This window comes from Hibiscus syriacus, unplaced genomic scaffold, assembly GCF_006381635.1.
Source record: "Hibiscus syriacus cultivar Baekdansim isolate YM2019G1 unplaced genomic scaffold, ASM638163v2 tig00112281_pilon, whole genome shotgun sequence".
Taxonomy (NCBI): domain Eukaryota; kingdom Viridiplantae; phylum Streptophyta; class Magnoliopsida; order Malvales; family Malvaceae; genus Hibiscus; species Hibiscus syriacus.
Genome location: NW_024063292.1, coordinates 1,535,051 through 1,607,139, shown reverse-complemented (window position 1 = coordinate 1,607,139; position 72,089 = coordinate 1,535,051). Strand labels below are relative to the sequence as shown.

General features: G+C 33.9%; 1 protein-coding gene and 4 pseudogenes across 2 annotated transcripts; 2 read left to right on the top strand and 3 right to left on the bottom strand.

Moving 5' to 3' along the window:
- Positions 1 to 22,768: 22,768 nt before the first annotated feature.
- On the bottom strand, positions 22,769 to 34,700 carry LOC120177114 (ELL-associated factor 2-like). Of its 2 annotated transcripts, XM_039183349.1 has the most exons (5): positions 34,477 to 34,700; positions 33,769 to 34,121; positions 33,615 to 33,657; positions 32,532 to 33,002; positions 22,769 to 22,780 (listed from the first exon to the last, which is right to left on the bottom strand). In XM_039183349.1, the coding sequence occupies exons 1-4, from the start codon at positions 34,601 to 34,603 to the stop codon at positions 32,551 to 32,553; spliced, it is 975 nt and encodes a 324-aa protein (XP_039039280.1). In that variant the 5' UTR covers positions 34,604 to 34,700; the 3' UTR covers positions 22,769 to 22,780; positions 32,532 to 32,550. The 2 variants fall into 2 exon arrangements, with proteins under 2 accessions (XP_039039280.1, XP_039039279.1); XM_039183348.1 differs by lacking the exon at positions 22,769 to 22,780 and having other exon boundaries at positions 32,197 to 33,002.
- On the bottom strand, positions 27,943 to 30,403 carry LOC120177113 (annotated as a pseudogene).
- Positions 34,701 to 35,554: 854 nt separating the features above from the next.
- On the top strand, positions 35,555 to 40,810 carry LOC120177054 (annotated as a pseudogene).
- Positions 40,811 to 41,291: 481 nt separating this feature from the next.
- LOC120177115 lies at positions 41,292 to 55,885 on the bottom strand (annotated as a pseudogene).
- Positions 55,886 to 56,199: 314 nt separating this feature from the next.
- Positions 56,200 to 68,490, top strand: LOC120177053 (annotated as a pseudogene).
- Positions 68,491 to 72,089: the final 3,599 nt, after the last annotated feature.

Below are 72,089 nucleotides of genomic sequence, written 5' to 3'. Positions count from 1 at the left end.
TATATCCATATAGGATCAAAGCGGTATTCGTCGTAACAATCATGACTAGACCCATCAATGGTCACGTATACAAACACGGTCAAATGACATAGATCAATCATAGAGTGTAGCATGGAAATTACATGCAATGTGAATCACATATGTCTATTTCCAACTGGTCCTCTTTAAACATTAGTGAGATCAAATTTTACCAAAACCAGAGTGAGGATAAACTATAAAAAAAATTATTTATGCAGAAAATAAGTTTAACATAAATATCCTCAAACCGAAATAATTGAAATTGTGTCTATAACAAACGAGCATTTAAATTACAAACTCCCACTAAAACTGAATATGCTTAAATGATATTACACCCACATAAGTAGTGTGCTTATGCAAGACCTAGGGTGACAGTTCCTTAGTAAGCGCACAATAATGAATTTGTACCAATATGCCCTATAAACACATAATCACTATGATTTTTCTTTAACAACCAGAAACACAATGTCTACGTGATTAGACTTTAAGGTGTTTATGTTATATATGGAATAAAGGACTGTAACTTTATTGTCGCAAAATAACTCAAGTGTTCTTTCTTATCAATCCATAATTGGCAATTCATCTGACAAAATTTGCATTCATATTCCAATAAGTCGGAGTCCATAAAACTGATGATCGCTGCCTTACTAGACCTCTTATATGTGAGAATGCAATATTTTTGTTCTTAAATGTAGCATATGAATCAATTTGGTTGCTATCCAATGATCCATACCCAAATTGCTTAAATATCTGCTTAATATCCTATAATCATGCGCTATATTTGAATATGTATAATCCTAAGTATACATTAAATTCTTTATTTATTTTGAAGCATAAGTACATTTCTTTAGTTTCAAAATCATCCTTAGGGCACTGATCAAGACTAAACTTATTTCTTTTATTTGGTTTACTCGCACTGAACTTATAATATATACATTTATCAACCAAATTCATCTCAAAAGCAAACAAGATAATCACTTGGTGATTTTTTTATACAATTAACAGGAATAATACTTGAACTTATAAATGGCTTTCCTTAATTTGTATATAATTAGTTTTGTATCATTTGGCACAATTTTCTAATTGCAGCGTATAAAATATTTCATCAATGTTACCATTGAGAAACACAATTTTAAAATCCAACTTATGTAACTCAAAATCAAATATAAGCAACAAGTATCATAATTATGTTGGAAGAGTCTTTCAATAAAACCAAAGAGAAAGTCTCTACGAAATTAATGCCTTCTTTTTTAGTATATCCATTAGATACAAGGCACACCTTATACCTATCAACGTCACCATTTGCATCCATCTTGGTTTTAAATACCCATTTGCAACCAATAAGCTTTGTACCTTCAGGTAATTAGACAAGTTCTTAAATTTTTATTATCTTGTATAGAACTTATACTCTTCTTCCATGACATTAATCCACTTATAAGAGTCATAACTTTTATGACATGACGAAAGTTGATTAAATCATCATCCATCATTCCACTATCATCCTTGTTTCTTAGAGAAATACAACATAATAATCTAAATATTATCTCTCTCATCTCGTGATTCTTCTTAATGACATGTGTTCTTTGAGGTTGTTAAGTTTATTCTTTCGAATTGATTTTTCATCTTAATGGCGATTTGTTCAAAATTGTAACACCCCCAATCCGTATTTAACCTGGATACGAACCTGAGGTGTCTCATTAACTTTTCATATCATTTACTTTTACAAGATAATTGAAAATTAAAATTCACATTTAAATCAAAGTTGAATCATTTACATTAAATATAATCCTATGATTTTACAAAACCGATCAGAGCATATCTGATTCAAATCTTTATTTACATGCCAACTACAATCAATATAACAATATATATATATATATATATACTATTCAAGATCTGATATTTGAAAAGGAGAAGCTGACCTGACTTGCCTATCCTTGCTCCTTTTTCTTCTCGGAACCTATGTGTGAAACACTCACACACTAAGTCGTTGACTTAGTGAGGCATATAAAACGTAAAATGGAAACTTAAATACTTAACAATACAAGGACATTTCATACCATCATATCAAACAAAACCATATAATATTTCATATAACAAAATGCATACATACACATATATCATCATTATCATCATTAACATTCTTATCGTTATCAATATTATTATCATTAATCCCTTTTATCATATAATCTTATACTTAACATTTATACACATCATATAATACATTTCACACAGCAAAACACATAACATCACATACAGTTTATTTATGTTATCTCTTTTAATAGCCTATGGTACACTTCTGATAACTAAATATATGTGAGTGCATTGAGGTTGTGCACAAATACTGTCACCACAGCTCGTATAAAATTGCACTGAGTGCCATATAGAATGTCCCGAAGGACCTCCTATAACCCTCGACTCTTGGAATGTCACTTATACCCCCAGCTCTCATATCACATACTATGGGCTTACCAACTTTATCATTTATTGTATCTTAACCCACATAGATAATTAATCACGTAGATCCTGTCACATGGCTTATCTCATATGTTCATATAAACACATAGATCATATCACATGTATAATATATTGTTTGTATATCTTCACTTAAATCATATAACACATAGATCCTAATCATAGAGCTTATATCTTGTTCTAATGTGTTCACATATATCCCATAGCACATATAATAACATATAAACTTATGCATTTACTCATGTATACATTTTCATATAGTCCGTAGATCAATGTCATATAGTTTATCTTTTACATGACCACTTATATTATATCACATCACTTATATACTAGTTTCATATATTCATTTAGTTCAATTTCACATAGTTTGTCACATAGGCATGTATTCTCATAGCTTATTATCGCGTAGTTCATGTCACACTTTTATATGGTTTCATAGATCTTTACCATATAACTCATATTACATAGAACTTTTACATGACTTATATCATAGATTCATTTTAACACATAAATTATCTTCTTATAGCTTATCTTACATGTTCATATAATCACTTATGTCAATATATCCTAGGTTATATCATATTCTCATATAGATCAATGCTACTGAGCTTATCTCACTTTTTCATTTAATTACAAAAGTCAATTATACCAGTCCACATATATCTAATTCATATGACTTATACCTTGTTATCACATATTCACCTAAATCATTATCACACGAGATAACATATAACACATAAACATGTATTCATGTACACAAATAGAAACCATATAAACAACATATCATTACTCATGTAATCATGAAAGCAAAACATTGGAAACAGACTCATTACAAGTCAAATTTCCATATAATCATATACCATAGTAATATGCACTCACTGGCCTCACTAGTTAAAGCAATACTTTGAATTCCTACTTTATCAATCTTATCTCAACTGGTGACAAATCAAATCCAACTTAAAAATCCATTTTCTAACTCTTTTCCACAACTTCACTTAAAAACCTTTTTTATAAATTCTCCCATAAATTATCCATCTTTTAGTTTTACTCAACATTAAGCTTTCCTTAAGCTTATGTATTACCTAAAGACCAAAACCAAACTTAAAATTCAAGAAATAATCAACTTATGAAGAACTCACCATTGGAATGGAACTCATGGCTAAAGGGAGAAGAAGGAACACACCAGTTCCAGATACTTCTTTCCTTCCCACTTATGTATAAATATCTTGAAGAATGAATTTTAAACTCATTTCTTTCTTAAACACCAATTTTCCCTTATCGTTTCCAAACTTTTCTATTCCATCCTAAACCAAGGTATTCCAATTAAGTCCCTTAACTTTTCAATTTTTTGAAATTGAGCACAAAGTTTCAAAAACTTACATTTTAGTCACTAGCCTAGTTTTTGGGATGTTACAAAAATAACCTTATTGAGATTCTAAATTCACTTATTGATAAAATGACATGTATAAACACATATATATCATAAAAGTGATAATAGGAATTGAATTATTTGAGTTCGTTCGATCAACCCAAATAGCAAAAAGGGGGTGAATTGGCCTTTAAATTTTTTTTGATGGAAGCAACTAAAAAATTAAACAAGGAATTAGATGGTTTAGACTTTCTAAACAAAGTGCATCTACTACCTTAGCATCCACTAAGTATTTCTTAAATCTACTTGATTTGTTAACCTTTGATGACAAGGTGTAACCTTACAATGAGTTACAAGGTTTATACCCCAAAACCTTGTTTACACTCTCTCCACAAGAGGAAATACAAATTTATCAAATTAAAGAAAAACCTCACAAAGGCATATAAGTTTGCAACTAATTAAGCTCACACCCAAATAACACTTGAGCAAGATCAAACAAAAAGGCTCACGAGTGTGTTACAAAGAATTTGACAATTTTAGTTCTAGAACTATTTTGATGTTAAATTGATCTTCCAATTGACTTTCTTTTTCTTCTCTATTTGAATCATGGTCCCTTTTATGTTTTCTAACATCAATATAACTGTTTGGAGTAATTGGGGGTTGAAAAGAGCTATTGGATTCATTAATTTTGAGCACTTAATGCATACCAACACATTTGGTATCGATCCCAGAATATTGGTATCGAGACCGAGCATCCTGATGATCAAATTTATAGTTATTGAACTACTAGTATTAATATTGTTAATGTAAGTATCGACATTCACAAACGGTCTCTATACAATACCATGTTATTGATACCACAAGCCTTTTAATTTTGGTATCGAGATGGCATTCTGGACTTTAGACTATGAGGGGGTTTTTGCTAAAACCAAGTGTTTGAGTTTAAGCAATACTTATAATATATGAAAATTACTCAATAACACTTGTGATTATTTTTCAAACTTAAAATCATTTTAAAATCGTTTGTGACAAATTATTTATAAAACCGTGAAATGTAAATTTTAAAAACTTAAATCATTTAAGATTCATGTTATATCAAAATCAAAGTTTAGTTCAAGAATCTCCAAAATTTGCTTTATCTTAAAAAAAATTGATTTGTCAATTTAGTTTTGTGAAAAATAAAATTTGCCCTAAGTAAAACAATTTTTGGCTAGCAAATTTTACACTTGCACATATTTCTACCCCTTTTGTTATAACAAAATCAAATTAAGCTTCAAAGAGAAAATATGTTAGTGTAATAAAGAACTCAAATATTCAATAAATATTCAACATCTGCAATAATTCATAAGCATAAATCCATAAAGTACCAATATAAAAAAAGTATCATACATAAAACAACATAGAGTTCCAAGATAAAATCCATAAAGTGCATAAAAAACAAGTTATAATGCAAATGTCCTAAAAGAATCATAAATATATCTATTTTTCTGGATACGGAGGTAAAAGAGAGGAATGTATCAAGTGATGATGAATCGAACGAACATCGTCACGAATCAAACAAACATCAATCTCGAGTGAGTCCAAGCGATGATCCATTATAGTCATGTGAGCATCCAGGTCCTCAATACCTCAAAGTATGTCATCTTACATAGTTTTCATCGAGATCTCATCGTGAGGTGGTGGCACCAGAGGTTCTTACATATCATTTTATTCTTCTTCAACAACATCCACGAGTTATCTTCTATAAGGCTCCCATTCAATGGGTTTTCATCAAATCCCTGAAGATGTAACTAAGGATACACCTATAGGGAAGAGTTTTGGTGTAATTTTTCCTTTAGACACAACATCGACAAGCTCTAAAAATATGATCATGGAGAAAATGGGATGGATGTTGTTCTTGATATGATAAAACCACCAATAATTGCAAGCGCACATATGGGTAGATTTACATCCTAAAAGATGAAAAAACCATGTAATTAAGAGCAATAATAGACGATCGGGGAAAAAAGAGAGAGGTACAACTATCATTGGGAAATCGCTGCATTCAAACATAAGTAATATCCTTAAAAGGCCTATCATCATTGTTTATGTTCAAGAACGAGGCAATAGAAGAGGTACTAAGAGTGAAAGTAATTCCCATGAGGTACGACTCTATCCCTATAACTTTTTTAACATTATCCTCTTCATGAACTAGAATATCGTTAAAGAATAAAGCACGAACAAGGTTAGGATTAACCTTGGGAGGAATGTCAAACAAGTCTAACCATCCCCAAGAGACGAAGGTTTAAAAATAGGGAATTAATAATACCATGGCATAAGAAAGTTTGGGTCAATGGTACGTTCAGTTCTAAGTAGTTTAGTTTTAAAATAAAAAGCTATTGAAAAGATCGAGTGCATTAGGGACCCTAAAGCAAGTATTTTCAAAACTTCCCAAGTTAAAGGATTGTCCTTGAATATTAGTGGCACTAGTCCTAAAACATTTAAGATTTGTTTTAGGAGGCATAATGGACAAAAGCAGTGGCTAAGATAAAAGGAAATTTGTTTTGGGAATAATATCGAACACTTGGTGGTCAGACCCAAAACAAAAGTTTTAATGGAAAATTGATGAATGGGTTAACCTCCTGCAATAAAAACACATATAATACAACCCAATAAACCAATTAATTTCATCAATTTTGCTAAAAATTGCATAAGTTTAAAAAAAATCAAAACCATATTAAAACCATTTTTGAAAATTTTGAATGTGATAATCATGAAGTGGGACCAATACCAAAGTGCTCAAATAAATGTAAACAATTTTAGAAGTTAACCATCTTAAAACATGATTAAAATGTAATTTTAAACATAAAATAAAGAAATTGGATTTAAAAAAGATTACCTCAAGTTTTTGGATGAAAAATGTGTTGATTGTGATGAAAATCCACTATAGATGATGAATAAATAAAGATACAAATATCAATTTTCAGTTAATCAAAGTGGAGATGAAGGATTTTTAGAGGATTAGGGTTTTGAAAGATGTTATAAAATGAAGATTTTGTGCATTTTTTTCACGCGTATAGGGGCCCTGATCTCGATACTGAGACAAGAGGTCTAGAGACTCTCTCTCACGGGTCTCAAGACTGAAAGGCGGTCTTGACACCGATTTTTGCTACTAAAATTTTGGTCTAGATACCAAATGCTTAGAAATTTCAAAATTGACATTTTAACCCTCAAAAGCTTTCGGAATAAGAACCTAATGATTTTAAGACTGTATAATGCACTAGAAACTTATTTAGGCACTAAGGATAAGATTTGATACTAATTTAGAAGTTTTGCTAGGTACTTTACTAGAGTTTGTATTATGGACTTTTTGAAGGAATTATTTAGATAGATCAAACCATGTCCAAAATATATCACAAGAAAATAATTTAAGGCCAACAAGATATCAAATTAAACATATAAGGCCAAAAAGATACAATTCATGCAATATTAACTCCCCTTAAATAAAAGTAATATGACACTAGGTGGGGATACACACTTAAGCAAAAAAAAAACATATACAATCACATAAAAGAACAAAATTGCATGAAATTATAACATTTTACCACTTGAAATAAGGTTGATTTGTCAAGTCTCCATTTCTTCAAGTGTCTATCCTTAGTGTATTTTAGAGCTCCAAAATAGATTGACTTTGCTCACAATGGCTCCAACAAACCTACAATAGACAATTATACAACTTTTTGTACCCAAATATTTTTGGGTCCATGGATATTAGTTTCGAACAATTTAGTACCCTTAGGTATACATGAAGATAGGATATCCATTTTTTTGCAATAATGAGTCATTCAGGGACCCGTATACTCTAAACTATTTTCCCTTGAAATATTTAGGGGGGAAAGCATGCGTATTGTAAAAGCCATTTTTGACAAAATTATATTTGGAGGACTCTCCTTTTCCAAATTTACTTTTAATAATTTTGTCAAAATTAGCTTTTTCTTTCTCAAGATCATCAATTTTCCTTTGATGATCCTCGTGAACTTTGGAAAGGAAGTATTGCAAGTCAAAATTCTTTTTCTCAAAAACATTTATTTTTTCTTGCAAATCATTGAATTTCCTTTCAAGTTCAATATTAGCCTTAGAAAGTGAGTCATTTTCTATTTTCAATTTTGAATGAATCATTTTGTGTTTTGATATCATGACTTCACATTCTAACACTATTTCATCATAGGCATTTTGCAACTCATCAAATATATACGAATTTGAATTATATGTGTTAGATAATGCCTTTTATATAACACCCCAAAATTTTGGTTTGTGACCAAAATGTAAATATTGAAAGTTTAGTGGAAAAGTATAAAGTTTGTAAACGTTTAGGGACTAATAATGTAATTTTCAAAAGTTAGGTGTTTTTACCCCGTAAATGAATAGTTCACTCTCAATAAACATGCTTTGATGGGAATCATATTTTTTTTATCTGGAATTTATGTTAAAAGCTGTAAAGTGTTAAAGTCCGATAAAATTTGGTAAATCGTATCAAATAGGAAAATTGAAAAAATATTAAATTAAGCTTATAAATATTATTTCTACATTTTAAAATGATGGAAAATAATATGGGCCGTTGGATTTGATAATTTATTTCCATGTTGAATTTGGATTGTTGGATGAAAATAACAAGATTGGAATTCTTGGAAAGTTGAATGGATAAAGTTGTCAAGGGCAAAATATTTTGTTCATCTTTGACTTTGGAATATGTTAACCAACATGTGGCTTTGTATCGATCTAATTATCAAGTTTCATTAATGGTAAAATTGTCATTTCCTAACTAAGTGAATTTTAAATTCATTTAAGCTTAATAAATAACAAATTAACATGAAATTAACGAGAAATTTCATGAAAATAAGGACTTCTTCAACTTCCATTTCGTGCTCCTCATAACCTAGTTTTGTAAATTATGTTCATTTAGATTGTGTTCTTGAAATCAAGATCAAACAATGTTAAAGCTAAGGAGAGCTTAATGATGAAATGTTAATTTATGAGAAAAGTTGTAAGCTAAGGACTCTAGGTGAGTGCATATTTAATTTGTATTTATGATATCGTGCAAACATTGGCTTGCGATGAGCTAGTGAAGGAGTTACTATTGTAAGAAGTAACTCCTAAATGTTATTAAATTTTATGATTCATGCTTATATGTTCATTTGGTATATGCTAATAAAATTAATGATAAGCTGAAAATATAAGATGGTGAAATCTGCCCAGATTTGTGTTATAAAAAGTAAGTTTAGAAAATTACCATAAATCCTATAGAAGTGATTAGGGATGATTTTTATGCCGTTGGATTCTTATATCCATCTAGTTTTTTTTAGAACAAATGGCTACTGATTTCAAGAAATATTCAAAAAAGATATAAATTTTTAATTGAGGATAGGACAAAAAAATAGGGCATCAAATTCAGCTTGAAACAACTTCTGTAAGTTAACTTTGAAAATTCGCTGTAAATTGTACAAGATCAACTAGAAGGAGTGCCTTATATGTTTAGATTTGTATTCGGGTCTAGTTTCCAGAGGCAAGAAATATTCAAAAAAGATATAAATTTTAATTGAGGATAGGACAAAAAAAGGGCATCAATTCAGCTTGAAACAACTTCTGTAAGTTAACTTTGAAAATTCGCTGTAAATTGTACAAGATCAACTAGAAGGAGTGCCTTATATGTTTAGATTTGTATTCGGGTCTAGTTTCCAGAGGTATAAATGGAATAATTTTTAAGTGTATAGATTAATACATAATAATATTTTTAAAGGTAGAGCAAACTGCCAACATATGAAACTTGTCATAAATTATGATTTCTTGATACTCCTTTGTTATATGCTATTATAATTGAAAGGAATATGAAGTGAAAGATGAAAATGAGATATGAAGTTTTGTATTATATGAAAAAGAATATGATATGACTATTATGTATGATATTGTTTATCATGGCTATGATATGACTATTATGTATGATATTGTTTATCATGGTTTTGATAAAATCATGAGGTGATAATTTTCAGGTCCTTGATGAGGAAAAATGGCTTGAATAAATCAGTTTGGATATTTAATATTTTATTGGAATTTAAGTTAAAGTTTTAAATTGTTATGATATTATTAAGTTTTATATACCTGAATATGTTGTTTAGATGTTGTTCAGTTGTTTGATATTTATATTAGTTTAGTTGTTTATAATGTCTCACTAAGTGTATACTTAGCTTGTGGTGATTTTCACGCGGAGGTAAAGAAGAGCAAGTGAAGTAAGAGATGAATGGTTTCAATCAATAAAGAAACGTTACAGGTATCAATAATGGCATCCTACTATTTAATTTTCTAGATGACATGTCTACGAATAAGAAAACTCTATGATATGTTATTATGGATAAAATACGAATTTAAGTTTTTTGTTTTTGATAAAAATTAATTTTTGACAGAGTAAAGAATAGTTTAATTATATTGTTTATCTTGGAACAATATAGAATTGTTTAGTTGTTACATGAAACTGATATTGATTTGGAGAATTAAATACTATATGATTTTACATGATTACATTATTATCGAAAAGATTAATTGAATAAAGTTCAAAAGTTCAAAATTTTACTGGATTTTCAACCTTAGAATGTATGTAAAGCTATGTGACATCTTTGACTCGTATTTAGGTACGTATACGGGTTAAGGGTGTTACATTTATTGGTATTAGAGTGCGGGTTTAGCCGATTCTAGGCCTAAATCGAGCTTGTTTTAAGTCAAAAAGTGTATACATGCCACTAGGATGTCATTATTACTGATATGATGTTTATGTGATTTGGTTGATGCCACTCCTGACTAATGAAAGTGGATATGTATAGTAAATGTATAAAATGTTTGAAATAGAAGGTTTAAGGTAAATGGTCGAATAAAAGTTTCGAGAATAGGAAGATAGTGATAATAAAATAGTTAATCATAACCCTCTTGATTAATCTGATTAAGATGATGCACTGGCACAATAGGAGGTGCCAATGTAAGATTAAGAAACTCTTGTTCATCTATAAGTATCGCATTGATTAAAAAAAGGGATAACATAGTAGAATAGACCCTTAGTGATATGTGCACGACTAACCTTTAAGCCAGAGTGTGAGGGTAAGTCATATTTGCAGACAATAACTATCTATTAAAGGTTCAAAGTGTGAGTCTTGATGGACTTGATAGAAATTACCTTTTGAAGGTAATTTTTGTAGATCGATTGCTTCCCACCATGCCATAATGAATTATCACTTAAAGTGATAGATTTAAAGATCTCAAAAGGTTATGAGGTTATAACGGTAAGTAAATTCGTTAATTGATGTGATTTTAGCAATAGCTGCCAAGAAGTTATAGCTACAAAGTTGTTAATTCTTCTTAATCAATGTGAAGGATATGAATAATTTCAAGGTTAGGATGGTAGATATTCCAAATAATTGAGAGTATTAGATATGTTTCTAGAAGAATTATCTTCATTACCTCTAGATTGAGATGTATGATATAAAAAGCAGATGTTACCAGGTATTGCGTTTATTTCTATAACCTCGTATTGAGTGGCTCTGACTGAGCCTAAAGAACTAAAGGTATAGTTATTAGTATTGTTAGGATCCAATATTTACAAGACCAAGCGTGTCATCTAGCACACACTAGTGTTATTTGTGAAAAAGAAAGACGAGTCTATGCAATTACGTATGGATCATTGTCAGTCAAATAAGGAAAGTAAAGAACAAGTATCTTTTCGTAGGATTGATGATCTTTTTATCAGTTAAAAGGTGTATTGATGTTTTCTAAGATTCATTTTCTATCTGGATATTATCAGTTAAAGATTCAAGAAGAATATCTTCCTAAGATTGTTTTCAGAATTCAGTATGGACACTACGAGTTTAAAGTAATATCGTTGGTTTAACGAGTATTCCTATAACATTTGATGAAGTTGGTCTATTTTAAGACTAAGAAAGAATACGATGCGTATTTTTTTTGCATAATTATCTCAACTTCTCGAGAAAAAATTGTATGTTAAATTGACAAAGTGTAAATTTGGATTGTCTAAAATTGCATTCCTTGACCAGGTGGTCTTAGAAGAGGGATAAGAATAGTCCTCAAGAACTATAGTTGAATGATAAATTTTAAAGAGTGTTTATGAGATTCGAAGCTTCTTGGGACTTGTTGGTTACTATTGAATTGAAGGTTCATAAAGAACTTTTTAATGATTGTCTCCCCTCTAACTAAGCTTTTGAGAAAATATGTGTCATTCATTTAGAATGATAAGTGACAAGGAATTACGAGACATTAAGGAAAATACTGATAGACGTCTAATGTCAATGCAATCCAATCTGGAAAGGATTGTGTGATTTATAGTGATGCGTCTCATAATGGTTTGGGGATGTGTACTCATGTAAGAGGAAAAGTTATAACTTATGTGTCAACACACCTTTTTGTCCTACTAGGATTCAAACTTCTAAAAATAGGATAGAATTTTGCTAGGATTCAAACTCCTAAAAATAGGATAGAGTTCTACTATGATTTAAACTCCTAAAGATAGGATCCACAAGCACTATAAATAGTCATTGTAACTCACTATTGTAACACGATTACAGACAAAATACAGAGGAAAGCACAGAAAATACAAGGCAAAGCTATTGTAACGATTCGAAAAGGAAATAAAAGGTAGCATTTTTTTTGATTCGTTCATTTCTCGCATGTGCACGTTATTTTTCTTGAGATTTGGTTCGAATAACCCAAAACGTGGGTTGCGCCGATGACCAAAAATGGGTGGGGTTTCGAAGTTTCGAACCTAGATCTACCCCGAGCCGTGTTCATTTTTTATCCCCCTAATGCACAATATCAACGTTAATTGTCTTTCAATTTGGCCCCAATCTTTATTTTTCTTTATATTAGTCCTTTTATTTATTGTATGGATATTTTTATTTATTTATTATTTACATTATTGTCATTATATAAATATATATACGTATGTTTTTTTAAATGATTTTCAATTGATTTTTTTGCACTATATATTATTATTATATACATATATTTTTATTTATTTATATTCATTTGGTTATTTTTTAATATTATTATTTATATATTTATATATATATCTTTTTTTAAATATTTTACTTATAAGCGTATATTACCATATATATATATTGTAATTATCTTTATTTAGTTTTTTTTTTACTTTATCATTATACGTATATGTATTTTAATAGTTTATTTATAGCCAATTATCATTATATGTATACTTTTATATTTGATTTATATATTTATTTGTTTTTGTTTTGTTTTTTTATTTGTTTATATTATTATATTTTCATATTACTATCATTATTGTTATGATTATATTTTTATTTTACTCATTTATATATATATATATATATATATATATATTTCATTTATTATTTATTTATTTTTCCTTTTATTTTTATTTTTTTTTACTTATTGTTATTCTTCATTTTTTTCATTTATTCATTTTTTCACTTTAACACATCTTATGACTTTTAAGGGTACTTTCGTCAATTAATCAGAGGTAAGTAATTCATGATCAAATTTTACCTTTTAATTTAAAATTACAATTTTCTTAATTAAGACATCTAGAAATTATGTAGTACCGAAAGGGCGGTTCAAGGGTGCTAATCCTTCATTGACTGTAACCGACTCCCGAGCCCGATATATTTCTGGTAAGACGCAGATCAGGTAAGAAATAGGGTATCCGATCAACCCATTTATTTTTAAATAAATGATCGATGTTGACTCCAATCCACATTTTTCAAGTCAAAGCCCAATTCTAGGGCCCAACCGAAAGACGGTTGCGACAACTTGGCGACTCCGCTGGGGACAGGTAAGTGAGTCAGGCTAAGGTAATTTCAGTTGTCTTTTTAACGAAAAGGGTAAGTTTAAATTTTAAGGTAACATTTCGATCCTTTTATTTACTTTGATTATATTTTCGGGTAAATAGTTGTACTAATCGTTTTCTCGTGATTTCAGCCTTCAAATCTTTTTCATTTAAGGCTCTATACCCGAGCTCTAAACCCTATCTTAAGTGGGGTGAAAGCGACGCCTTTTTGTGAATTTATTCACTGTGCGGGCCTAGCAAGTAGCCTTCGGGATTCATATACCTTATGTCTTCGTGTGAATTTATTCACCGTGCGGGCATAAGGGAATGTGTCCTCTCGAGTTTAACTTAGTCAACACAAGCCTGTGATGGGTTTAGGACTAAGGGTCTAGCAAGCCCAAGGGGGCACCAGCAAGGAGAACTCGGGTACCGTTTTTAGAACCTAAACCGGGAAACCATGGAGAATTAGAGCCTACCCCGAAATCACATTCCAAAACCTAAGATATTTTTACCCTAACCATTTTCTTTTTTGTGTTTTTTTCTCGTCATTTTATTTTTCTTTTTATTTTACTAATCTTTTTGCCTTTGTGTTTGTTTTCTAGCATTTGCATCATAACAAGAGGTTATTGATCCTTAAAAAATCATTTTTTAAACACAAAATAAATCTGAATTAATGGACAAAGGTGTTGTAATACAAGAGATTAAAAACGCTGAGGCATGACTATGGTCCGAGAAGACTCAGAAAGAGAAGGGAGACAGTCTTTAGGGAAATTATGTGCCAAAGCTTGTTAGTTACGCATCTGTCAGCCTGAAACAAAATGATGTCCAAGAACTACGAAATATTTGGGACAGTTGGGGGAATGACATAAAGCAGAAGTTCAGCCAACGATATGGTGATATTGCCCTCTTACTCCATGTCAAGACTGATGAGCCCCTGCTCCGAGCATTAATTCAATTCTTAAACCCGAGATATAGTTGTTTCACCTTTAACCGGAAGGACATGGTGCCCACAATTGAAGAGTATACTACCCTACTGCACTGCGAAAACATCAGACTAGAGAGGGCATATATCAAACACATCAAGAGTCAGCCTTTCAAGAACGGACTAGCTAAAATTGCAGGGGTTGATGAAAAATGGGTGATTGATCGACTTTTACACAAAGGTACCGGGGAAGGAATCGAGTGGATCCATATAAAGCAACTAATGAAGAACTACCCTGATGAATGGAAGACTATAGATCTTTTTACACTGGATCTGTACAATTTGATCATCTTTCCGAAGACCTTGGGGTGCATCGAAGCAGCCGTAGTAGAACTATTTGAACAACTTCCAAGGCGAGTCAACCCAGCGCCGACCATCTTAGCCGAGACCTTTCGCTCTCTTAATCATTGCAGAAGAACTGGTGGAGGAAGATTCATTGGATGAGTTCAGCTCCTTCAAGTCTGGATTCACAGCCACTTCTTGAAGACTAACGGGGTTGTCTACCACCGATTCAACACTACCTATTCACCATTGGGAGAGTTTATCACTATGAAATGGCATGAAGGCGCTTCAAAAGAAGAATGGATGAAGGTCTTCACTCATCTTCAGGACCGGGATATTACTTGGAGAGCCCCCTGGTTGTTCCTCAGTGACGTTCTTTTCCGATTTGGGGATTTTGATACTATGACCTTACTTGGACTTTGGGGTACAGTTGGGTATGCTCCGTTGTTGGCACTTAGATAGTATGGGGCACGTCAGTTTATCCTAGCAACATACAGATTATTTACATCAGAGTTTGTGTATCACGGTGACAGTTATAAGAAGAGGATCAAAGAGGCAGCCGAGTCATGGAAGAAAGTATCCCGGATGGATGTCGTGGCTGCCAGAGATATGCTTACTCCGGATTATATGGAGTGGCGAAGATTGAGAAAGAATGATAGCATCCCGATGCCAGACTGTGAAGACACCCGGACCATGGAGGAACATCTCAGGCCTGTCCCTTTTGAACTTGAGATAGTCAAGGCAGAGTTTGAAGCTGTGAATAATGAGCTGAAATAGAGAGTTAAGGAACTTGAAGCTGAACGTTATCAATGGAAACTATATGTCGATTCTCAAAAAGATAGAGCAGACAAACTGGAAAGGGAACAGAAAAAAGTCTGTTTTGAGCTCGAAGACTTGAGAAATGGGTATCAAGATAAAGTCAATGATAACTCCAAGTTGAAAGTGGCTTCTGAATACTGGAAAGACGAAGCTCATAGCCTGAAAAGAAAGTTCGAAGGGCCTGACAAGAGAGCTTGGAAGGAACAGATGAAGACTGCCCAGAGGCGCTTAGCAGACAGTCAGCATCAAAACCAATGCTTGAGAATCCAGATGGCTAATCAGGAGAAACAACATGAAAGAGATGACAAAACAATAGCTGAGTTAGAAGCTATTGTACATGGGTTCAAGAAGAAAGTGAGCGATCTTCAGATAGTGCTATTCGACGGAGGTTTACAGTGGCGTTTTTGTTGGGAGCAAGCACAACAAAGGGTGAAGGCCAGAGACGCAGTCATCCTAGACTTCTTGGATCAAGTACAGAAGGCAGCTCGTCATCTACACGGCCTGGCAAGGGAAGCTGGAATGGTTCGACAAGGCATACAACCAGTGACAGATGAAGACAGAAGACTTGTCAATCTACTAGAAGCTGTTTGGGGTCTAGAGGATTTAGTCTGAATGTACCTTTGATTGTTTTTATGTCTCTTACAAGATAAAACATTTTTGTCTAAATAAAGATTATTTATAATAATGGACACTTTTCTGGATCAATGCCTCGAACATTTCATATATTCTTGCATTTTGCATTTTTGCCTTTTTGCATCTTCATCTACATTTTCAAGCATTTTCACAAACATGAAATTAAGTCATGAAGGACTCGATGAAGTGGATTTAACCACATGGAAGCAAGATTGTAACATTAAAGAGCCTGATCAGCTGATGATAGGACAAAGCCGACCAGGATGATCTAAGAAAGAATCCCCATATCCTAAGGACTACGATGTTGAAGCTGTCAGGTGTTACCACATAAGAAGCCCCAAACATTCCTCTGAGAACTATAAGGCGCTGAAGCACAAGATCCAAAACCTGATGGATTCAGGGGCATAAACGGCCGAAGAAGGGGGCATGGCATATACCATTTGCACTTAGAGGATTGTTTTGTTTAAACACGTCTCTAATCTTTCATCGTTTGCTTAATCTTTTAAAGGATTGAATTTATGATACTTTCTAAGGTGGAGCAATTGAACAAATTCTAATCTTTAGTTCTTTGAATATTAAATAAATTAAGGATTCTTTTAATTCTTCAAGAATTATAGATATTTGACATATGGCAAGGTTAGACATTTCTTATCCTGTCTCAAACCCCAAAACAAAATACCTTGATTCTTTACCCAAAATAACTCATGGTCATTACCAAAAAGACCAAATTTTGACATTACCTCCTTTTGAAATTCTTGAACATTGCCTTTATCTTTTTGATACACTCATACCTTTCTTTGAGTCAATAAGATCACACCACTGTCTTTTTTAGACTCAAAAATAACCTTTCTTACCATTAAAACCCAAGGCATTGATTTGTTCATTTTAACATGAGTATTCTTCTAAAGAACCAACTTGGGGCATCTCGTGGGGAGCCTGAACATTGAGACATCTGGGAAAAAAGAAGAAAAATTCATTCGAAATAATTCTATCATACATTAATTACAATGTTTTCATGTGAATAGAATTAATCTTGAAAATCTATCCCCCTAGGGATACCTCTTCTTTGAATATTTACATGTATGAAATGATGAACGGCTTTCTTTCTTTATCCCTTCACAACAGGAGAAAAAATATATCCCTTGTGTCCCCTTTTGAGCCTGTAGTATTTTTCTTCTGATTCAACCCTAACCAAGGATCACCCTCCACACCGGGGGGCAAGGTGGAAGAAATATGCTCACATGAGCGAAGACATTTATTCAGATGAGATACCAAAAGGTGAACCAAATGCCAAGTGCAAAGATTCAATCAGAAGAAAAAGGGCAAAAACAAAAAAGAAAAGAAGCAAAAAACAAAAAAAAACAAAAAAAAGAAAGAACAAAAAGAAAAAAGAAAAAGGGACAAAAAAGCACATGCAAAGATTCCCTAAAGACAAATGGTACATCAAGCTTCAAACTATGAGATTGATCAAGCACAATCATTCCCGAATCACTGAATCACTTCACTCGAAGATCATAGAGCATCAAGAGAGAGAAATATTTTGAGCAAGATTGAAGGCATCAGAATAAATTGATCCTTGGTTCAACACCCTGAAACACTTGTTTGAGCCTATTTATCCTTTTCTTTCATAACCATGAACCCTGGCCTACATTACGTGCCTTAAAAGTCCCTTCTAATCATACATGGATTTCTAAACAAAAGAGAATATCTTCAGATTTCATCCCGCACATCAGGATTAATCTTTGTTTGCAAAAAACAATATAATTAATGCATGGTAGAGAAAAATAACAAAGGGGGGTTCAAGACGTAAATCCTGAATAACGTCTTGAAACCAAAGGAGGATTCGAGTTGAAAACCTGAAAAGGCGACTCGAATATAAAAATTGTGCAACTGAGGCGATCACACAAATTCCTTGATGAGGCATCGCACAATCCAAATGTGACTATAAAATTTGGGAGTCGGAGAACACTTCCAGTAGAGGAACATGCAAGCTACTCTATCAAACCTTTGAGCATCAAATGCCAAACCTTTGAGCATCAAATGCCAAACCTTTGACCAAACACAATAACCTGAGACCTTTTTATCCTTTCCTTAACTATTTCCCAAAGATAGCTTTGATCTTGGCACGTGTCAAATAGCTATAATTTATTGAAGGATTAACATTGTAATTAAACATTTGATATCCAATGAACTCTAGTTTTATGATTCGTCTCAATTGTAAAACCGTGAAAGAGACAATATTTTCAAAACTTTTGATTAAACATTTTTCGAAACTCTTTATTGATATTTTCAGAACTTTGAAAATAAAAGAGAAAGAAAAATATTTTTTTTTCAAACAAGACAGTCTCTCTAGAGTGGATCTTGATAAATGACATGTGACTCTTAGACACAAAACTCATGCTCAGAATCAATGTTGAAGCAAGAAATGAGGAATATTTGGGGCATCTTTGGAGATTTAACATCAAATATTGGGGCATTTTTGGATATTGGGGCATCATTTGGGGATTCAACATCCTAATGCAAATTATCAGACCTTTTTCAGGAGATAAAATATAACCAATTCATGTTACATGCATCTTATGCATACATAGAGCATCATATTTATCATTTTCCACATACATAATTTTTTGTAGCTTTTAGAGTCAAGTTTCGACTTCAAGACGAAGGATACTCGATTCAAAAGCACCTTTAAAGATTCATGTTGGTTGCTTAACTCAGCAGCAAGAAGTTACACTTCGACCAACTCGACAGATTGAAAGTTTCTCTCAAACTCACAATTTGCTCGAGAGTAGATTTCAACTTCACAACGAAGGATATCTAGCTCGAAGCCAAACATCCACGATTTCAAATCCACGACGGAGGATATCGTGCCACTCAAGACAACACAAGTTCAACTTCACAACGAAGGGACCGCTGGTTGTCAACAAACAACTTCTCAATTTCAGAGCCAATTTCAACTTTACAACGAAGGATATTGGACTCCAGACAACGCAAGTTCAACTTCACGACGAAGGGACCGCTAGTTGTCAACAAACAACTTCTCAATTTTAGAGCCAATTTCAACTTCACAACGAAGGATATTGGACTCCAGACAACACAAGTTCAACTTCACGACGAAGGGACCGCTAGTTGTCAACAAACAATTTCCCAATTTCAGAGCCAATTTCAACTTCACAGCGTAAGATATTGGACTCAAGACAACGCAAGTTCAACTTCACGACGAAGGGACCGCTGGTTGTCAATAAACAACTTCCCAATTTCAGAGCCAATTTCAACTTCTCAGCGAAGGATCTTGGACCCAAGACAACACAAGCTCAACTTCACGACGAAGGGGCAGCTGATTATCAACAAAATTTCATTCAGAGTCAATTTCAACTTCACAGCGAAGGATATTGGACTCGAGACAACACAAGTTCAACTTCAAAATGAAGGGACGGCTGGTTGTCAACAAATAATTTCCTAGTTCCAGAGCCAATTTCAACTTCACGACGGAGGATATTAGACTCGGAACAATGCTACTTACTTGGATTTCAACTTCACGACGAAGGATATCCAATTTAAGGCTCAACTTCACGACGAAGGGGCCACCCGCGGTTTCAAATTCACGACGAAGGGAATCGTGCACACAAGCATCATCCATCTTTAGATTGGATTTCAACTTCACGACGAAGGATATCCAACTCAAAGAAGGAGTATCTGTTAACAAAGACCTTCGAGTTCGACTACACTCAGCTCCAAGGCACATCATTTACAGTATAACTCAAGGCTAGAAGGGTTATCTGCCATCAAAATTATCGAGTTTGATTCCATTCAGCTCGATGACACATCAATCGCACTACTTTCCGGTTGAAGTTGAGGTTTTCAAGTCGAGAAGAGGACCTGGGTTAACCGTGCTTTAGTGACAAGCAACCAATTTCAAGCAAAAGCTATCTGTCAATGAAGATTTCTGAGTTCGATTCCAATCCAAGGTCTTTAAACCGAGAAGAAGATCGAAGGGCAACGAGAAGACACGTACTGATAAAAATTCCGAACTACGGCTTCAATTTCATATCATTTCAAGATGAATTCGGCTTAATGACGAAGGAGTCATCCGTAACTCAATTCGACAGGGAGTTATTGAAACATCAGAGTCAATTTTCAACTCCACCGAACGAAAAGTGTGTCTTTTAATCTTTGCCCTATCCCCATTACACGACTATGGGCAAAGAGGGGCAGCTGTCAACACACCTTTTTGTCCTACAAGGATTCAAACTCCTAAAAATATGATAGAATTTTGCTAGGATTCAAACTCCTAAAAATAGGATAGAGTTATACTATGATTTAAACTCCTAAAGATATGATCCACAAGCACTATAAATAGCCATTGTAACTCACTATTGTAACACACGATTTACAGACAAAATACAGAGGAAAGCACGGAAAATACAAAGGCAAAGCTATTGTAAACGATTCGAAAAGGAAATAAAAGGTAGCATTTTTTTTATTCGTTCATTTCTCTCATGTGCACGTTATTTTTCTTGAGATTTGGATCGAATAACCCAAAACGTGGGTTGCGCCGATGACCAAAAATGGGTGGGGTTTCGAAGTTTCGAACCTAGATCTACCTCGAGGCGTGTTCAGTTTTTATCCCCCTAATGCACAATATCAACGTTAATTGTCTTTCAAATTTGGCCCCAATCTTTATTTTCTTTATATTAGTCCTTTTATTTATTGTATGGATATTTTTATTTATTTATTATTTACATTATTGTCATTATATAAATATATACGTATGTTTTTTTAAATGATTTTCAATTGATTTTTTACACTATATATTATTATATACATATTTTTTTATTTATTTATATTCATTTGGTTATTTTTTAATATATTATTTATATATATATATATACTTTTTTTAAATATTTTACTTACAAGCGTATTATTACCATATATATATATATTGTAATTATCTTTATTTTGTTTTTTTTTACTTTATCATTATACGTATATGTATGTTTTAATAGTTTATGTATAAGCCAATTATCATTATATGTATACTTTTATATTTGATTTATATATTTATTTGTTTTTGTTTTTGTTTTTTTTATTTGTTTATATTATATATATTTTCATATTACTATCATTATTGTTATGATTATTATTTTTCTATTTTACTCATTTATATATATATATTTTAATATTTCATTTATTTATTTATTTATTTATTTTTCCTTTTATTTTTATTTTTATTTTTTTTTACTTATTTTTATTCTTCATTTTTTTCATTTATTCATGTTTTCCCTCTAACACATCTTATGACTTTTAAGGGTATTTTCGTCAATTAATCAGAGGTAAGTAATTCATGATCTAATTTTACCTTTTAATTTAAAATTACAATTTTCTTAATTAAGACAACTGGAAATTACGTAGTACCGAAAGGGCGGTTCAAGGGTGCTAATCCTTCATTGACCGTAACCGACTCTCGAGCCCGACATATTTCTGGTAAGACGCAGATCAGATAAGAAATAGGGTATCCGATCAACCGATTTATTTTTAAATAAATGATCGGTGGCGACTCCAATCCACATTTTTCAAGTCGAAGCCCAATTCTGGGACCCAACCGAAAGACGGTTGCGACATTATGTTTTATATCAATAAAAAATCATGAAGGAAATTATCTTACTCATAAATATAGTTTACACTTTGTGTTATCTTACTCAAGTAAAAGTTGTGTTCACCTCATAAATATAATGCCACTTTCTATATGGTGAGTGATGTTATATTTACATCGATTGCAAAGGCAAAAAATGTGTTCACTTGAAGGAGTGAAAAATAAAGGAAATGGATTAAATTACTTAAAGAATGATGATGTGCTTATAGGTTACACTCAGGAAAGGATAATGTGGTGGTTCATACGATAAGATCAAAAGATAATTACGTTATGGGAGTTTCGAATATGTAATTGCCTTTAAAGAAATATGGTGTTTTGATTATAAAATAAAAGTTAAAGTTGCTAGATCGAGTGAAGGATCTTCAAAGAAATGATGAAAAGTGCTTGTTAAAGATTGAACAAATGGAAAAAGTTGAAACCAAAGACCTTGAAGTTGAGCCTGATGGATGTTTGTATTATCAAGGAAAGAGTCGATACTAGTGACAGACATGGAAAGAAACATCACCGAGTTTGTTTCTAAATGCCTGATATGTCAAAAAGATAAAGTAGAGAATTAAGAACGAGTTACAATGGACTTTGTAATGGGTAAAGATTATTTAAGATAATCTCTAGATAGTTGCAGATCTACAAAAGACATATTCAGATTTGAAAAGAAAAATATATTATATTAATATGGTGATAAGTGTTCTTAAAGTATCGATCAAATATTTTCTCATGTTATCACATAAGAGGATATGAAATTCAATCAGAATTTGAATTATGAAATCAATACCTATTAAAGTTCATTAGAGAAATCAAAAGTTGGAAAAACTATTTGGAACAGAGAACAAGATATAAAAGAGTAGTATCCTCATCTATTTACATCATGTGCCCATTGAAAATTCGATGATGAATTTTATTAAGGGGGAAGAATTACAACATCCCAAAATTTTGTTCAGTGACCAAGATATAAATTTTAAAAGTTTAGTAGCCAAAGTATAAAGTTTAGAAAAGTTTAGGGACTAAAAGTATAATTTTCAAAAGTTATGTGTTTTGAACCCATAAACGAATAATTCAACCCCAAGAATGACATTTTGTTGGGAATCAGATTTTTGATTCAAAATTTATGTTAAAAACTATAAAGTGTTAAATTCCAGTAAAATTCGGTAAATCGGATCAACCATAAATTTTGAGAAAATTTGAAGGATATTAAATTAAGCTTATAAATATTATTTATATATTTTAAAATAATGGAAAATAATATGGACCATTGGATTTGAGAATTTATTTACATATTCAATTTGGACGTTGGATGAAAATGGCAAGATTGAAATTCTCGGAAAATTACATGGATAAAGTTGTCAAGGGTATAATATTTTTTTGTTCATCTTTTACTTTGGAGGATTATAACCAACATGTGGCTTGGTATGGATGTAATAATCAAGTTTCATTAATGGTAAAATTGTCATTTCCTAATTAAAAAGAATTTTAAATTCATTTAAGCTTAATAAATTATAAATTAACATGAAATTAACTAGAAATTTTAAGAAAATAAGGCCTTCTTTAACCTCCATTTCATGCTCCTCATAAGTTTTGTAAATGATGTTCATTTAGATTGTGTGCTTGAAATCAAGATCAAACAATGTTAAAGCTAAGGAGAGCTTAAGGATGAAATGAGAATTTCTAAGAAAAGTTGCAAGCTAAGGACTCCATGTGAGTGCATATTTAATTTGTATTTATGATATCGTGAAAACATTGGCTTTCGACGAGCCAATGACGCATTTAACATGGTAATAAGTAACTCCTAAATGTTATTAAATTTTGTGACTCATGCATATATGTTCATCTGGTATGCTAATAGAATTAGTTAATTAGTTGAAAATATAAGTTAGTGAAATATGCCCAATTTTTTGATCTAAACAGTAAGTTTAGAAAATCACCATAAATTCTATATAAATGATTAGGAGATGATTTTTATTCTGTTAAATTTGTATATCAATTTACTTTTGTTGAGAATAAACGACTACTGATTTCAATAACCATACAAAAAGATATTAATTTTTTTTATTGAGGATAGGTCAAAAAATAGGGCAATAGATTCTGCTCGAAACAACTTTTGTAAGTCAACTTTGAAATTCACTATAAAGTGTACAAGAAGAACTAGAAGAAGTGAATTATATGGTTAGATTCGTATTCAAGTCTAGGTTCCATTGGTATAAACAGAATAATTTTTAAGTATCTATATTAATATAGAATAATATTTCTTTAAAAGTAGTGCAAACTGCCTACATATGAAACATGTCATAAATTATGTTTTCATGTTACTCCGTTGTTATATGCTATTATAAATGTTTGAAATGATTCAACTTTATTACATTTGACATGATAATTAAGATTATTTATTTCATGACGAATATGATGACTTATGTTCAAGAAAGGTAATTGATGATGATTATGATATATAAATGTTATACGGAAATGAAATGTTTAGTGTATGAATTGCCCATTATGTTATGATATGAAAAGTTATTTATGTCGATATATTGAGATCTTTGATATTCAATAACCTATAATAATTAATGGAAAAGCTCATTGTATATTACATTGAGAGTCTTAGGTACACTTGGCATGCTATAATATGATTTTACGTTATTACATTATTTATCGAAAGGATTAAATTGAATAAATTTTAAAAGTTTAAAAATTTACTGGATTTTCAACCTTATAATGTATGTAAAGATATGTGACATCTTTGACTTGTATTCAGGTACGTATACGATTTAAGGGCGATACATTTAAATCTTTTTGGATGGTCATGAGGCAAAGGTTGGCTACTTCATTACTTTCATCATCGGTGACGTCTTCGTCACTCTATATAGCCATAAAAGCCTTCTTCTTTGGCTTGGTTGATTCTTTCCTCTTTAAGTAGGGACAATCATAATTAAAGTGTCTCAATTTTTGGCAATAGTAGCATATGATAGGGTCATTCTCCTTCTCTGATTCATGATTCCTCGCAAAGGTAGCATATGATAGGGTCCTTCTTATTCTCTGATTCATGCTTCCATTCTTTTTCTTTTGATGACATGAATTGCTTAAATCTCTTGAAGAGCTTGGCAATCTCTTCATCTTATTCATCCACCTCTTCACTTGAATCTTCTTTATCTTCATTGATGGATTTGATAGTGATGTCAACATCATTTTTCTTCTTCTTCTTTTCTTCTTCTTCCTTCTTCTTTTGGAGTTTCACCTAATGAGTGAGTAATGAACTGATGAGCTCATTGAGGGTGTACAATTCCAAGACCTTGTCTTCTTGGATGGTGGTTGCTTTGCCCTCCCAAGATGTAGGTAATGAGACAAAGATCTTTCTCACTACTTATTTATTGTAATAAACTTCCCAAAGTTCTTTAAATCAATAATTATTGAAGTGAATTGATCGAAAATCATCTTTTTATCTTTATTGGGCTTCATCTTAAAGTTCTCGTAATTAAGAGTGAGAATGTCAATCTTGGACTTCTTGACTTGTCTTGTTCCTTCATAGGTTACCTCTAAATTGTACCATATTTCCTTATCATTTGAGCATGAAGATACTCTACTATATTCATTCGGGCCAAGTGCACAAAAGAGAGTGTGCATTGCTTTAGCTTTGAGTTGGGCAAGCTTCTTGTCTTCATTTATCCATTCCGACCTGTTTCTTGGAATGTTAGGAGAATCGTCAACGATTACATCCCAAACATCAAGATTGGTGGTTTGAATGAAAAAAAATCATCATATTCTTCCAATAGGAGTAGTTGGAACCATTGAAGTAAATAGGCCTCAAGATGGAGTGAGAGTTCTCAAGGTAGTGTGAGCCGGAATTCAAAGTCATCTTTATCGGTTGGTTGAATAAGTTGATAGATCTCTTCTAGGATTTTCACAAGGTTGTTAAACCGTCGATTGTAACCCACTTTGATAACAATGTTTAAGCTCGTTCGATCAACCGAGGTAGCCAAGAAGGGGTGAATTGGCATTTAAAAATTTATATCATTTTCTGACAAAACATATATCATATTCGGATTTAGGAGATTAAAAAATCACATTTTCTGATGAAACATATATCATATTTGCAATGATAGTTGATGATGACCGATGATGACAATCGAAGGTGGTCGAAAATGATGTTGAGTGACGGGGACTTTAATTGGACTTATGGTCAAATTAATATTTTATCTCAAGTTAAAAAAATAAATTAAGATTTTATCTAAAATTTATGTCAAATTAATATTATGTCTAAAATTCAAGGGTTAAAATAAAATGGGTCATTTTTATTAACGTACGACATCTTCAAACTCATTAACCAAAGTAAGACATATAGGAAACAAAAGTGACTAGCACATTTTTTTTCTTCAAAACTAATGATCAAAACAAGACAAACTAAAAATAAAAGAGACCAAAGCGGTCGTTACCCATATTTCAATTATCTTGTATTTTGATTTTATTTGAAAAAAAACATGATTTACTCTTTTTAAATAGTTGAGTTTTGAGTTAATTTAAATTTAAATGATAATTTTTATTATTTTCATATAATTAATTTAGATTTTAAAAGGATGGAAATGGACATATGGAATAATGACATTGAAGTGATGGTTTGATAAGATATTGTAATAACTATTTTAATTAAACTATATTTTAAAATATAATCTTATTTCAGTTTTTTGATATAATCTCACAGCATAGTCGGACTAGGACGTTTGAGATCCTGTGCAATTTCTTAAAAAGAGGCCCTTAAATCTTAATTTTTTTTAAAAAATATTTTATTAACTAGAAAACCTTTACAAGATTCGACCGCAGGTTCTATGGTTTTGGGTCCAAAAATTTTACCACTGATCCATAATACTTTTTTTTATTGTAACAATAGTAATAAATCTAATTTTTTGGGATCTTGCTATTCTGAGGCCGTATTCCGTACATGTTGATCATGCCTAGCCCCGCCTCTGTCTCACAGTAATTGTCACGTTGATTCGGATAAAAAAGTTAAAAAATAAAAATTACAACCCAACCTTATCCTATTTTTTTACCAAACTAATTCAATAATTTAAAAGATACTCTGTATTATTTTAATTACACCATTAATTTTTATATAGTAATTACTCTATTAATTAGTAATTATTAATAACATTAATAACATTGGATAAATAAATACAATTGACTTAGTTTTTTGTTGGCTTATAAATGATATTAAACAGTAGCAAATGACATGATTAGCACTCACTAAGTGAAGATCTTCAATGCCCACCAACTCTTATTGTTACATCAAATAAAAAGAAAGCATCTTTTGCAATTTAGTAAAGAAATAATATGCAGAGTTGTACCATTAAATTCTTAATAAATATTTTAAATAAACTTTTGGGAATGTTAAAAAAAACTTAATATCTACACAAGTTCGGCAACTGTATAAAATAATGTCCATCTACTCAGTATTTATACTCATTCAATATATTACAATTTTGGGGGGGGGGGGATACCACTTTTATTTATTAATTATCATAAATGGATATGGATAGCATGATCTTTAAAGCCGGCCTTTTCTCCCTTAATCTTGATTTGTAATATTCAAACTCCCATCTAAATAATAAAATAATTGAGTCGAATGTTAATGAAATATAACGTTATGGTAATTTCATATTTTTTAAGTTTCTAACATAACTTTTTCATTCACATATCTAATATAAAATTATGTGTCGGTTCATGTTATAAGCTCTACCTAAACCGAATCCTTGGTCGGATATTCAGACCATGCATATAATCGATGCTGAAAATCCATAATCATTCATTAAAGCCAAAAGGTGTAGACAGTTATTCACACTCCACACAATCATGTAGAAATTATAATCAAATATTGAAGAAAAAATGCAACTGTTCTTAAAGACAATGAACCCAAGAATACACAAACTATAACAACTCTTTCCATGCGTAATGAAAACGTGCCAAATAAATAAAAGATTGTTGTTTTCTTTTCTTCTTTTTTCAGTTCTTTACTGAAATATGGTGGAGCACGTCTGAGCTGAGGAAGCCTGTTGGGAAGAGCAGTCATACGCATCGTGGGTTTAATGAGTCTCTTTCTCCAAGTTAGAGCGACAGAGCTCCTCAATTTGGTTTGTCACCTCGGCCATCGAAGGACGATTTTCGGGATATTGGACAGTGCAATTAATGGCAAGCTGTAAGAGTTGGACATATCCTCCTCAACTGTCTGGTATCTCAGAAGTTCGAGATCGAACACCTCGGCAGTCCAGTCCTCTCGAACTATTGACTGGACCCATCTTGGAAGGTCTATGCCTTCCTCATTCAATAAAGCATGCGTTGGTGCCTTTCCGGTAAGCAATTCCAGAAGCAGTATACCGAAGCTGTAGACATCAGCCTTTTGGGAGACTTTACGAGCATCTGTCACTTCTGGCGCACGATAGCCATCAACACGGTTGGGAGTCGATGTAGGGCCAGCAAGTTGAGCAAGACCAAAATCAGATACTCGAGCTTCGTACAATGTCGTAAGTAGGATATTTGACGATTTGACATTTCCATGGGAGATTTCGGGGCCCTTGGAATGGAGGTATGCAATGCCTCTGGCAGCTCCAAGGGCAACGCCGGACCTTGTATCCCAATTCAACGGAGTCCTACCGGCTCCTCTGTTACCTGAATAACAATATGCCAAACTTATAACTATCCAATCCTAAAGAACTCAATGCCTAATTCAGAAAACGGAGTGAGACAAAAAGGAAATCAATGAATCCCATAGAAATCTAATGTACCACTTACAAATGAGCAGGATTGCTAAATACATTCATGCTAAGATTCAATTTCCGGAAATCACAACGAAGAACAGCAATGACAGCACCATCATAGAAGCAAGAAACACAATGCAAAAGAAATACTCACCATGTAAAAGTGAAGACAAGCTTCCCATAGGCATGTAATCATAGACTAGAAGTTTCTCATCTGCACTAAAGTAATAACCCCTTAATGGAACTAAATTCTGGTGTTCCATGGCACCAACTACATCCATCTTCTCCTTGAATTCCTTCTCCGATACCGTCACATCCTTTAACCTCTTCACTGCAACCACCACCCCCATCTCCAAGGTGGCCTTGTATGTCGTCCCGAATGTTCCCTTCCCCAATACTTCAGCAGATGCCCTCAACAAATCCTCGAGATCGAACACCCTTGACACCTTCCCGAAAAACACCAGATTTTTAACCCCACTACTCTTAGCCTCCTTCTTTACTACCCCAGATAACCCACTACTTCTACTACCACTCTCCCCTGCTGCATTATCTCCAGGAATTTCAACCACAGGCTGCTGTGCAGGGGCAGCATCCCTTCCCCGAGTTTCATCGACTTTTTCACCACTCTTTCTTCTACATAACATATCAATAGAATCAAAATCAATAAAACACCAAGCAAACAACAATCACAATACCAGCAATTGCTCCGCCAGACAAATTATTGCCACTACTTTCAGTACCATTACAAGAGACCAAAGGACTCCCACATAAAGATTCCCCAGAAAAGAACTTTGAGGCTTACTTGATAAGCCTCTTGGAATCGAACCATTCAACTGATTAAAAGAAACATTGAACTGCACAAGTGAAGGCAAATTAATATCCGGAATTGACCCAGATAAGTGATTGTTCTCCAAATACAAAGTACCCAATCTAGTCAAATTGCTAACACTGTCGGGAATCGGACCACTGAAATTATTGTTGGCAAGATTAAGCCTTATCAGATTCTTCAAAGTGAACAAAACAGCAGGAATCTCACCAGAGAATCGATTCCCTTGTAAGTAAAGGTATCGAAGGGCATTAAGCTTGGAAAATCGGGAGGGATTGATCCAGAAATGGCGTTGAACCGAAGAGAAAGAGTTTGAAGATGAGTTAAATTGCCCATACCAACAGGAAGCTGACCTAAAAGTCCCATTCCAGGGAGTCTTAACTCGACAACTCGGTTTGAAGAGCAAGTGACACCAGTCCAATTACATGGATTGCTCGAAATATTCCAGTAAAGTAAGCGTCCACGAACATTTTCTCGAAGAGCCACCATGGCTTCCCTGTCGGAAGCGAGGTCTGGGTCCACCACACTCACCAACAAAGTTGCCCAAAACAAGAAGGAGAAACTGATCATGTGACGATTTGGTTTCATCTTTTTCTTTCTCTACAACAAAAAGGGTCAATGAAAACAATGGAATTGCTTTGATTTGCAATGCTGTAAAGGGTTTTTCAGAGGTTAAAAGATTGTAACGCAGATGGGATTTTCATGGCTGATTTCAAGTTTGTATATATATATATATATGAATTTTGAAGCTTTTTTAAAAAAAAAGCCAAATTTGGTTTCCGGCAATTGGAGCTTTTAGAAAGTGATGAAATTCAGATTGAAGAAAAAGATGAAGAAGAGAATTAAAGTTGATGAAGATCATTCACAGATAAATACTGTGGAAGAAGAGAAAGAAAAGGCGTTGCCTTCGCCCTCTTTTTTCTCTCTCTTTTATGTCTTTCTACCTTTTGTAAGGAAAAAAAATCCAAGGCATTTATGGCACCGGTATAAATACTATACTTTATTCAGATTATACGTATTTAATTTGTTAATATCTTTTAAATACATATACTGAATATATGGAAAGAAAAGTATTTACAAAATTTAAATAAATTTTAAATATCATCTTAACTTTTTTCTTTATCTTTAACTAGTATTTTTTAATATCTTATCTTTTTCTTTTTTAATTTTTAATTATTTTATTTTATGATATATTTTTCTCTGTTTTTTTTGTGGCACATTTTATTTTCTATTTTTTAGTATGTTTTTATAATTTGATTGTTGTTTCGTTATATTTTTTAAGGTTATATTTGACATCATCACGATTAATAAAGATGTCACTTATTATTATGTAGTTAATTTTCTCTATTTTAAATTTTCAGATTGGATTTAAATATGTAATTTGTATATGTGAATGTTTTTCTCTTATCGTTCGATTTTGATTTACAATTTGAATGTGATTTTTCAATAACTTAATATTCTTTTATGATTCGTTTACTAATGCGGTCAAATATGTTCATATGTATTTTTTTTTGCTAGTTTATTTAACTTTTTTAGGCTTATTGTGTGTTTAAGTTTCTAGTTTTTTTGTACTAACCATTTTAAGAAAATATCCTCATTATATGTTTAATTTACAACTATAAGAAGATATCTTTATTATATATTTAATTTATGACTATAATTGTAATCTTTTATTGTAATTCTAGATATTTTCACTTTAACAAAATTAGTGGTTTCTATCAAAATAAATTTTAAATATAAATATTCTTTAATAAATTTCATAAATAAATTCACCATTCAATAAATTAAAATAAACAACTAAATGAAGTTTAAATAATAAAAATAATTTAACCCTTTTTAACCTAACCGGTTCACATTGTTTCAGCCCAAACGGTCAGCATTGAGTGGAAGAACAAGTTCAAATTATCCGAATAAAATTTTTGATAAATTAAACAATTAACCATCAAACTATTATTTTATTTTTACTTTGTTGACCAAACTATATTTTAACAAAATTGTCAATAGTTTTATGTTTTTACTATTTTAATCACTTGCAATTAAAAAGTTTGATGTGAATTTTTTTAAATATATATATTTTTTTTCATTTTCCATGTTATTTTGTCTCTCCTTATCAGCGGTGCACATTATTTTCTAATAATTTTATGTAATGATATATGTAATCAAAATTTGAAGAGCTGGAGAGCGAGGGGGGGGTTCAAGGCCAAGACCATTTTTGTTTTGTTTGTTGCTCCTGCTGAGAATTAATGGCTCTAACATTTACAGACTTAGGTGCATTATCGTGAATGCTCAACAACTCCTCCACCATCACAGTATTGTTCCTTTCATAATTAACGTTGAGCTTGAGGTACTCAAAGTGACTTGGAACGACCTTCTTGTAATTTTATCAAATGTTAGGGGTTCATTTTATCATCATGCCTTTAAAATTCTATCAATTTGGTCTACTGTTCTTTAACCAAAAATATATCAGTTAGGGGTTGAATGTCAACAAAATGATATTGAGTTGTTATTTTTTTTCACAACAAAAGGAAACTAAACCCAAGGAAAATCAAGAAAGAGAATATGCAATGAAGCTAGAATCCAACTCTTTTGAATCATTTGGGTTAAACACCGTTAGTTCATTGATGTCTGCATAAAAGACTTTCAGTAATTGCAATGCTACATGGTATATAATGTTGACAACCCCAGTTTAGCAACCACTAATTTGATAACAATGCCAAGCCAGTTCCACCTATACCCCATTTCTTCATTTCGTTAACCTTGTCCAGCATGCATTCGGACACGAGTATCGCGGTTTGATTCGCTGATTACTTGAGGAAACTTAGAAAAAAAATTGAGCACCCCCCATATCGGAAATATAACGTTTCCGACACTCACCTCCAATCTGAGTAACAGAGAGTTATACAGCTACTTGGTCTAACCAATTAAATAGAGATGACTGAATCACCGCCATCACTGCTTTCACTATCACTACTACTGCTCCCGCTCCCACTCCCACTCCCACTACCGCTACTCTCACTTCCACTGCTACTGCTTGAGCTCAAGCTATGCTCTTCTTTCTCTTCTGCATTTACTCGATCTCGAAGAGCTTCAGCTGCACTCCGCCCCACATTTTGTTCTTCATCGTCACTTACATCTACATCAGCAATCTCATCATCCATGTCATTGTGATGTGGTTCGTATTTATCAATACTGATACCAGTTGAAACATTTTCAGAACCATTATCTTCTTTAGCTATCCCCAAAACATCATTATCGTCGTCGTCATTGACGATATCCACCAGTTCTTCCGATTCATAACTTTTACGATCCGGTGACACAGTTGGTTTATTTGGAATTGACGACAGGAACTCAGAGTTCTTCTCCTTCCAGGATTCTGCAATATGAGCAGTCAAAGTAAGAGGTTGACATGTTTTATGACTATCAAAAAACAAGTTCTTCAAATACAAAGTGGTTAGTAAACCTGTAAAAGCTCAGCCACCCGAGTTTTGACGCTGAGTAAAGATGATTGTCCTTTATTTCAATTCTTAGTATCCTCTAGCCCTCCAAAAAGGATTTCGACAATGACGGACCTACCTATTCTTTCGAGAAAGGCACTCAAACATGAGAAACTTCCTAGCCTAGCTGGATACCTTATTTCTGACAGAAGAAACTATCACTGGGAATGTTTAATCGACAATGTTAGACTGATAAATGCTACCTTTACTTAGACGTCCTGAAAGTGCCTATTTGTTCGAGAAAGACTATATAGAACTCTGCAAGCCACATTAAACAATAAAGAAAAGCAAACTGTTCTTTACTCAAACGTTCAAACACGATATAATTCCTACCCTGGCCAAGTACCTTCTTTCAAATAGAAGAAACAATCTCCTTCGATTAGGATTTCATCAGGACGATTTAAGTTTGAACCATAATTAAGATAGACCAGTAAAATCAAGATGATGAAACCCTAAATTATATTAGATTCTCTTAAGCAAAAGAACCTCACCTCCATTCTCGAAGTCGGATGTATCAATGTGTTCCACCCGAAGCTGTAAATCACATCGAAAACTCAAAAAAGAGAAAAGTCAATATATTGTAGGCCTTGCTAAAACAGTAATGGCCCAAAAGATGCATAAAATTGCAGGGTCAAGTAAACTCACAGGCAATGGCGGAACCGAGGCTTTGTTTGAAGATTCAGGTTTTACTCCTTTACCAAGTGGAGGTGAATAAGATTCTGCAGCAGGGCCAGCTGAAGCAGCCAAGGATGCTGACTCACCAGGCTGCCGGTTATGCCTCAACCGCTTCACAGCTCGATGTAAACGCTCCAACCGTAACGTCTCACCATCGAAGAACAACACCGCATCGTTGTCCTTGTAATCTTCACTGGCACCCTCAAATGTCACCTTGGGTTTCCCAGGCTGATTGTTTTCAAATTCCACCTTAACTCGATTATCCTTAGACTTGTGGAGTAATCCTGGTTGGTTCTTATCAATTGATGCTGGTTTAAATTCATCTGAAACAGAATCAAACAAAGATGTAATGCTTCGGATTCTCCGACACATCCAAATATGGATAACACTCCAAATACATAGAAAACTTGAAAATTTGACCTTGATCTTGATACATAAACCATATCTGACAGATACCGAGTAAAATTTCCTAAATGTATAATTCCTATCTAATGGACAAAGTTCTAATCTCATAAATACCAAATCTGAAATCACAAAGTTGGAGATTCAAGGCTGGATATGAAAATCAAAGATATTCTAATTCAAAAGGATTAAACTAGGTGGGCTACTTAAAACGAGAAAGGGTTTTCATAGAAACCAAACAGAACATAGAAAAATTAAGAGCAAAAATGAACTTACAACGCAAAGTGCAAAATTTGGAGGAAGGCTGGTGTTGGTCCTTGAAGGAAGATCCCAAACTTATATTGTACCAACGATTAGGCTTTGGAGCAGTGGATGGCTCTTCTTTATTGCTGTTATTTGCCATTTTTGGAATTGGAACCCTAGAAGAATTTCTCGAGAAACAAACGGAGACCACGGAAAGAGACGGGATTTGTCCAATTGGGTCAATGGGGATAATGTTGTCATTTTATTTGCGCGGGCAAAAGGTTACACATTTTTATAAAGTCTCCATTGTTTTCCCTTGAAACCCTCTCAATTTTTTTTTTATCTCTAATGGCTACATTTCATCTCAGGTACCTACACTTTTCCCCCCATTTCCTGTTTTTTTTTTTAATAAATCTTTGTTCTTTAATCTTATGTGAGATGTTTTCTTTGGTTGATCTGTTTTTGTATTTATCTTTTTCCCAATTTTCTGGGTTTTTTCTTTAATCTTATGTGAGATGTTTCTTTGGTTGATCTTGTTTTTGTATTTATCTTTTTCCCAATTTTCTGGGTTTTTTCTTAATAAAATTTGGCTCGAATTCGAGTTTCGGAAAATATTGAATTGCTTGAACTTACCAAATAAAATGAATTTGATCCCTATAATCGGCTTCAAACTCGAGCTAAGATTTTTTTATTAATTAAAAATAAACTCAGTTAAGCTCATAAGCTGTTCAAGTCCAAGCATTATTGTTATTTCTTTTAAAATGAAACTTCAAGCTACTAGATTACATTGCTTAATTCTTGGATTTGTTGATTTCAGTTTGTAGGATTATTAAGGACATGGTACATTCGTGCGATTTTACAGTTTAAGTGTTTCTTTTTTTTCATCTTTTTTATTCTTGTACTCCAACTTTGTCTGCACAAATTGATAGTTTACTTCATGAAAATGCACGCTGCGCTTTTCCTTGAATTAAACACTAAATAAACACGACTATTAAACTTCAATAAAACCTTGCATGCAGTTGATATTTTAATCTTATTACTAGGTGAATTTCAGGAATTTCAGAGCTTTGGCGGCGAGGAGACCATTTAGTTTGAGACCAAATCTTTTGTCCAAGTGTTCGGTTAAGTTTGTTAGAATGAAAAATGATAATAATTGTAGCTCGATGGATGCAAGCAGTGAATCTAGAGGTGCCTTGGTAGTTTTCGAAGGATTGGATCGTAGTGGTAAAACTTCACAATGTGGGGGCTGCTTTCATATTTGGAGAGATTCGGGCATCCAGTCGAGTTATGGTGATTCCCCGACATAAACACAAGCATTGGGCAGATGATCAGCATATCTGAGTAATAAATCGCAGTTGGATGACCACACAATCCATCTACTTTTCAGTGCAATCGGTGGGAGAAGAGGTTCGTTTTCACATTTATGCATTGCATTATATACTGCTTTAGAAAATGTTTGCCTGTAGGAAATGCATGTACCATATGCTCTTTGCTAGTTCTTGACAGATATCTCATGCTTACTATGTTACTCTGACCCTTGATATTTCTTGAAGTACCATGTCTGGCCCATTTCGAACATGAATATTGGAATATCACTCTTCAAGGAAGATACCTGTGTCAGATTCTTATCCATATCTGACACTTTTTATCAGCATGTTGTGCAATCGTTGAAGTTTATTGATGTTCGGTTTGATTCCTTTCATTAGAACTTCTATTAGCCGTATTGTTCGGAGAGGACAATCCTTTAAGTGCACTGACCATCTCCATGCTCATATCTTGGTCTTCTTCCAGGATTTGCAATACTGCTTTTTTCAACAAGTTCAGCAATCTTTGAATATTTAGCATCTGGTTTAATCTTTTTTTGTTGGAACTTGTATTCTTCGCTATTATTGTGAATGGATGATACTTTTACCAACACTTGTTAGACTTTGCTTCATATGTTTATCTTCTCGGATTTGGCATTTGCCTTCTTTTCACAGCAATATGTGTTGGGCTTAGGTGTCAGTCTGATACCAATTCCGGAACAAATAGAATCGGCGAAACATGGCTTAAAGTCCTACACTTTTTAGTTTAATATGAAAAACTTCACCACAACATGGGTTTTGGGCAATCCATTGACTATGTTCACTTGTTTTTGTTGGTTGCACTCCAAGAATGGCAAGTGGGCTGATCTTTGCATGAGTCAGCAAAGTAACACTATTGGAATAGAGTACCCTGACTAAGCTGATCATTGAGTATTTATCAGATGAAGTTATAAAAATTTATAGGCTTTTAAGCAAGTCGGACAAATTCTGATGGCATATTTGGTAATAGATACAAGGAATATGATACACAGCAACTTCTGCATATTTGTCTGTCCGTGTTTAACTTGTTCTATGCATATGAACCACTCAAATATTCCTCCCAATGAATCTGATATCTGTATATGCACACTTCTGATCTTCTTTTTTTTTATAAGAATTGAAGGCCTTGTTAAAAGCCCCCTTCTTGATTAATGGAGCTCGTAGAGAAGCTCCTAATCAGAAGAAGGAAAAGAGTGCTTTAAGATTTCATAAATCACAAAAAGTTACATAACAAATACAACCCAAATATACCCCTTACAGAAACTAGAAAACCATACCTAAACAACAACACTAAAGTCAACCTATTCCTGCCTTAGCTAAGGCATCAGCCTCTAAGTTAGCTATCGTAACAACCCATCTACAACACCCTAAAAAACTTTAAGCCTATCACTATGTCTTTAACTATAAAAGCATACACATCTTGACATAATTCAACATTCTTAATCCAATCCACTGTCACCCTGCTATCACTCTCAATTATCAAACGATCCTTACAATCCCTTGAAAGAGACAAAGAAAGATAAACCCTTTTGAATAGCTTTAAGCTCCATCAAGTTGGAGGGCCCGGACCAGAAGACTCCTTGAAAGAACCTAAGATCAAACCAATAATTTCTTAAAATGCCACCTAATCCACTTCTCTTCCAGTAGCAGCTAGAAGCAGCATCAACATTCAATTTAATGAAGCCCTTAGGGGAGGAGACCAAGGGATCTTAGTTACAATCATTTTACTGGAGAAGGAACAAGAATCCCCTAGAAGGATCAAAGATAAGAGAATCCTTAGGAATAGAAATCTCCTTATACTTGGCTAAAAACAAGAAGCAAGCCTAAACCTTGCTAAGAAATATAATTCGGTCTGGTCTAACTTCCCCCTTCGAACACATAGAATTCTTGACTTTCCAAATGGTCCTAGAACAACCCCTGGAACAAATGACCATGTAGCAGAATTGATCTTCAAATATTCCTAGACTAGAGAAAATCTTGGCATTAGCATGAAACAGGATTGGGCCTCCATAACTTCATGGATTTGTTCCATAAAGACCACACAACAGAACAAGTAAAAAATGTGAGGAAGACTCCTCCACAGCTTGCAACGAGGAGGACATAAAACATCTTCATACCTGAACCCCTCTTTTAACCAGTTCAGTCTTAACTGCCAGCTTCTGAAGAACAACTTGCCACATAAAGGATTCCACTTTTGGAGGTAGCAGACCCTCCAAATTATATTTTGCCTTTCCATATCAAACCATCATTGGATTCTTTAGAAAGTGAGAAATTCGAAATGATAACCATCAATTAGACCATTGTTCAAATTCTCAATCTTTAAATTTCTTTTCAATTGAACATTCCAAATCCAGCCCATAGATCGATGTTCCCCAAACTCACATAATTTGCCAATCTTTTTGATGAAATAGAAACAGTCTAGGAAAAATGACCAAAGTGGATAATCCATGGCCCAAATATCTTGCCAGAACCGAATAAACTTTCCATCCCAGCTTGAAAACTACATAAACTTCGAACTTAAAACGAAGGGTCATCTTTGAAATGGTTATTCACCACTGATCTCCAAATCCAAGAAGCTGATCTGGAACCTTGTTGTCAAAATAATAAGGCTGAATCAATATTGTATTTGCTTGCAAATATTCTCCTCCAAACAGAATTTCTGTCATTAGCAAACCTCCATGACCATTTCCCTAATAGAGCTCTGTTCATCATTTTAAGATTCAATACACCCCAGACCTCCCTCATTCTTTGGTTTACACACAGTGGACCAATTAACCCAATGTATCTTGTTTTTCCCATTGCCCCCTCCCCATAAGAACTGAGACATGATTGAATTGAGGATTTTAAACCGAGGCTGGAATCTTAAACATCGACAAAAAATAAGTAGGAAGCGAGCATAGGACCGACTTAACCAATACCAATCTCCCTGCTAATGAAAGAGTAAAAGCCTTCCAACCAGCAATTTCCTGTAGAAATTTTTAACCACCGGTCCCAAAGAGCTGATGAATTCCTAATAGCACCAAGGGGAAGTCCTAGATAATCTGAAGGAATTGAAACTAAAAGCTGGAACCACCCTTATAGTAGACCGTTACTCTTATTCTGGGGTTGCTTTCTCATCTGCTAAAGGACTTGATTTCGGATGGTGTAAGTTAAAGGCACCACGATGAAAGAGCTGGAATCTTCTCTTTAAGGTATTTCCTTGCATGGCCATCAATAACAAATAAGGTCTTTCCTTACAGGAACCAGAAATTGGAGTAATAGCTCCTGATCTGGGATTGTACCTCGACATACCGCCTGAGGTTAGTCATGCACGCAACTTTTCTTATGTTAAACTAGTGATGGATTGGTTATATTAAGCAACGATTTTGGTTTTCAACCCAAAGTTTTTTTTTTAGAAAAATATTATGATTTGAGTTTTTGGTTGGGTTATTATAATGTGATATTCACTTACAAACTCCCTGAAGTTTTCTATGTGATGTGACTTATCCTAAATTACTCCGACTTCTCAATTTTCCTGAAATACCAGTGTTCAACATCCATGTACAACATATACTCGGACACAAGTATGGCGATTTGATCTTATAAGGATCCTCCAAATGCAATACTCTTGAAAAAAACTGTGTTGGACACAAACCTATGTCCCCCATTTGCAGTTGTGTTCGAGTAATATAGGACCAATCTTCATTTTCTATTTGTTCATGCCGTGGAATTTCATCGTTTGATATGTGAGGCTTCTTTTTGTGTGTACACTGCCACCTGCTCAAATAATCTGATTACAATTGATCTCTGCGCTTCACAATATTACAGTACTCATCTTCCCCCTTCTAAACCTATATATATAAAAGTGCCCCTTTTCCATGGAAATAATGATCCAAATATAATTCATTGGAAACTTCTGTCTTTATTTCATTAACAAAGGGTAATTTAAAGATTGATTCTCTAAAGGTCGACTGTATAGCCAGCTGTTAATGAACAAGATAAAGCTCAATAAAAGTTATGGAAACAGCCAATGCAGTTTGCATACACATTGTAGTGAACATCTTATTTCGTGCATAGGCGGTGATCTTGAACTTCATGTTTTTTCGCACTTTAATTGATTAACGTTCAGTACATACCATACCTTCAGGCGAACATACATACATGCATATAGGTAATACGAAATATAATAATTTCATATTTACCAGAAAGCTGCGGAAAGAGGAGGCTATGGAGATGAGAGATACGAGCATCTCGAGTTTCAGAAGAAAGTTGCCCAACACTATATGCTTCTTGAAGATTCTTCTTGGAAGGTAATAGTTTGTTTCATCTTATTCCATATAGTAATAGCAACAAGATGCATGGCCTCATCGTGGTTGGTTTTGACCAGAAAGCTGCGGAAAGAGGCTATGGAGATGAGAGACGAGCATCTCGAGTTTCAGAAGAAAGTTGCCAACACTATATGCTTCTTGAAGATTCTTCTTGGAAGGTAATAGTTTGTTTCATCTTATTCCAATAGTAATAGCAACAAGATGCATGGCCTCATCGTGGGGTTTTGAGTTGACTTTGATTGGCCCTATTCGGGTTTGAATCTAGTAAACTTTAGTCATGGTCGCTCTGAAGTGAACTACTGGGTTTGTTTCGGAGTTATGACGCATGGCATTAAATACTACTCCTGTTTTTATGATGGTGCACATGTAGGGGAGAAAAGCTAGAGTTTGTGTAATCAAACAACTTCCATCCATTTCATTGCTTCCATTTTGTTATTGTTAGTGTAAAAAACTGTGTCTTAGATGTATGATTAAACCTATGTACTCGGATTTCGTTTATATCCAAGTGGATGAATAATATCAGCCTTGTGTTTTGTAATTCTTGCCACTCTTGCAGATTATAGGCGCATCCCGCTCCTTGGAAGATGTGGAAAACAGGTGAAGGAGACGGGATTAGAATATGTCTTGAGCTGCCAGAAAGGAAAGCACTTTCATCCCTCTTGTCTTACTAATTCATCTATTTCTTTTCCTATTCAAAGATGCAAAACTTGTGTTTGACATAGGACTTACTGATGTGGAAGAAAATGAACCTAGGTTTAGAGGTGATTGCATCAGTGTTTGTTTGGTTGTTGAAATTGTCATACTGTTTTTATTACGAGATAAAACGTAATTTTATTTATTATATTTTTTTAGCAGATATTTCTTTTTTTTATCTTGAGTTTGATTAAAATCTTTGAAGTAATAATGGTTATTAAAATTCTTCTATATGATGATTGTTCAAGATTTCCACTTTACCACTCAAGAAAACAAAACAAGCATGGTATCAATTGCCTAGGATAATCTCACCATAAGTTATCTTCATTGAAAGAAGCTAGAGAGAATCCAATAAATTGAGGTTTCGAATGTCAACATCTATCCAGCACCAATGTGTTCAACGTGTAGTCGGTTCATAAAAAACGAGTCCTTCAATTTTAGTTCCTTTGAAATGCAACGGTGGCAACACGTGATCCCACACACCACCAAACATGAATTGGATAAGTCCGAACGTGATTCAGATATCGAAACTGGGATGGTCGTTCTGTGTTTCTTGGTCCTTGACTGTATTTGGCTCTTGGGGTGTTGCAATGTTCCTTTGATTGAAATTTTTCACCTCTTGCACCACTTCATCTTTCGTATGGTTGCAAGATGTAATCACCTGCAAACAGCATTAAAATTAAAAAAGGATCGGGCCAAGGTTGCTCTCTATGTTGTTCCAATTCTCCATTTAAGTACTTGTGTCCGACATTTTAGACAAGGGTTGAGAAATGACCGTCCAAATGCATAGAAAAACTTATAAAAGATTTGAAAACACCCATATCGAACAACTACCCATATCGACACATCCGAGTCCTGGGAACATAGGTGGCATTGTATATTGATATTTCTTTTAATGAAAACTCTCGCAGAGTCTAGCCTTCTGAAGATTGCTCAGGATTGAGGTTAATATTTGATCTTATCCAAGTAGTCGATGGCCTCATTCACCAACAGATTTAAAAAAAATAAAAGAACCATAAAAAGCCTGTAAGGTGCTTACTATATTCCACCGGGGGCCAACAACTTTGAAACTGAATCCCAATACATCATCCTGGAAGGAAAAAGTTCAAGGAAACTTAAAAGGTGATCCGATAGACAGTCATAACTGTAGAAGCTAAAGTACTTTCTTTTCTGGGGGGAGAGGGGTGGGGGGACTAACTAGCTAATGCCTATCATATTCATCAGTGCAAATGCACGAATCCATGCATGAGATTCTATTGTCTGCATGGACATGAACTTCTTTATAATCAGTTACTCATTGTGAATATCGCTGTACGAAGGCAAATGGGGAATATTCTAGTAGAGATGGAATCACCATTACCTTTTGATAGGTCCATCAGGATCAACCCAATGGCATCGAGAGTCCCCTTATCCATGACAAGTTGAAACTGTCTATCCAACTTTGTCTCAAAATTCATCAACCTAAGGACAAATGAACCATGGTAAATGTCAAGGTGCTTTGAGAACAGTAAGAGCCAATAGAGTTATCATTATGTAGGACTTCAACTCCAACAGGAATGTTTTTATGCTCCATTTTCTGCCTAAGAACCTACAACTCCACACTTACCACTTAGGTGTTGAAGTGTGAATATCCAGTTTTCTTCTTAACTTGGACCTTAAGGTGGAGTTGGTTCGCTGGAATGTTTCTGATGGAATTGGAATCTGTGAAGGAATTGAAATCTGTCAGGAATTGGAATCCAATTCCATATTTTGTTTGGTTGGCAGGAATTGAATTGAAATCCAATTCCATATTATGTTTGGTTCGCAAACATGTCAGATGAATTTGATTTTAGTAATGTAAAATGACATAATTATCCTTTTTTTTTTTGCTTAATTTTAGTTGTTTTATAAATTATATGGAGCAATATATTATAAAATTTTAAAAAATAAATTTTAATTTTATTGATCGATTATTCATTTCAATAAATTATAAATCATGCTAATAAACATCATAAGTTAAAATCATCCCAATTAGGGATGGCCATGGGTCGGGTTGGGTCGGGTTTTGGTCCACCCGACCCGAGAACAAGGAACCTTTATCCGAGACCCGACCCGACCAAAATAAAGTTTCACCCGACCCGACCGAAATAATAAAAAAATTATTTTTATTCAATAAAAAGCAGACTTAATTGAAAAAAATATTATAGAGGGGTATTATTGTAATTATTCTTAAATATAAGGTAAAATTATATATTTTTTGGGTTGGGTATTTTTCACCCTAAACCCAAACCCGACCGAATATCACACTTAAAAAAACCGACCCAACCAGACAAAATAAAGTATCACCTGACCCGACCCGAATATATGAATTAGAAATCTGACCCGACCCGACCCAGAATAATAAAAAAATATTTTTATTTAATAAAACAATGACTTAATTGAAAAAATTATATATAGAGGGGTATTATTGTAATTATATCTAAATATATAAGGTAAAATTATATATTTTTCGGGTCGGGTATTTTTCACTCTAAACCCGACTCGACCCTACCCGAATATCACACTTAAAAAACCGACCCGACCAAAATAAAGTTTCACCGACCTGACCCGTAAATGAATTAGAAACCCGACCCGACTCGAATAATAAAAATATTTTTATTTAATATGTGATAAGTTATCAAAAGATTGATGAGGATAATGGTCAATTTCAATTCCCTCCAACAAGGGAATTGAATTCCATCATAGAATGGATGGAATTCACTTTCCTCATTTGATGGAAAGTTGAAGCTATGAGGGATTCTAATTCCCTTGAAAAACTTGAACCAAACATGGGAAAGTGGTGGAATTGAATTCCAATTCCCCCCTAATTCCAAGGGATTCATGCGAACCAAACGCCACCTAATTGTCTTTTGGACTGCACTGTCTGCCCTAACTTCCCCAAGGCAATATATTTTTGGTTTATAGCACCCCTTACCGGGTTAAAAAAGTTTTAAAGATAAACAATATCTAAAAATAATAAGAATGTGTTAAGTGGATTGCCCAGGAATTGAAAATGGGTACAATGGTTTCTAACAACAGATGAAAGCAAACTATATAGGTCGTCTTAATTAAGACAAATGGATAAGGAAGTTCTAAAGATTAAACAAGAATAAAAAGAAAGAACCAAAACAATGCTGATGTACAAGTATGTTAAAAAAATATGCAAAGCATAAAATTAACCAATGCACATACCATAGAGCAATTCATTTCAATCAGAGATAACTAAATTTTTTTAATGGGAGGAAAAAGTCTACTTAAAATTCTTTTAGATTCATAGAGAGCCATCCATACCAGGAACTTAATGTTTAAAAATCCATCTCGATCAGCAAGGCTTCGAGCAAGGTCAACTGCCCCTTCACTATAATCAGTTCCAGTTAAATCTGTGAACCTGAATTAAAAAATGCAGCACATTCAGCTGACCATAAACTATCAAAGCAATAACAAAAGAAAATTTGTTTCTTTACACAAATTTATCATAACATTTATCCAAGGCCTAAATATATTATTGAGTCTATTTTTTAGACTACAATTAAAAAGATTAAACTAACACTGAAGTGATAGACAGTGGAATAACAGAAATAGTCTTTTCTGTTCCTTTTCAGTTCATTTTTATGTGTGCTCTGTCATGTACAGTCTCTCTAATTAAAGAAGAAAAAGTCAATCACGAATTCAAATACAAAAATAATAACTAATTGTAACAGTTCATAGAGGTTTGATAGGCATCCAGAATAAAGTGTCATTCAATTGATTCTTCAACCAAGAGTGCCATTCTAATTAGGTCCTTCTATTGGCGTATCCGTTAGTTTTGGTGTCAAATGCCAGGCTGGAGCTTTGATCTGAAGGTTTAACATATTATTAATCCACACATGTTTTGAAACAGAACACATTAGATTCAAGTAGGAATTTAACATCTAAGCTAACGGCTAATAGAATGGCTTGATTGAAATGATACTTTGTTTCAGGAATCAATCTGAATGTTTTGAAGTTTTTAGATCAATTTAAAATTTTGCTGATACCTTGGGTATGTGTTGCAATTAAACCTAATAATATGCATGCAATTATAAATAGCGAAAATGTTCTCTAGTTATTAAAATATTCATTTTTGAAGTAATACAGCCACGATGACTACATTTTCCATATTCAAACACTAGTTTACAATACCATGGTTTTGGAAGTAGGGCTCTCTTAGCAAATGGATTTGGAAGTATGGATGCGAGAAGGATTCTCCGTGGAAGAAGCTGATCTGTTCGAAACATAATGTTGATAGTAGGTCTATTGTTCTAGATGATTTTACCTCCCAATGATTCTTGATTTGGAAATGTATAATAAAGAACTATCGAGCGAATGATATTTTTGGGTTAGTTTTAGGAATCATCTTGTGTTACAAGCTGGAAAAGGAGACTCCATCAGGTTCTGGCATGAAGTATGTATTTCTAATTATCCCTTGAAGACTATTTTTTCAAGGATCTTTGCTTTATCGGTAAACAAGGATGGGGGTTGTGGCCGATTATGGGTGTATTTGTAATGGGAAGTGGGTGTGGGATTTTCAGCTTAGGAGAGCTTTATTTGACAATGAATTTGATCAATGGATGGATGATGTTGCTCTTGGATATTTTTTGTCCTTTGATGAAGGGTGAAGACTGTTATGTTTGGAAAGGTATGGTGATGGTGTTTTTTTCGGTTAAGTCTTGCACTAGAATTGTTTCTAGTTTTCCGAACCTCAGGATTTCTGGTCGGAGATTGTGTGGAAGGGTTAGTTCCTCCTAAAGTGGAGGTTTTTCTTTGGCAAATTATTCATCAGAAGTTGGTTGTCAAATCAGTTTTGTTGGATAGAGTGTTAAGGATATTGAGAATCCCTATTGTGTGTTCTGTGGAGTGGAACCTGAATCGGTGACTCATTCTTTCTTTTCTTGCGAGCAGGTCTGTAAGTTTTGGTTAAATTTATCCGTTTGTGGAATGTCGTCACTGTTTTATCAAATATCCTAAAGAGTTCTTGCTTTCGTGGGTGGATTTGAGACATAATTCGGCTATTTGACAACTCATTCCGGGAGCTGTTTTGTGGACTGTTTGGTTATGCAGGAATCAGATAGTGTTTCAGAATGGGAAATTGGATAGTGCAAATCTTTTCTTTTTGATAAGGTATAGGGTGGCTTCTTGGTTCTTAGCTAAATACAAGGACGTTTCTATTCAGATTTATAACCTTGTGGGTGATTTAACCTTGGCAGATAAGCATCACTACCCTTACAAGTCTTGTTTGCCCAAGTTAAAGTGGTGCCCCCTCCTGTGGGTTTCTTTAAGGTAAATGTTGATGGGGCAGTAGCTTTTGACTAGAAGAGAAGTGGTATTGGTGGGGTGCTTAAGGATGCTGAGAGTAATAAGTTGGCTTTATTCTCTAAAGCGACAGGCCCTAGCACTCCGATTCTTACAGAGATTGTTGCAATCAAAGCTGGGTTGGATTTATTCTTTGATTCATGTGGAGGGATAAGGGTCATTGATTCTAGAAAGTGATTCACTTCTTGCTCTGAAGTGGATCAACAATCCGGAATTCTGCCCGGTTCTTTATGTCGATATGATCACAGAAATTCAGAAGTCTGTGATGCATTTTAATGTTATTATTAGGCTATTAATAGATGAGTTAATGGGGAAACAGATTGTTTAGCTAAATCAGGTATAGGTTAGGGGTGCTAAGCTACTGGTGTGGGAGATTGGGGTAGATGGGTTGTTCAGTTGAAGGTTTGGTCTATTGTACTAAAAGGTTTATTTGGTTTGGTTGTAATCTTGTTTGATAACAGAAATTCAGAAGTCTGTGATGCATTTTAATGTTATTATTAGGCCTATTAATAGATGATTAATGGGGAAACAGATTGTTTAGCTAAATCAGGTATAGGTTAGGGGTGCTAAGCTACTGGTGTGGGAGATTGGGGTAGATGGGTTGTTCAGTTGAAGGTTTGGTCTATTGTACTAAAAGGTTTATTTGGTTTGGTTGTAATCTTGTTTGATAATAAAAATTTTGGGCACCCTTTTCCCCTTTCTATAATTACTGTGTTTCAAACACAATAATTATAAGGGGTTTTTTAATGGGGCCAATACTTATAAAAATATATATCTATATTGCTTTATTTTATGTTGGAAATCCTTAAATTAAGGAGATTCTACCTTAGTTCTAGGAATTTCCTTATAAATATTAACCATAATCTAATTACTGAATTTTAGGATAGGCTTATTATTAAGATTATTTCCTTGTAAATATTAGAGATTATTTCCTTTTTTCTGCTATTTAAAAGGTATACTCCTAATCGAAGAAATAAGATACTTTCTTCTTCCTAAATCTGTTCATGGTATCAGAGCCATAGGATTCATTTGTTATACTTATTTCTCTCATCTCTCTTCCTAACATTTTTTTTTCTCTCTCATGGTGATATCAATGAAATCCTCTCTAATTCCGGTTCAAATAGGCCATCGTGTAGCCACTGTAATCGGGTTGGACATATCAAGGAGAATGCTTTAAACTCCATGGTTCCTTAAAAATCAGAAAGAAAACAAGGCAACAATGATATCTACTACTGAAGAAGATGCCCAGCATGTTCGACTAACCAAAACTCAACTTGATGCTCTTCAACTCCTCGGACTTCTACAACCATTGGATCACTAGCTATTCAAGGTACTACTGCCTTAAATATTACACATGAACCAATTTGGATACTAGATTCGGGTGCATCCACCACATGACAGGTAATCTAAGTTTGTTTCACATATATTACCTTGTCATGATCATTCCCTGATTCGCATAGCTGATGGATCTTACTCCCCCGGTAGCTGGAATTGGATCGATCAGACTTACTGAAAATTTTTCCATGATAAGTTCTATATGTTCCAAATTTTTCTTGTAATTTACTCTCAATTAGCAAGCTTACCAAGGATGAGAAACTTGTTAATTTTCTACTTTCGGTTGTGGGTTCAGGAACAGGAATCAGGGAGATGATTGGCACTGCTAAGTTTGATGATGGCTATATATTTGGAATAAAACAGTTCACAAAGGGATGGCCTTATCTACATCGAAAGAGAATCTATCATGCTATGGCACCATAGACTAAGACCCCCTAATTTTATGTACTTGAAGAAATTGTTTCCTCTACTATTTCTAAATCAGAAAATAAGTTCATTGAATTGTGAAGTTTGCCATCTTCAGGGGAGATATTTAGTGAAGATAGACCTTGAACAACCTTCTCATTATACCTCAAGACTCTATCAATCCTACCACCACTACAAAACCTGTTGAAAATCCTACAGCCACTGCTGAAATTCCTACAACAATTGTAATTCCTGATTTGGACCCTGTTTTACTCGACTCAACTGTGCAACAACAAGAAACAAGGGTGATTAATCATACAAATGAAAAACAACCCTCTCCTTCTGGAAAACAAGAAAACTCACACTTCGTGTATATTCTCGAAACATCAGCTGCCAGAAATTGAAACAGCAGTGCCAATGGCCATCTTTACCCGAGTACTGTCCTGAGGAAGAAGTCTCACCTCCTTCGCCTTCCATCTATCTTCCAATTGCAATCAGAAAGGGCACGAGAAGTTGCACTCACATCCCATTTCTCGGTTTGTATCCTATGGGAACTTGTCTAAATCCTACAATGCCTTTATTTCTAATATTGACTTTGTAAAACTACAATGAACATAGAAGAGGCTCTTAAGTCAACCAAATGGAAGCAAGTCGTGTTGGAAGAAATAAAGGCTCTTGAAGACGATGGAACGTGGGAAATATCTAAACTACCTATTGGAAAGAAGACAGTGGGTTGTAAGTGGATTTTCACTACGAAAGTTAAACCAGATGGGAGCATTGATCGATACAAGGCTAGACTTGTGGCCAGGGGTTTCACTCAAACATATGGGTTAGACTATGAGGAAACATTTGCACCATGGCCAAACTAAATACTATTCGAGTGCCCTTCTCAATTGCTGTCAATTTAGATTGGCCTTTGATCCAATTGGATGTAAAGAATGCTTTTCTCAATGGAGAATTAAACAAGAAGTCTACATGGATTTTCTGCCCGGATTCGAAGGAAGCAAGGGCCAAGTATGCAAGTTGAAGAAGTCTTTGTATGGACTAAAGCAATCCACAGGGCTTGGGTTTAATCGTTTTGCCAAAGCCATGACGTGTAGACAGTATATTCAAGGTCAAGCTAATCACACCTTATTCTACAACACTCGGCTAATGGAAGTGTTGTATTCTCATTGTATACGTTGATGACATAATATTGACAGGAGATGACCCTATTGAATTGAAAGACTAAAAGAATTCTTAAGTCTTGAGTTTCAACTTAAAGACTTGGGGAATCTTAGATATTTTCTTGGAATGGAGATAGCAAGGTGAAAGGCAGGTATTTCATCTCTCAAAGAAAGTATGTTCTTGATCTTTTTTGATAGGAATAGAAGGCCTCAATAAAAACCCCTTCGTGATTAACGGAACTTAAAAATAGTTCCTTAATCCGCACAAGGAGGAAAAGAGTGCCCTAGGATTCATTAAACTCAAATATACAAAGTAATACAAACTAATCTCCCTCAAGATACAAACCAGAAAGAAACAACCTTTAACAGAACATAATTCAACCATACCAGCCTTAGCTAGGACATCCGCCTCTATATTGGCTGTCCTACTAACCCAACTAATAAACCTTCAAAAACACTAAGCTTTTGAATAATGTCTTTAATAATTTGAACATAACAACAGGACAAGAGACCACATCCTTAACCCAGCTAACTGTCACCTTACTATCACTCTCAATAATCAATCTATCTTTAAACCTATGACAAATAGATTCATAAAAATCTAAACCCTTTAGGATAGCCTTTAATTCCATTAAAGTTGGGGGCCCCGACCAGCAGGCTCTTTGAAGGAGCCAAGATCGAACCAGACATGTCTTTCAAAATACCACCTAAGCCACTCCTCTTCCAATCACTCGAAGTAGCCGCATCCACATTAAGTTTAATAAAACCTTTTGGAGGAGGGGACCAAGGAAACACGGTTGAAATCCGATTAGAGTGGGACGAAGGAATCCACTAAGGACGGGTCAGCAATAAGATCATCCTTGGAAATATAATATGAGTTTCCTTAGCTAGAAACCATGAAGCAAGCCTGCACCTAGCTAGAAAAAAATCTCTGCTCGATCAAGCTTCCCTCCTTCAAACACTATAAAATTCCTGGTCTTCCAAATTGTCCATAGAACAGCTCCAGGTATAATGACCAGATAAGAGAGTTGGTCTTCAAGTCATTCCAAGCCAATAGGAATCTTTAGCATCTGCATGAAAAACAGACTGAAAATTCCAATAGCCCAAGAATTTCATCCAAATTGGCCAAACAACCGAACAGGAAAAAATAAATGCGATGAGACTCTTCTTCTAGATTACAAAAAGAACACAAAGTATCATTTATGCCCTGAACACCTCTCTTAACCAGAGCTGTCTTCACTGCCAACTTCTTTAAGATACTTGCCAAGAAAAGTCTCTACTCTTGGAGGCACAGACCCCTCCAAACATTAGACTTCCAAAATTTAGCTTCCTCCGAATCGGGAGAACCCGAATAAGATAGATTGACACATGATTTCACAGTGAAAACCCCTTCTCCATTCCCCTTCCAAAACAGTCCATCAGCGGCATCAGCAGAAATAGAAAAATCAGAGATAAAAGCCATCAAATTTGCCCATTGCTCAAATTCCCAGTCATTCAACTCTCTCCTCAGCTGAACGTTCCAAATCCAACCCCCTGAACTGAACTCCCCAAACTGAAATAATCTTCCTGCTTTATTCACTGCAATAGAAAATATTCTAGGGAACAATACCATCAAAGGATGATCCATTGCCCAATTGTCTTGCCAAAACCGAATGTTCCTCTCATTGCCAATTTTATAGCTATATTTACCTCTAATACTACAGCCCAACGAATCAGCTTTATAATGATTACTCAACATATCTCTCCACATCCAAGAAAATTTAGGAGAGACTTTACTGTCAAACTGCATCAAGGAAGGCTCCAATTTATATTTGATGCAGAGCATTTCCCTCCAAACCGCCTCCCTCTCAATAGCAAACCTCCAAGCCCACTTTTCCAAAAGTGCCCTATTCACCACATTTAAATTAGGAACCCCCAAGCCTCCTTCAATTTTTGGTTTACAAACGTCGGACCAGCTTACCCAATGTATCTTCTTTTTCCCATCTCCACCACCCCATAAAAATTTGACATAATAGAATTTAGAGTCTTGTAAACTGAAGCTGGAACCTTGAACATTGACAAAAAGTATAGGGAGTGAGCTTAGAACTGATTTAATTAGAACCAGCCTGCCTGCCAGTGACAGAGAGGAGCCTTTCCAGCCCGCTAACCTCTTATTAAAGCTTTGAACCACTGGATCCCATAGAATGTTGGAGTTCCTATGTGGACCTAGAGGGAGTCCCAAATATTCTGAGGGAAAAGAGCCCACTGAACATCCAATCATAGCTGCCCAATCCTTAATTTCCTCTTCCTTTAAGTTCACCCCAAATAATTTACACTTCTTTAAATTCAGCTAAGACCAGAAATAATCTCAAACACCCGAAGCACCCTCTTTACATTCAAGATCTGTTTTTTCGACGCCCCACAGAACATAATAAGGTCGTCAGCAAATTGCAAATGAGTTAAATTAAAATTCCTCTCTTCCTTTCTAATGACCAATCCCGAAAAAGCCCTCCTGAAACATCCTTCAGTATTAATAGATTCAAGAGTTCCCCAACTATATTGAACAACAATGGAGACAAGGAACAACCATGCCGAAGACCCCTCGCCATTGGAATTTCCTCGTAGGAACCCCGTTCACCAAAACTGAAACAGTTGCTGATGTGATACATTTCGAAATCCAACCTATCCATCTAGAACCAAAGCCCATTTCCTTCATTATTCTGAACAAAATAGGCCAGTCAAGAGTATCATATGCCTTCTTGAAATCAGCCTTAAAACACACCCTTTTAAACCATTCTTCCTCCAAAAGTCAATCCCTTCATTGGCTATAAGAAACAGTCCAGGATTTGCCGGCCGGGATAAAGCGAATTGACTTGGACTGATCAAATCTGAAATGCAGCTCCTAAGTCTTCTTGACAGACATTTAGAGAGTATCTTATACAATCCACCAACTAGGCTTATAGGTCTAAAATCGTCCAGACCACCAATGTTTGAAATCTTAGGAATGAGAGTGATGAATGTGTGATTTACTCCATGTTCCCATTCCTTCCCCAAGTAAAAATTATGAAAGAATTTCATAATATCTACCTTAAGGACCTGCCAAAACCTCTTGAAAAAACCCAGATTAAAGCCATCAGGACCAGAGCTTTGTTACTGCCACAAGAGTTCACCGCATCCCAAACTTCCTCCTCAGAAAACTCCTTCTCTAAGAACTGATTATGCTCCAAATAAATTCTGGGAAAATCCAGATTCAAATCATCAATTTCTAACGTAGTTCGTTCATTATATCTTAAAAAAATACTCTTTAACTATGGCCATAATTGCAGTTGGATCTTCAACTGTTTCCCCTTTGAAGTTTAAAGCAAGTAGAGCATTCCTTTTATTCCTAATCGTAGCACAAGTATGGAAGTATTTAGTATTGCGATCCCCATCTACAATCCAATTAGTTCTCGAGTACTGAAACCAGATCTGCTCCTGAATCTTGTGAAGCTTCCATAATTCTGCTCTAAAATTTTTCAACTCTGTTAATACCTCACTGTCAACTCCTTGCTTCTGTTGAATATCCTCCTCTATCAACGAAATTTTCTTCTCTAACTCAGAAATCAAGCTCCTGGATACTTGTCTCTGTTTCCAGACCACTTCTTAATTGCATGTTTGGTGTTCCTCATCAGACTAAAACGCCTGCCTTCTTCCGACTATCCTTACCACTCTGAATAGAAGAAACAACCAGATCCTCAAAACCCTCCTCATCCATCAAATAATTGAATAATCTAAACGGTTTTCTTGATCTACTTTCTGAAGTCGGACTGTTGTGTTGCAAACCAACCGAGACTCCCATGGAACCCAACCTTAAATTAGGAACTGATAAGGATGGAGAAGAGGTAGAGAGGGGAGATATCAAAGGTTAGTGGGAAAACTTATCTATCTTTCTCATACTCGTCCAGACATAGCGTTTGGAATAAGTGTTATTAGTCAATTTATGCATGCTCTTAGGGAGAAACATTTGGAAGCTGCTTACAGGATATTGAGATACTTAAAGGGACTCCGGGTAAGGGGTTGCATTTCAAGAAAAATGTAAATCGAAGCATAAAAGTCTACACTGATGCAGATTGGACAGGTGCTATTAATGACAGGCGCTCCACAAGTGGTTACTGCAGCTATGTTTGGGGTAATCTCGTGACATGGAGGGTAAAAAGCAGTCGGTTGTGGCACATAGCAATGCTGAAGTTGAGTATCGAGCTCTATCCCAAGGTATATATGAAGGAATGTGGCTACAACGGCTAATGGAAGAACTAAAATTATCCTATACAACACCTATAATACTGAACAGTGACAACCAGGCAGCAGTTAATATAGCTCACAACCTGTACACCATGGCTGCACCAAGCATGTGGAAATCGATCGCCACTTTATTATAGAGAAAATTAACAAAGGGGAAGTTTGTGTTTCATATCTACCTGCTCGACAACAAGTAGCAGATGTGTTAACCAAGAGCTTGAGCAGAAAAAGGTTCGAAGAAATTATGGCAAGCTAGGTTCGATTGACATCTACACTCCAACTTGAGGAGTGTTGGAAATCCTTAAATTAAGGAGATTCTCTACCTTAGTTCTAGGAATTTCCTTGTAAATATTAGCCATAATCTAATTACTGATTTTAGGGATAGGCTTATTATTAGAGATTATTTCCTTGTAAATATTATAGATTATGTCCTTTTTTATTTTTTTCTGCTATGTTAAAAAGGGTGTACTCCTATTCGAAGAAATAAGAGACTTTTCTTCTTCCTAAATCTGTTCAATTTATATGCATCATTAAATGTCAATAACTGATGCATACATATGTAAGTGAAATTTTTTCCATCTTTACGTAATAGTGCATCCTTTTCTAAAGAAAACATTCATTCATACCCATTATCACTGATAAATATTATGGCCAACCTAAATTTTCTAAAACCAGGAGTTGCTCTCATCTGCTTATGTTGAATACAGCAAAATGTCTTATCAAATACCATAAGAGCAATAGAAAGAACAATATGCAAGCCAACTGATTGTTTCACTCAAATACCATGAATTAGTTTTATTTGAATTCATATTTGTAGCATAAAATACCATAACTACAGGCAAAATCTTAAGTGTACCCTTGCTTAGAAAGTTCCTGAAGGACCAGACCATTGCCCGTGCCAATGTCAAGTACACTCCAGGAAGGCAAATACTTATCATCCTGTTCAGCAGGTGAGACTTGGCCTCTCCAACTTGATTCATGATGTGACCTTGGGAAACATCAATACACAAGCTTTTGGTCCAAGAAATAACAGTATCCATGACATCGGTACCAAACCTATGGAAAGAGAGGTTAAAAGGTGAAGAGCAAACACTAACTAAAAGACTCAAAATGAAATTAGCACAAATACGGTTCTTATAGTCATTTTTCTATAAGACGGTTACTAAATTCCATTTAATATATTTATACATAGATTATGTATTTATGCCATAGCAAATGAATAACAAATATTTGGCTATTAGTACATAGATCATGCCTATCCTGAAGGCAAATTAACATAATTAAGGCAATGCTAACCAAATTTCACCAACGTGGCCATGTTCACGAAAATTTGCAAGTTCATCGAGATATGCAGCATCCCAGTAACTTTGAAGACCAAGCATTGACGTCATAGCATCCGCATCTGGTTCATCCTTGTCGGAACTGTATGTACAACACAACCATATAGGCCTGATAAATATACACTATTCAACTTCTTTAGCAATGAGTTAAAATAATACTCCTAGAATTCCATCTATTAAAACCAAATCCTGAAAAGCTTCTGTTCTAATGTTAGCTTTCCCTTTACATGAAAGATAACATGTTTTCGGATATAAAGGGAAATAATAATCTTGAATAATTAAAACAAAATTACATAAAGATCAAAATCCACGAGCCATATCACTTTTACGTTTTCATTGAATAAATTATGTTCGAATCGCTATTTCATTATACTCGTTAGCACATTTTTCATCATGATTTTCTTTATATCATTTCCTATTTCTTTATAGCTGAAAGGGGGTAAGGGGTAGCGCAGAAGTACCATACTAGAAGAAAAGAACTTGTTTCATGATAGCATTCGTCTGTAACAATAAATATTTTATATATTGGATGTCGAGCTATTGACTTTTTGGCTGTAAAAACTAAAGTTTCTAGAGATTGGTAAGCTTAATAACTTTTATTTTCATTTCAATAGCAGTGATCCATATATTTATTTTTGGAATAATATGAAATCACACTAATACAAGCCATAAATTGGGAAGATAAGGTAAAATAAACTATGAAAATTTCAATTCCAAAAGTCAAACTAGACCTTCTCGCAAAAATTTAACTTGTCAGTAGATCAAATCTCAATGTTAAAATTCATTCCCAAACAATACATAAACAAACAAATAAAAAAATTAAACTAAGAAGTAAGGTCCGAATTTACTTTCTGCAACTCCAAAAGCCTGATTTATCAACTAACTTAAAAACTCAAAAGAATAACCTGTAGTCAGAAGCGGGACGGAAATTGGCAGCGGATGAGAGGATTCGGCGGCATCAGCGTGGCGCTGTTCATCATCAAGTGTGCTTCCGTAATCACTCTTAATAGACCACGAATCCGCAGCCACCGACCTGTCATCGTCGGACGCCACTTCTCTACCGGTCTGAAACTGTTGCTGATGCGGCGCCGAAAGATGCTGGTTTGCTTCTGACGAATCTTCCGGCGACAACCTCATTCCTGCCATCGATCTCAAGCTAATTAAATATTCAAAAGAAAGTTTAATTTTGTGAGTGAAGCAAGAAAGATGGAGACTTGATTTGTTTAAGACTTCGATATTTGTTCAATGAAAATAGAAAAAAAGTGGAGATTTTAAGTAGATTTTTCTTCAGGGCTCTTTTAGTAATTTCAGTTTTATTTTTTATAAACAATACTATTATTTTTATATATTGTGTGAATGCCCGGTCCGAAATCTTAGTCCAAGGTTAGATCCATTAACCTTTTCTCGATATTAAAAAATAAATTACAGTATTTAAATTATTACTTTTATTCAATTTTTCAAATAATATTTAATTTAAGTTTTATTTTAACATTTTACCATATTAGTTGAATAAAATTTAAAAATAATAATTTTAAAAATAATTAAAAATGTCATGATAGTTATGTCGTTAAGTTTTACGAGTATTAAAATGAAATAAAAACTAACGTTAATATGATTTTGTAAAAATTTAAAGTCAAGTTTTAAAAAACCACAAGTGAAACTTTAAGTACTAGAACCTAGTTTACCCAAAAATAAATTACACATTTAGTATTTAAATATTTCAAAATTTTATTTTTTAAAATTATATTTAATGTTAATTTTAATTTTTATTTTGATATCTTATTTTTAATAATTTAATGGTGATGTTAATATATTATCATAAAATAATGAGATATTAAAATAAGACAAAAAGTAATAATTTAGATAGTAAATGTGTTATTTATCTTAAAAATATAAATTAAAAAAATATTAGTAAATTATTAAAATAATTTTTTAACATTAAAATTTTTAGATCTGTAGATGGATATTAAATTATTAGGAGAATGACGTGATATTAAAAATAATAAATAATATCTTATTTGTTCTTTAGTTGTAGTAAAAAAAATATTTTTTTATCAACAATTAGTTAGTATATTGAGATGAGATTGTGGATTTTTTAAGTAAGGTTAGTGGTTCAAATCTTGACAATTTGCGTATGGAACAAACTGAGTTGGGAGAGTTGTCTCAACTTCTACAAAATACAAAATTCGATCTCGATTAATCGATTAATATATTAAATACCAGTTATTAATTAAAAGTAAATTTAATTTAATTTTTTTAATATTTAATGGGAAATTTTTAAAAAATTAATGAGAATTTTAAAAAATTTAAAAGGGTTAAATTAGAACTTTTAAAAATTGAAAGGCCAATATTTTTTTTATTTTAGAAAAACACTGTAAAACTCAAAAGAAAAACCTGTAGTAAGAAGCCGGATCATCTAACGTCTCACTTCTAAATTCAGGGCCTTTTAGAAGTTGCACTGATGAAAGTTTAAATCTTCATTTAAGTCAAGTCATAAAGCCTTCTGGTTCTAAACTTTCAGTTCGGAGCAACATATTTCCTGGCAAAAGAAAGAGAAACACTGGGAACAGGTCGAATAAGAAAGTCAAAAGCAACTCCAAATTGGAATCTAGCGGGTCAAAGCAACCTATGATAACTTGCTTCTTTGGTAAAGTTTCGGTTGCTGGCTCTAAAGGTGGCAGGACTGGTCCGGAAATTGAGGAATGCCCCAAAGGTGAAAGTACTTTGTCTACTGACTTGACTAAATCATATTTAGAGAAAATCGATCAGTTTATTCAGATAATAAATGGCAATGAATCGTCAAGAGATTATGTGGTCACCTTACTTGAGAAGGCCCAAGGAGATATCAACAAGGCACTGGATATATATTACAGTAATCCCGACGTGAAGCATGATGAGAATACAGAAAATATGGTAGTTTCCAATAAATCAGCTCAGTTCCCCTGCTGTACTAATGATAGCCCTGTTAGCAAGAACAAACATGCGCCAGAGGAACCAACATGTATTGCCTATTTATCTTTGCGGGGACAACCAGTGGAACATGTATCATTGCTTCTTTCAACTAGTTTGCTGGCATTGTCTCCCGAGGATGTGCTTCCTGCTGTGTATCTGTGCACCCATAAAATTATTACTGACCATGAAAATATTGTTAGTCCACTTGACCAGTTCTCCTGTCCTTATCTTCCTTTTTGTTGTTTCACACAATTGTTGATTTTTACTCTTTATCCCTTAAAGATAAATTTCCCTTCAAATTGTATATTTTAGATTGCTTAACATAAGAAATGGAATATTAAGAGAGATTAGTTGCAAAAGAAAAAAAAAAGATGCATTCATGCTGTATTAATGATGCAGGAATTGAATATTAGCGGAAGCTTGGTTACATCCGCACTGGAAGAAGCTTGTGGGACTAACCGTTCGAAAATAAGGGATATGCACAATGACATGGGTGATCTTGGTAGAAGCAGATAGTTTCAATCATAAATTTCCATTTTCTGTTACTTTTTACCCATATTTACTTTTTGGGAGTCAACTTAAATCCTACATTTCGTCTAAGGTGATGTTGCACAAGCATTCCGGAAAACTCAAACTTTGCTTGCTACTCCACCATCACTACTAATTAGGGACGTATATTCTGTGCTTCGGAAGATAAGGTATGGTCAGCCCAGTCTGGATTCTACAACAATAAATTATTATGACAGTGCTGACATATTGAATCCATGACTAGACACTGATTCGTTTCCAGAAACAAGGAAACTATGAGTGTAACATTAATTTGCAGTGCTTAAAACTTTAAAAAATTGGTTGATACCTGGGTTTTGGTGGTAAGAAATTCACCGAGAACTTGTTACAATATCTTTTTCTTCATAAGCTTAAGGACTGTCTTCTCGTTCACTAAACATTTATTAGAAGCAGAACGTTATTACCCTCTGCTGACGACAGACAAAGGATTGGTCCCCAGTGATCTCATGTTATATCATGCTATAAAATATTTAATGGTTTGAATAATTATTCAGGAGCACTTGAGTGCTGGATGCATATGCTTGTGCCTAGGGATTCATTTTCTCAAACAAGCCTTTGACATAGCTTCTCTTTAAATTCAGTCCTACAATTTGATTATATAGCTAAGTAAAGCAACATGCTTATCATTTTGTTTTGTATTATTTTGGTTTTTGTCATCTATATTCTATTTGTCTCATTTTCCTCATATAGCATTTATCAGTGTACAAACAGGCAGTGGCAGTACCATCCGGAAGAAAAACCTCATTGTGGGTCTTATACGTTCATGTAGAGAGAAAGAGATGAAGTTTCTGGTTAGAACTTTGGTAAGATTCGAAAAATGATCCTTTTTTGTATGCATCTTGTGCAGGCAGTTCTTGATTTTATTTATGTAATTATGTGAACTTATATGTAAGTACTTTTAACAGGTGATATTTTTCTGAAAACATAGATAATGAGTCTCTTTATTATCATATTGGAGTTAAAGCGCATTTGACTAGCTCCTATTGTATTGAATTTTCCCCAAGTGATACATCTTGCATGGTAGATGTGATCAAAGCAAACACTTCTTTGCGTTGTTATTTTGGAATGCTCATGGTCATGATTGCTATCGGGATGGTAGTAGAATTATCAACCTTCACATGCCTGATAAAAATGTTTTTAGCAATTTTCGTGGAAGCATGTTAAGAATTTTGAATTTGTATAGTTGTTTTAAACTTCATGGTAAATGAAGGTTTCTCTATGGCTCAGTTCTTAATTTGCTGTGTCAGCATTGACTTGCATAGTTGCATTACAATTTCTTCTGTTTCTAAATCGAGACACATACAGGTCAAGAATTTGCGAATAGGAGCAATGATGAAAACGGTTATTCCTGCATTGGCTCAAGCAGTTGTCATGAATTCCTCTCTTAATCTTTATCACGAAGGAACAGCTGATAGTCTAAAAGAGAAGCTTCAGGTTCGATGCTAATCTTAAACTAATAAATTAATTTTTTTGAAGAGTATGAAATAGTAGATCTCTTCATGAAGTTTTCGTTGCGGAAGACGGCTATCGGATAGAGCAAAACCGCAACTGATAATTTGAGGAAAATAAAAATGAAGATAAAAGAAATACAAAATTTACGTGGAAAACCCCTAAATAATATAGGGTAAAAACCACGGGCAACGGTAGAAGAATTTAACTATGAGAAAATAGAAATTACAACCTCTCTCGATCTACCAAGGAGAAAACAATGATAATTCTCTCTTGATAAATAGGAGAAAACAACTCTAAAGAAACTCTCTAAATTCTCTCTAGTATTGGAAGAAAGCTAGAATGTTTTGGGATGGTTTTGAAGCTAAATGAGCTAGGGTATTTATAGTTGAAGCTTAAGGACTAATTTGTAAATACCCTAAATTATAATGACTAAAAAATGCTTTTACCATTTAAAAAACAATTCAACAATATTGGGCTGGAATTTTCGGTGCATTGATTATAGGTACTTTCGGTGCCTTATATTGTTGACTTTTCAACAATCTCCCACTTGAAGATTTGATTGGAACAATCATATCTTCACACCATTCTTTCTACCTTGTACCTTCATGTTGCTTACGTTTCTGATAGGCCACAAGAGGATCGACACCAAGTAAACTTATCAGCATTTATTGTCTTTGTCAAGAAATCTGCTATGTTCTCTTTGGTATGGATTTTCTGCATATCTACCATCCCTTCTTCCACCTTTTCTCGAATAAAGTGGTACTGTACTCGTATGTGTTTTGTTCTTGAATGAAATGCTGGATTCCTTGCTAGATGCAAGGCGCTTTGACTGTCACAAAACAGAGAGACATACTCTTGGTTGTGCCCAAGCTCCTCCAATAGCATCTTCAACCAAATTGCTTCTTTACTGGCTTGTGTAGCTGCTACATATTCTGCTTCTATTGTGGATGTAGCCACAACTGACTGCAACTTAGAAACCCAGCTTGCAGCTCCATCAGCAACTTTGAACACATATTCTGTTGTAGATTTGCTTTTATCCAAATCCCCTGCATAGTCAGAATCGACATACCCATTGATAAGTAAGTTTGATCCTTCATAACATAATGCAACATTTGAGGTCCCTTTGATGTATCTCAGGATCCTCTTTACTGTATTCCAAAGCTCTTTGTATGGATTCTCCATGTACCGACTAACCACCCCCACTGCTTGTGCAATGTCTGGTCTTGTGCATATCATAGCGAACATTAAACTTCCCACTACCGATGCATACAGTACTCGAGACATCTCCATCCTCTCTTCTTCACTGCTAGGACTCATACTGGAGGATAATTTGAAGTTAATAGGAAGAGGGGTAGAAATTGGCTTACAATCTTGCATGTTGAATCGTGACAAGATCTTCTTTAAGTAATTCTTTTGTGAAAGCCAAATCTTCCTATTACTTTTGTCTCGGGTGAATTTGCATCCCTAGAATCTTGTTTGCTGATCCCAAGTCCTTCATTTCAAATTCCCTAGCCAGTTGTGCCTTCAATTCTTCAATATGATCTTTGTTGGGTCTTGCAACCAACATGTCATCCACATACAACAGCAATATAACAAAATCGTTATCACCAGACCTCTTGAAATAAGCACAAGGGTCTGCATTAAGTCTGTTGTATCCAAGACACATAATGAAGGAATCAAATCTCTTATACCAACACCTCGGCGCCTGCTTTAGACCATACAGATATTTGTTCAACCTGCAAACCAAGTTCTTCTTTTCTTCAAAACCTTCAGGTTGGATCATGTAAATCTCTTCTTCAAGATTTCCATGAAGAAAAGCTGTTTTAACATCTAGCTGCTCTAGATGTAAGTTCAATGTAGCACACATTGCCAAAACTACTCGAACTGTTGTTAGTCGAACCATATGAGAGAAAATATTTCATTGAAATCAATACCTTTTTTTATCATATCCTTTGACCACCAGTCTTGCACGATACCTCTCCACTTAATCGTCATAATTTCGCTTGATTTTGAAGACCCATTTGTTACCAATTGGCTTCCTTCCTTGTGGTAGTGGCACAATGTCTCATGTATTATTTTATGAAGGGCTTCAATTTCTTCTTGCATCGCCATCATCTACAGTAAAGCATCTGAGTTGTTTATTGCCTCCTGGTATGTTGATGGCTCACCATCCTCTGTTAAAAGGCAGTATGCAATATTACCTTCTATAACATAATCTGAGTGCCAATTGGGACATCTTCTCACACGATCTGATTGACGAGTTGTTGGAGCTTCAGAACTCTCTGGTTTTTGTTCATCATGTGATGGTTCTACTTCAAAAGAATCTCCTTGTTCAAACTCTTTTTCCACATGTATTTGAGTAGTTTCTGACTTTTCAGCGCTATCATCGTCTTCTTTTTCTTTGTAGTTTTCTTCTACAAAGATAACATCTCTGTTGATGATCACTTTGCGAGCAGTGGGATCCCACAAGCGATACCCCTTTACTCCATCAACATACCCCAAGAATTTGCATTTCCTGGATTTTGGATTCAACTTTGAGATTTCTTGGGAGTTGTACATCACGTACACAATACTTCCAAATACATGGAGGTTTGAATATCAGCTGGTTTACCAGTCCACTTCCATTGGTGTCTTCAGCTCTATTGCAGTTGATGGAGCTTGATTCACTAAAGAGCAGGCGGTATTGACTGCTTCTACCCAGAATGATTTTTCTAGGCATGCATCTCTTAACATTGCTCTTATTCTTTCTAACAAGGTTCTGTTCATCCGCTCTGCCACTCCATTTTGTTGAGGAGTGTTCGCCACTGTGAACTGTCTTTTGATGCATTATTTCCTGCAAAAGTCATCAAATTCTTCGCTTGTGTATTCTCCTTCATTATCTATTCTGAAACACTTGATCTTATTTCCAGAATCAAGTTCCACCCGCGCTTTGAAGTTTTTGAAAGTTGAAAACACATCTGACTTCTTCTTAATAGGGTACACCCAACATCTCCTAGAGTAGTCATCAATAAATGAGACAAAGTATTTTGCTCTACCTAGGGATGTAACTGGTGCTTGCCATACGTCAGATTGAATCAATTCTAGAACACTTTTGCCTCTAGAATTTGATGTGTTGAATTTCAACCGGTGCTGCTTACTTTTTATGCAATGCTCACACAAAGTAAGTGATATCTTTGTTAAGCCTGGAAGTAACTTTTGTTCCACAAGGACTTTCATTCCTTGTTCTAACATGTGTCCAAGTTTCTGATGCCATAGCATTGCAGACTCTGAACTACATGAGGCAACAGAGACTTCTACTTCTTGTAAAGTCTCTCCCTTCAGTATGTACAAGTTTGCTGTTATCTTTTCGCCTTTCAACACCATAAGAGCTCCATGGAACACCTTCATGATTCCTTTCCGTGTTTCAATCTTGCTTGCATTATTATCCAACAATCCGTAGGATAATAAATTTTTCTTCAGGCCTTTCACGTGTCGCACATTTCGAACAACTTTAATTGTTCCATCATACATCTTCAATTTGATGGTTCCCACGCCAACGATCTCTAAGGCATGATCATTACAACTATACACAGATCCTCTTGAGACAGGTTAATAATGATGGAACCATTCTCTTCTTGAGGTCATGTGATATGTTTCTCCCGAATCAATGAGTCATATATCTACAAATGTTTTTCTGCCTTCCACGGTGGTTGACGTTTCACAACATAGAGCATCTTCATCATCTGAAGTTTTTGCGGTATTGCCTTGTGGATTGGAGTTTTTATTTAGACTCCAACAATCCTTCTTCAAGTTACCCTTCTTTCAATAGTTGTAGCACTTTAAATTCTTCTTGCTCCTCGACTTTGATCTACCTTGTTTGTGACTGCTGCTTTGGCCACATTCTGTTGACCTCCCTCTCATCGTTGTCAACGTTTTTGCTTGTTGCAGATTTACTTGTATGTCTTCTTTGTTCTTGCACCGATTTTCTTCTTATAGAACAACAGATGCAACGTCATCAAAGACTAGACTGGTGACATTACCGTTTGTCAAGTTGATGATGAGTTGATCATACGAATCAGGTAGACTTTGAAGTAGAAGTTCAGCACGTTCTTATTCTCCTATTGTACATCTTAAGGTTGTAAGTTGAGAAAATAACGTGTTCATTGTGTTTAAGTCCTCCGTCACTGAACTAGATTCTGACATCCAGAGAGTATACAATTTCCTCTTAAGGAAAATTTTATTGTGCAACGATGTGGCCTCGTACAATTTGGTGAGATGATCCCATATCTCCTTAGTTGTCTTCTTCTCCTCGATGCTTGACAATACTTCATCTGCTAATGCTAGATGAAAGTTTGCCATAGCATTCCCGTCTATCTCGTTCCATTTGTTGTCATCTGTGAAATCTACCGGCCTTTCACTGATAGCTGCTAGACAACCGTCTTTCCTTAGGATGGCCTTCATATTCAATTTCCACAATGAGAAATTTCTCCCATTGAATTTTTCAATATCAAATTTCGTTGCCATAGCTTCTTTTACGGATAGCTCCCACTATTTCACTATCGTGAATAGTTCTTTGGAACCTTCAAAGAATGGGTAATAACTTCTTACTTTCTTATATTTGAGGATCCACCTTTTGGTGGCAACCACAAAGACAATAAGCATATATTACACACTCTAATCTGGCTCGGATACCAATTGTTGCGGAAGACGGCTATCGGATAGAGCAAAACCGCAACAGATAATTTGAGGAAAATAAAATTAAAGATAAAAGAAACACAAAATTTATGTGGAAAATCCCTAAATAATATAGGGTAAAAACCACGGGCAACGGTAGAAGAATTTACTATGAGAAAATAGAATTACAACCTCTCTCGATCTACCAAGGAGAAAACAATGATAATTCTCTCTTGATAAATAGAGAAAGCAACTCTAAAGAAACTCTCTAAATTCTCTCTAGTATTAGAAGAAAGCTAGAATGTTTTGGGATGGTTTTGAAGCTAAATGAGCTAGGGTATTTATAGTTGAAGCTTAAGGACTAATTTGTAAATACCCTAAATTACAATGACTAAAAAATGCTTTTACCATTTGAAAAAATTCAACAATATTGGGTTGGAATTTTCGGTGCATTGATTATAGGCACTTTCGGTGCCTTATATTGTTGACTTTTCAACAGTTTTACATCATTATGTATGAGAAGTATAAGCTACTCCCCAACCAAAAAACAAAATAAAAACGGGTATAATGGATCTGTTGATATTTGTGTTGTTTGGATCTAATATCCATTTTCTACAAGGATCTTGCTACCAAAGGCATCAATTAGATTTATCTTTTTTTTTTTGAAAAAGATATACTTTGTATTGTGGAGTCAGGAATACAAAGTGCGTCACAACCAAATGCCTCATTAAAAAACCTCCCTAAACCTATTTGGTGGAAAAAAGAGTGCGCTTTGGTGTGAACAAACTAGTAACGGAAAGCAACATCATTAACTAAATCTAACAACAATATGAGTGAAACAAACAAAACAGTTACGCAATACACATACAAGTTCCTACAACAACATCCCCAATCACCTCAATGACCTACACAACTGAACTGTCCTGAAATGGAGCAACAGTACACCATCGCTCAAAGTTTAACACACCAGTACAGTATCCTTCAGAGATCTTATGTAAAGACCCCACCAGCGCCAACAACCAAGCATGAACATAAATGGACAACCGGCCCCCCAAAGCTATGACAGCATCACCGAACAAGACATCAGTTAAACCAAACAAGAAAACAACCTCACCAAGCACCTGCAGACAACCAGCAAAAGTAGCCAGTTTTCCCATCCTCAACACTATCCTTGATGCATTTACAACCTCAAACTCACGACATAAGCACATCAAAACAAACCACCTCAGTATAAAACAGAACAACGAACCAACAACCAGTAATATCAGACTACCATCGAACCACAATGAATTATATACCTATAAAAGAGGAAGTAATCAAAGAATAAAACCTGGAAAAGTCAAAGTTGAGGTTCATTTTACATGTTAGCATCATGAAAGCAAGTTCACAATATGTGATGGATGTGCCTTTTCCAAAATAAGTAGCATATTGTTGAATATACTGAGATTACGAAAAAATCAGCTAAAGCTAAGATTACTGATTTGCATACACCGATAGGAAGACTCATGGTTGAAAACGCAGGCGAAAAAAAACGAACTGGAACAGGTAATGAAATAGTGAATCAAATAATTGGTCTGGACATCCGTATTGATAATCATCGGACACCATACATAATGGCTTCTGGATTACACACAAAATCATTAACCGATGGGAGTAGCATTGGCCATAAAGAGTTCGCCCAAAACCCAATCACGATCATAGCTTTATAAAAGATATGATCTAACGAAAAAGAAGCTCCCTTGAATCTGGTTTTATTTCTGCACAACCAGATTGTCCAGCTCAAACCAAAAAAACTAATTTGCCATAGATTGACACCACACCAACTAGTACTGCTCTGTATTGACAATCATCGGACACCATACACAATGGCTTCCGGATTACACACAAAATCATTAACCGATGGGAGTAGCATTGGCCATAAAGAGTTTGCCTAAAACCCAATCAGGATCATAGCTTTATAAAAGATCTGATCTAACGAAAAAGAAGCTCCCTTGAATCCGGTTTTATTTCTGCACAACCATATTATCCATCTCAAACCAAAGAAACCAATTCGCCATAGAACCCGAACACTCCTTTGAATTCTTTGAGAAAACCATGTCTCTAATAATTGTTTAACATCCATCGGGAAAACCATATTTACTTTCCACACACTACACCAACGTTACCAAATTTTCCAAACTACATAACAATGACACATAATATGGTCAACTGTTTCCGGCTCACTTTTGCAAAATGGACAGTAAGATTGATCTTTGACTCTTCTCTTTTCCAGTTCAGACATGACCGGCAATCTTTGATAAACTGCTTTCCATACAAAGCCAGAAACCTTCATCAGAACGAATTTGAACCAAACCAATCTCCAAATTGAGTCTTCAAAATTACCAACGCAAGCCATTTTAATGCAATAATATTTTGGGTAATAACAACCATCCCGTGATCCCGCCCATATTAACCTGTCAAAACCTTGATCAATGCTAACAGCTATGTTCAGAACATTCAAAAATTCACTCCAAATTGACTTTTCCCATTCAAAGAAATCTCTTCTCAGCTCAAATCTCCATTCCCAAACACCATGAACCCAACATCCGTAATCTTTAATTTTTCCGCATTTTCTTTTCGCTATGCTAAATATTCTCGAAAAAGCGATTTTCAAAGACATCTTTTCTGTCCAATAATCTGTCCAGAAATTGATCTTGTTCCCATTACCCATTACACACCTCCATTCTTCAAAAAAACCGGACTCGTTAGACCCCGACGGATTAACAATATTATGCCATATCCAAAAACATTTGTTATTATTAACAGCTTTAGGAATGAACGAATTCTTATCATAATTGTATTTATCTACAACTATCTTCCGGGCCAGCAATCATTTGTACCTGTTTCTGATTTGATTTTTGTTTACTTGTCAGGACCTTTCAACAGCAGTAACTGAAGCATATAATATCCTTCCAAATTTGGTAAGTGAGTGTATTATATATAGAAATTGTTCACTGTATATTATTTTCAAAATTTATAAGCTTCCAAATTTCCTTATCCTCTTTATGAGATGTTTGTATATAATATATTTATATATGAGCTAATTGTTTTTGCATGCAAGTATATATACATTTATTTTCTGTTTATATCTTTGTTTTCTATAACTTGTAATTTAAGTCTGGTTCATTTGGTTTATAGCAGATGCCAGTTTCTTGCCCCTTTCCCCGATCTTCTGAAAACAGCATAAGACAGAATATGTTTGTTTTGTGGTACATTTATGCTCATGAGGCATTGTTTACAGGATTTACTGGTTCCTTCACTAATGAAGTAAGGTATTGCATTTTCATTATCAACCTTGTCGATGGTTCCGGGAATACCATTAAACCCATGCTTGCAAAGTAGGTTTACATGCTACCCCTATTGTTTCTTTCTTGTACATCAAAATGTACTAATGTTATTGACTATGGGTGGTAATATTCTACATGATGGTAGAATTACCAATGGGGTTCCATAAGTACTGAAGCTTTTTCAAAACAAAGCTTTTACATGTGAATATAAGTAAGCTCTTCTCTCTCTCTCTCTCTCTCTCTGTGTGTGTGTTTGTGTATGTGTGTCTGTGGATTATTCACATTCCTGAAGTTTAAAAGTGCATTATTTGTTATTTGGGGATACTGCATGAAACAGCTGTGAAGCTTATATTCCTCTTTAGTATGGCACCATATTCTTTTGTTCATTTAATGTAGTTGAGTTTTTTTCTTGAATGACATTAGTTGGATAACTAATTGTAGGGCACATCTTGTGGGTTTTCACCTTTCTTCTGCATCTCTTAGTTTTATCACATGCTGGGTATGACTGAGTGGTTTCCATGTGCACGTAATTTTCAGATATGATGGTCAGCGTGTCCAAGTTCACAAATTGGCTGATGGAGCAATGCGTGTCTTTTCACGAAATGGTGATGAAACAACATTAAGATTTCCAGATTTAATTAATACAATTAAAGAGTCTGCTAAGCCTGATGTCCAAACTTTTGCATTGGATGCGGAGGTGAGATTGTCTAACAGCAAGATGCCTTTTACTTATTTTATGTTGCTAATTCTGTTTCTGGTTGTGGCTTCAGGTTGTTGCAATCGATAGGAAGAATGGTCAGAAGCTGATGTCCTTCCAACAATTATCGTCAAGAGAAAGAGGGAGCAAAGATTCTTTGATCACAGTGGTTATTATAAAGGTTTTCTTTATATTCACTCTGTGATGTTACATAATTAGGTTTACTGTTTTTATGGAAGTTTTTAGTGCAAACATCAAACATTTAGGTGAATTGAAATTAATCTTATGACATGAACAATTTGCATAGCTGTTTCACTTATCGTTATTTAATATGCCCGTTTCCTTTGTGCTTTCCTAAGTGATGTTAAAGGCTGTTTTAATATTTAGTTTTTCACTTTCACTTATCTTCTCTTATAAGTTCAACGTTTTCCTAAGCGAGTAGCCGAGCATTTGTCTGACATAGGTGTGTCTAAAAGTTTTTCTATGTATTGGAGGATCTTTAAAAGGTCATATTCTCATACCCATGTCCAGTATGCAGTGGATCTTGGTGTTTGACATGGGTACTTCAACAAAAATGAAGAATTGGAATAACATAGAAATTCATTAAACAGAACTTTGGCTTTCATCAAACTTCATTTTGAATGTGTAGTTGGAAAACGGATGTAGGTTTCTTAGTATACCAACACGTTGTAAGTTATTTTTTTTAGAAACTACATCATTTATCGTTGAATTATATTCTCTCTTTTATTTTAAATATTTATTTTAAAAAATTTCAATTTAATAACTTAACTTTTGAATTATGTTTTGGTCCCCCTATGATGATATGGATTATTTTAGTTTTATTTTTCATATAACATGATATTTTATTAGTATTTTAATGCCACGTTGGATTATAATAAAAAATTAAAACCTTTAAACTTTAGATCAAAATCTTAAACTCCTAAATCATATGCCAAAATTTAACCCCTACCCCACCCTCTATCTCAGTCTTGACAATCCCATCCTCACACCGACGGACAATGACTCATTGACAATCTCACCCTCAAATTCAACCCCTATCCCACCCTCGATGGTCTAACCCCTAATCATTTCTTCTTCCCCATCTAAGCCTTTTCGGCAAAAGACTTGGGTGGTATTTGTTTTTGCAGAGGTAAAAGGTATGCAATCTGCGGACCACATCTGCAGGCATCTGCAGCAGAAGAGGTAGACCAAAAGTATGCAGTCTGCAAGAAGAAGACTGTTTGTTTTTTAACGTCTGCAGACTGTTAAAATGAACTGAAATATAAATAAACTGATTTTTTAAACTTAAAAGAGTTTTGCAATACTGAGATTTAAATAATTTTAGTTTTACAATATTGAAATTTAAATAATCCATACAACTATAATAATAAATTATTTAAAATAAATCAATCCATACAACTACAATAATAAATCAATCTATATTTTAAAATAAATCAATCCATACTAATAAATTATTTAAAATAAATCAATCCATACAACTACAATAATAAATCAATCTATATTTTAAAATAAATCAATATATACAAATAAATTATTTAAAATAAATCAATCTATACTAATAAATTATTTAAAATAAATCAATCCATACTAATAAATTATTTAAAATAAATCAATCCATATTTTAAAATAAATCAATCCATACTAATAAATTATTTAAAATAAATCAATCCATACAACTACAATAATAAATCAATCCATATTTTAAAATAAATTAATCCATACAAATAAATTATTTAAAATAAATCAATCCATACTAATAAATTATTTAAAATAAATCAATACATACTAATAAATTATTTAAAATAAATCAATCCATATTTTAAAATAAATCAATTCATACTAATAAATTATTTAAAATAAATCAATCCATACAACTACAATAATAAATCAATCCATATTTTAAAATAAATCAATCCATACAAATAAATTATTTAAAATAAATCAATCCATAATAATAAATTATTTAAAATAAATCAATCCATATTTTAAAATAAATCAATCCATACTAATAAATTATTTAAAATAAATCAATCCATACAACTACAATAATAAATCAATCCATATTTTAAAATAAATCAATCCATACTAATAAATTATTTTAAAATAAATCAATCCATATTTTATAATAATTTATTTTAAAGTAAATTATTTTATAATAAATTATTTTAAAATAAATAACCTTATTAAATTATTTAAAATTATTTTAATAAATAATTATATTTTATAATTGTTCTTGAAGAGGTTTGAAGACATAAAACCAAGTTTGCACCAAGAAGAGCTCGTGCAGACGTTTGAAGAGCTTCTGTCTTCTAAAAAACAAACAGTCTGCGAAGCCTAATGTCTGCGCGTGGTCTGCGCGATGCAGACATAAATGGTTTGAAGAGCTTGCACAGTGCAAACAAACACCACCTTGGCAAATATCATAACAAAGATGAATGATGATTGTTAACGTCTGTGCCGTCATCTCCCCTTAACCCAATAGTTATGAATTCTAATTTTGTCATTCACTGGTCGCCGACAACACCTTAGGTAAGATATTCACCTTTTTTTTCTCAAGTACTTTCACCTGTTGAACTCGAACTACTCTGATGTCGCTTGCCCTTGCTCTTGAGAATTTATTTGGGTGGTTTTTCGATGGTTTAATTTAATGATTGTTTATGAGTTGGGGATTATAAGAGTTTAGAGTTTGATTTCTGACTTGGGTTCATTGAGGGTGTGGCCGGTGAGAGTGAAAAATTGGGTTTAAGTTTTGTAAGTTAAAGATTAAAGATTAGAGTTTGATATTGAGATTATGTATATGGTATTAAATATTTAGTGGTCAAAATAGAAATAATTTAAAAGTTGAATGATTAAATAAAAAAGTTAAATTTCAGTAACTCAAATAAGAGTGAGAAGATAATTTTGGTGATAAATTTGTAATTTAACCTATTTTTTTACATATTTTTATCAAAATAATGTAAAATAATTTATACAACATTATCCGAACATAAAAATACTTTTCAAAACTAATTTTCCTAAAAAATATAATACATTTTATGAAATTATTTTTTAGAATAATGTTTCAGTAAAAATTATCTTCCTATTATTTAATTACTGTTTAAAGAATATCAAATAAATTCAAAAATAAATCAAGTTAATCAAAAATATTTCGATTGAATTAAATATTTTCACGTCCAATTTAATTCAATTAACAATTATTAAATTTAAAAATATAATTAATTTAATTAATAGTTATTTTAACTCGATCATTTGAACATACCTAGTTGAGATGGCATGCTCCATTTTGTTTTTAATATGTTCATACCTTGCAATATTCCCGCCAAACCAAATTTGACAACGGCTATCACCGTTAACTTTTGGACAGCCACCCAGTTGCCGAAAAAGGAGTAAATAAATAAATAAACTTTTTCTTTTATTTTTTTATTCCCCAAATTACCATTCCCTTCATTTTTCCTCCTTTCACTCATTTCATTTCTTCTCCCAAACATCTATTAGAGATTAGAGGTGAATAAAACTCGATTAGATTTGAAAAATCAAATTTTTTTTATTTGATTTGAATTTAGTTTGAATTGTAATTTCATAACTCGACTCAAAATTTTTTTAAATTCAATTCAAGTTGTAAAATACAACTCGAATAACTTGAAATTTTTAGTAATTAGTATATTGTTTTTTTAAGTTTAAGTTAAAGTTTGAGTTGAATCTCTTGACTTTATATAATATATGTAAATCACATATGAAAAAAATATAAAATATATATATATATATATATGTTGTATATGATTA

Coding starts and splice junctions, on each gene's coding strand:
- LOC120177114 (XM_039183349.1), bottom strand. CDS start 34,603: ATGGCAAATAACAGCAATAAAGAAGAGCCATCCACTGCTCCAAAGCCT. Junction 34,122..34,476: donor CAAATTTTGCACTTTGCGTT/GTAAGTTCATTT, acceptor ATTCTGTTTCAG/ATGAATTTAAACCAGCATCA. Junction 33,658..33,768: donor CCTCGGTTCCGCCATTGCCT/GTGAGTTTACTT, acceptor TGTGATTTACAG/CTTCGGGTGGAACACATTGA.